A 72,089-nucleotide genomic window follows, 5' to 3' on the forward strand; every position below is an offset into this window, starting at 1 on the left:
GATTAGTTACAAGAAAATTAGCCGCAACCATCTCTCTCTAACTAAAATTAAGAGTTATACATATATAATTAACATACGTTCTCAACCCTGAATTTTTGTCTGTCCTTTGTAGACATTATAATAATTCTGCTCATCCACTTCATGGATGTCAGATTTGGCACGACCAAATTTACCAAAATTGGCCACAAGGAGAATCGTGTTTCTATTATAAATTTATATTTTTCATTTCAAAATTGTTTTCAAATTATTTTTTTTATAATGACAATGGTTTCCCATAGCCTAGTCGATTTTTTAACCACCAAAACCGTCCGAATTCAAGGGGGTTGTAGTGTATGTATATTTTGGTCGTCTGAAGTTCTATTTTGGCCATTTTTGAAGTCGAAATTGGCCACGAGGAACTTTAATCATCTGGCAACCCCGATCTAAATAACAAGCAATAACAAGTTAACGGGGAATGGTAGAAACGTGAGCTGTTATATAGCGCAATATCCCCTGAACTTGCTCAAGGTGCTTTACAAGGGGGTCCTGGCCAACAGCAAAACGTAACATGTAGAACGAGACATGACTCCTGTTAGGCGATATTAGTGTTATCTTTTTAATAATTATTTTTCGGATAGAGATAACGCGTTAACGACCAGGTACTCATTTTACACCTGAGTATGGTGAGAGAATGTGAGTAAAGAGCCTTTTTTTCCAGGACTCAACTATGCGCCGAGGCTCGAAACCCAGGACCTTCCGATCCGAAAGCAAGTGTCTACATCCCACATACCACATAGCCGCACGACACTGGGAGGGGGAGGGGGAGAAGCTCCACCAAATGACCCCTCACCCCCAATCCCGGCCTACAAAGTAGTTAATTGTCCCCTCTCCTTCTGATATCATTGGATCAAAATGACTTTTGAGTCGGTGCCCATTATTTAGAAATTTAAGTTGGTTCTCGTCAGGCCACCAAGAACTTTCCACTACAATTTCGGAATAAAAAGTCAGGAATAAAAATATCATTACATTGGGGAACTGTCTCCTGAAACATCAAGGATGATTTTAATTCAAACCTAGCTAAATTTATCTTAAACAAACTTCAAGCTCGCTATTTTTTTTTATTTTTTTTTGGTGAGGGGGGGGGGGGGGGGGGGGGGGGGTGTTGGGTGATAAACATGAAGATATTAATTTTGATACAAACTCAATGTGGAACGACACTCAAATCGTTCCATGTCTTTCTCTGATTGAAAAATCATCTTCTTTACTTTTTTTCAGGCAGAATTGTATTCTTTTCTTCCAACTCGATGTCGTTTCCTATCTCATTACATTTTGAGTCTTTTACTCTAACAAGTCCATACTTTCGTGTTACGTAAGGTTTCAAAAAGAATATCATGAAAAAGAAGTAGAACATTGATATAGCACACATAAGTAGTGATGTGTAAGGAAAAACCACGAAAGAAATATTTTCCATAGTTGCACCCAAAACAAGTGGACCAATCATCGCACCAATTGCTTTAGAAATTACAGTAGCACTCGTAGCTTTGCCATCAAGGTTCAGAATATTCGTATCCACCCATGAAAAACCACCTCCGATAACTGGAGACTCACTCGCAGCAAAAACTGAAATTGATAGCCATATCATCACGTTAATGTGATAATGACTCGCAAGGACAAAACCTATCATAGAAATAACCATACCCACACTACAAATTAAAATTAGAATACCCATATCAATTCTAGTCACAAGAGGAACAGTTATGAGATTACAGGTTGTTCTAATTCCCCAATATAAAGAACTTATCATTGCCCCAATATCTTTGGTCCATGATAAATGAGATACAACAAACATCGCCAAATACATACTTATTAAATCCTCAATCATTGTTACCGAACAGATAAAGAAACAAGCTATCAGTGTCAGAACAACATACACTTTCAGAGATAGCCTTTTTGGCACATTTTCTGCAGGTTTTTCACTTTCTTTCTTCTTTTGTGTAGATTTAGAGCAGATCCTCCAACACAATATAAAGTAAGGTATTGAAAATAAAATCCCTAAGAGCCCCGTGATTAAGTAAGCGTAGAAAAGTTCCGATGCAGGTTGTATGTCAAAAGTTGATAGGGAATTCGTTTGGTTTCTTTCAAGATCCATATTGTAAACATTCTGATTAGAATGTATGGACAATAAAGAGAAATTCAACGGACTATACGTAAATCCAGTGATATTACTTTTCTGGGTGATATTTCTTTCATCAGACAGGTGATGCGTCTCATTCATTTTGGTCACTAAAAAGGGTTCCGTATACAAGGGTCCAAAAACTCCCCCAAGAGAGTACATTAAACAGATGAATTGAAGTGCTGAATCACTTTTGCCTCCCCACAATTGAAACTGGCTAGCTGTGACGGCTGAAAGTAGATATCAAAGATCATGGTTTTAGTTCAATTTATAATTTTCCTTTCATAGTTAAACATAAACTTTTTAATATGATGTTAATGTTATAATACACTCCAGTCAAACTTAAGTAGCGATGCATTTAAAAATCATTTTTATTTTCATGGTTTACTCCGAGATAACAACAGTTTTTAGGTGGTGGGCCATTTTATGTTGAAAAGTTTAAATGGACGAATAAGGACCAGGAATCAGAATGAAACGTGTATGAAATAGTGCCAGACAAGCAAAAGGAAAATTACAAGACAAAATGGTTACGATAGGGGTTATCAAAATTAGAATGCTGATTTTAGTGGTAGTGATAATTTTGGAGAAAAAGAAATATGTCTCGGTGAAAAAGGAATAAAATCTTTGCTATCACTGGTCGCCAGAAAAATTTGCCAAGCACTTCTCTCTTTACCTCACAAAAATAATTATTTTATTGTCTTTTTTATTATTTACAAGAAACATGTTTGACGCAAGGTGTAGAAAATTCATTGAAGGTCTAATTCCATTTTCGATCAATACAAAAAAAATCGGTTTCAGTTTTAAAAACAGCAGCCAATAAATATTATATATCTTTGATACGAACTTCGATATATAACCTATAACATAGTGTATAACAACCAAGCTTTTAGTCTTCTGAAATCTTGGCACGCAGAACCATGCACATTTACCCACCCATATCCAATTTTTCTGCCTTTAGAAATTTTGATCTTCAGCTAATCCTGGTCGCTAACTCAGAATTGTTCTATACAATACTTGACGTTTTTTTACGTTCCTTGCAAATTTCATTCTATTTCGAATACTTCAATACTTTTTTGGCCCTAATTCCTTTTGCTATGATGTTCTTGAAATTTCAATATCATTATTATTAGTTGAGTTACTCCTTACATAAAAGATTAACAGCTTGCTGGTTTGTGATAATTTTGTTTGTTTTGATATGGAAAGAAGTAAGGAGGAAGGAAAATAAATTAGATTTTTAAAAGTCAGATGATCCAAATAAATTCCACCACCACCAACAAGAACAACATGACAACAACCACAACACTACGACCATCGCCATCGCCACCACCAAAACCAACAACACCCATTACACCACCTTCAGTAGCAGTTGCAGCAGCACCAATAATAATAACCTCAACAGCAGCACCAAAAATAACAGCAGAAGCAATAATAACGACAGCAGCAGCAGTAGCAGCAGATGCAGCAACAATAATAATAACCACAACAGCAGAACCAGTAATAACAGCAACAGCAGAAGCAGCAATAATAATAACGACAACAGCAGCACAAATAATAACAGCAGCATCAGAAGCAACAATAATAATAACGACAACAGCAGCACAAATAATAACAGCAGCATCAGAAGCAACAATAATAATAACGACAACAGCAGCACCAATATTAACAGCAGCAACAGAAGCAACATTAATAATAACGACAACAGCAGCAACAGAAGCAACAATAATAATAACGACAACAGCAGCACGAATGATAACAGCAGCAGCAGAAGCAGCAATAAAAACGACAACAGCAGCAGCAGCAATACACAATAACCAGTTAACTACCCCACTCCAGAACGATGCGTATTTTAAAAATTGACCAGTAAACTCGTCCTTCAAATATCGACCGATTTATATGACCCTCTTCTTGGTAAAACCTCTTAAACCTGGGATGTCGCGAGGTCCAGAGTTGAGAGTTTTTTGTGAAGATGAGGGTCATTTCAATCGATCGCTATTTGAATGACGAGTTTTCTGACCAAATTGTTAATTCCACGTTTTTCCAGAGTACGGCAGTAACTGGTTGATAAGCCAAGCTCAGTAATCGGCAAACACTTATACCAGTTTCCACAATGCCGCACATTATTGCTGACATCAAGTGCGCCATCAACATGGTGACGTATGAAGTGCATAAAGGTGTAAGTACGGTAAAGAGAGATGCTAGAGTCATGGAGATGTATTTCAGTGCCATCTTGTTGCCTAATCTGTGGAATTTTAAGACCAAATATTGTTTAAAAATATTTGTCAAAATATTAAATAGAAAAAGGGAAAGTATTGCTATTTTAGTATAACCATTGATGCTATGGCATTTTTGGGGATGCCTTCCGAAAGCTCCTCGTGCTAAGAGAAACCTAAATATTCCTTCACCTAACCCTAAGAAAAAATAAAACCTAGTACCTTAAACTAACCCTAATAGGAAAAACAAACACATTAACACCTTTACTAAGACTAACCCAATTAGAAAAAAAATCCTCCGACCTCGAACTAATCCGGATAGAAAAAAAAAACCCACAAAAACTAGGACTGCTTTGCATTACTTTTCAATAATTCCAAAATTGGCGGCTGAGAACCAAAACAATGGTAATATAAGGAAATTTTAAACTTTCACTTATCTATCAAGGTGTGAATAGAGTTTTTAAAATGCTATTATATATTGGCAAGTTGAATAAATAAACGCATGACAAAAGAACCACGGTCAAAATACTAATTGAAAGAGATGCTAGACAGAGGAACTCTCGGAAGGACTCCCCATTTCTGTGGGCAAAACATTTGTCTTATGGTTACGATCACTATTATTAGGTCATTTTTATCAATTGCTATATCTTTAAAAATTCATATTCAACGTTGCTAGAGAAGTGTAAAAATTACTTGGCCTTATCTGCACAGTACCATCTTGGTACCACGATGTTACACAACATTATTTCACAAGATGCAATCAGCAATTATTTTAAAATATACATAACAAGTCCTGTTGTTTAACAGAATCTTTGACTCTTAATTTTTGTTTTAAAGTGTCAGCCATAAGATCTCAAAGTATATGTTTGGAAAAATATAACAACAAATGTACGGATGCAAAAAAAAGTCGGCTTAATCGCCAATGAAAATTCTATTCGAGCCAATTATCATTAAAATCCATCAGAAGGTTGTGAAGATATCCACGTATGAGCACGAGGCGGACTATAGTACATCTATTTTCACCCTTTTTCCTTGAGTTGGTATGCTTCTTTAGAATGTTTAAATTAGAAGGGAATTGAAACAAAAAGTCAATCCTTACGTCTCCGATATAATCTTCTTCTTCAAACATTTTTTTACGTACTAAGATAAAATTACATGTTTTGTCAAAGCAAGAAGGGTAGCAAGTTGATGATGCCAAACAAAAACATCAATCTCTAATTTATATTATAGAGGTTTGAAAATGTCTGATTCACATGTTTGTAGATTGAATGACAATAAAAGTTATATTCTAGACATTAAAAACATTTTTTAAAAGTGCATCTTATAGCGATTCAACTTACTTATCGAAAAGAAAGCCAGCCAATAAAGCTCCAAGCATGTAACCAAAGCAATACACAGTAAGGTAAGAGGAGGTCTTTTCGACATCAGTGCCTGAGATGTATTGGAGATCAAGAAAGGAAGGACCTTTTTGCCCAATTTGCATTCCCTTTTAGGGATAAAAGAAAAGAAGCACAAAGTTAGACAAATGATAACTCTCCCACTCCTTAATGACCATGTTTAGTACCTTTCTCGAAATGTTATACCTACCCAATACTGTAAAGACATGCCTTCTATATAACAAAGGGAGATAGTTGTCCTACCCACCAAGGTCTCGGGTAGAATCCAACCCATATAATTAAATGATTTGTGAGTGTAGGATGGGTGTTGGAATAGGGACTCTCTTGTATTCGCCGTGGGTGGTGTCGACTATGAAGGCAATGAAAGAACGGAGGGTTATCATGTTCCATCAGTGTTAAGACACCCTCATCAATCTTATGCAGCAACTGAGATACTTTCAGATACCTTGAGATACCGTTAGATACCTTGTCCTATGTTTCGGCTTGGGTCGATGTTCAACTGGCCGTCTGCGATTTGAGGTCGAAGAAGGAAGACCTGTACAGCCTGTGTGTTGGCTGGAATTCTGTTTGGCTATGTTGAAGCCACAGTGAAAAAGGGCCCAAAGTGGCCAGTATTTTATGTCGCACCCGAATATGGGCTCTCAGGCGATATGTGTTGGGCCTGTGTGTTGGCCAGCAATGTGTTTTAGGCTGTATTGTAGCCGAAGTGGGCCTAATATGGCCAGTATTTTGTGTATCGTACCCGGTTATGGGCTCTAAGCGATATTGTGTTTTTGTATTTGTGCTCGGTGAGATTATATAAATTTATAATATTGTTTTGATGTGCCGAGTAATCATCAAGTGATTAAGTGATTAATATCGTAAAATTATTTCACTTATCTTAAAGTTTAAAATAATATAAAGTTTTAACGTTTTATTGAATAATTAATTCAATGAGTTAAATTGTGTTAAAGTTGAGAAGGTGACCTCAGTTAAATGAATTATTTTAAAGTAAATACTAATTGATCACTTACGCTATCATTGTGTCTATGTTAATTTCATTTTTACTGATATATCTATATCTATCTTCTAATATAGTGAAGAGCTGTCGGGGCTAGGACAAAGCGCCCGGTAAATGTGTTTTGTACCCTTTTGAACAATATAATTTGTGACAGCGCCCGATAACTGTTTTTGAGAAATATGATCAAAATATAATGTAATGTTTGTAAAGACGAGGAAGTAACACTCGATCTATGTGTTTTATTTTGGAACAATTTTGACTTGTAACAGGCTGGAACACCGCGCCTTGTGTGAACAATTTTGTTAATTAATTTCATTCTCCTTTCGGAATATGAACAGTTTATTTTGACCCTATATGTAATTAATAATTTCAGTTCAGTGGGAATGAATGAAACGGTTGCAACCTGGGTGAGGTATAGTTAAATTTGGTGAAAACTTACATGTATAGATTTTATATTGCTTTACTACTTTTTACTTGTATGTATTTTTGATTTTTCCTGTCAATATATTCAATGTTATTCTGTTTTGCTCAATAACTATGAGCTGTTCCCCTTTCTTTTACTTTAAATAATAATAATGGCTCTCTTGTCAGATACGTTGTTCTGGTGGTGATTGTAACGTCCACGTCTACCTCTCCACACTTTAAGGTCATAAGCGGCCTTCGCATCCATTGCGAGTTGCGAACGCACCTTGTGACAAATACAAAACTTGATTTTTATTTTTTTTTTACTCGAGAAAATAGAAATTATATAGATTCTTTAGACGGTCTACATAATTTTGTGCACCAAAATTCTGTAATGTACAAAACAGATCTGAATATTAAAAATGTTCATAGTATCGTAGAAAATGTGACGATTATATTATTGTTGGTAAGAAGGGAGTTGATGTTCAATATAATTTTCAAATGATCTAAGGCCAATCAAATAAATAAAAAGAAGTTAATTATTTATTCATCTAAAATGTAGTTGCTGACTATCATATTATATAATGTAGTTAATTAAATGTTTATGTAAAAGCATTCTTAGATATCTAATCAATAACTTTATTTATTGATTGATTTATCTATATACTCATTTGTGTGCATATCTAATTATCTCTCCTTGCCTTAATTACTACTCTGTTATTATCGAACATAATTTTCATTGCGATAATGTAACACATGTGATGATTTCTGAGAGGATCAATAAAATAAAGTTTTATTATTATATTTTTAATACTGATAATGATAATTATAATGATAATAATAATAATAATAATAATAACAATATAATAATAATAATAATAAATAATAATAATAATAATAATAATGATAATAATAATAAATAATAATAATAATAATAATAATAAATAATAATAATAATAATAATAATAATAATAATAATAATAATAATAATAAATAATAATAATAATAATAATAATAATAATAATAATAATAATAATAATAATAATAATAATAATAATAATAATAATAATAATAATAAATAATAATAATGATAATAATAATGATAATATAATGACAATGAAATGACTGAAGACAAGGATTGATAGTAATGACAAAATGATGAATGTTATCATAAACTCAACGAGATAGAATCATGTACATACATAGATAAAGCACACACAATGGTAGATTGGGTCTGAATGACTTCCCCCCCCCCCTTCTGTACGTCTTTGTTAATAAAACAAAAATTATATAACGAGGACGTCCGACCGTACTTCAAAACTACAAAGTAGAAGTAGCATTTTTTAAAAAAGATTAAAGACAAAACAATATTTTACAAAGACATAATTAAATATCTTAATTAGCTAGGTGGCTCCGTGGTGTGGTGGTTAAACTACCAGACTCGAGCCTTTCAGATTAAATATTTTTTATATCTTATTGTACTAAAAGAATTTAAAACCCTACAAAACCACTTTGTTATTTCCATTACTGTTATCATATTTTATAATACTTTTATCATAATCATCACTATTTGTTTAACACGTTTGGTTTTTGTGGGGTTTTATTTTTTGTTTGTTTGTCTTTTTTGTTTTTTTTTATTTGTTTTTTTTTTTCCCACAATATAGTAAAAGTATAATAGATGACTGTCGTTCGTAATAGCCATTATTTCTCCGCAAATATTGCGGGTTTCTCCACTTGTACAAAAAAAATTGTCTGCAGAGAAAAAGAAAAAAAAATCTGATTTTGGCAATATTAAGCCAAATAAAATTAAAAATTAAAAAAAAAAATTGAGCTTTTATATAGCGCAATATCCACTAAACGTGCTCAAAGCGCTTTACAAAGGGTCCCTGGCCAACAGTAACACATAACATGTAGGACCAGACATGACGCCTGTCAGGCGATATTGCAAATATTTGGGACAGAGACAACGCTGTTAACGGTCAGGTACTCATTTTACACCTGAGTACGGTGAGAGAATGTGAGTAAAGAGCCTTCTCCAAGGACTCAACTATGCGCCGAGCGAGGCTCGAACCCAGGACCTTCCGATCCGAAAGCTAGTGTCATACCACATGACCACATATATAATAAGGATATAAGAATATAATATATAATTAAAGAGATCATCGTTTTCGTGTATTTCTGTTTTACTTTTTCCTTGTTTTTGTTTTTTGTTTTGTTTTGTAAGGGATTTTAAAAAATTACATATTTATATCCAATCACAATATCTCATATCAATATGTTTTTCATTTGTTTCTTCCTGGCAGTATTGAAAAAAGGTGTTCGCACTAATAACTTACTTCGTAATAATAATTAATGTAAATTTACAGAACAAAAATTTAGCAAGGAAGTCACTTCTCACCAGAAACAATGAAGCAAATCCATCAAAAATAGTTCTGATGATCTTTCGTCTGATTGAATTTTTCTTGGCGTTGTTATCCCTGTCAGAAATAGTCCCATCCGATGGTGAATACTCGCACTCTCCAACTGATCTTGTCATGAGATCTGTTTCCATATCCATCACGAATTATGTATATAATATATTTATAAGTTGGTCTTGAACCTCAGAATAATTTTATTATCTTATTTCAGTGCTTGCCACTTTGTAATCCTGCTTTTGGAATGTAGAGCATAGTAAGACTAAAAAATCGAGTTATGCAAACCAACCGAAGATTTTGATCAATTAATTACGCACGGAGTATTTTCATCGTGATATGCCTCGGTATGATTTCAAACTATACTGTTAAAACTGATAACAGCTATGAAATTGCTCAGCAGTAGGGATAAAAACACAAACAATAAATGATATGTAAATTTTGATAGATGGGCAGATAGTATATAGACAGATATAGAGATAGATAGATAGATGGATGGATGGATAGATAGATAGATAGCCAGACCGATAGACAGGCAGACAGACTGACAGACAGAATGACAAACATATGGATCATGTTGTGTTCAAAACATGTAGGGTTGTATTGAGAGGGGTTTCTTCTAAATCATTTGACCTTGATCTGCTCTTATCTTGTTCCAAACATTTCGAATTTTAATCTTTACCAGCTTGTATAAGTGTTGACTTAATGCGTTTTTTGACTGGTGGCATGGAGTTTATATATGTGTGTGTATGTGTGTGTGTACATATATAGATATAAATGCGGGCTTTTTACTAGTATATATATATATATATATATATATATACTAGTAAAAAGCCCGCATTTTCACGGGGAAAGAATTATTTTAATTTGATATTGTACCCACCATCATTTAATGAGGGTAGATTGGTAAACAACGATGTCTGTGTAACTTGGTACATCCTCTGTTGATTTTTCTGTGTGGCCCAACATGAAGTGTAAGCCGCTATAGCCTCTGACCCAAGACACAGCAACATACAGTTGACCGTGTGTGAAAACAGGTTGTGGTAAGAAAATCAACTGCGAAAATAAACCTGAAGTAGCAGACGAGAGCAGAGTTGAAAGGCGATCCTGGGATCGAGAACTTCCCTTACAATACAGTACTCTGGTGATCATGTTTGGTGGCGTTTTTATGCACCTCCGTTGGAGATATATATATATATATATATATATATATATATATATATATATATATATATATATAATTCCCTTTATTCATTTATGTTTAGGGTCTATTCCAAGGAAAATGAGCTAAGGCAGGGTGGCCTGTTCAAGGCCCTGCAGCGCAGCGGCCAGTGGGACTCTCTGCATTTCGGGTATAAGGCAGCAGCCTCTTATGGTTCGCACACTACTATGTTATGACGATCGACCCAATCAGCAAAGTCCGGTCCGCATTCGTGCACCGTCGCGAACCCGCCTGGTAGCATCATCACAACACACCGTTCGACTAGATGCTCTGCCGTTTCGGGTTCTTGCCCACATCGGGTACATGTTGGAAAGTCCCCACTGATGAAGCGCACTTGCTGTTAGGCGGCTCCTCGACCGAAACCGATTCGCAGCCACCCAGTGTCTCCTCTTACTGGTATCAAAGCCTGGCAACTTCTCACCAAGCTTAGAGGAGTGTACGTCGCCGCCCCCACGAGGGATTGAATTCGTCCAAACCGACTTCCATCTCGTATGTGCAGCTCTGTCCGTAGTCAGGGATTCTGCGTACAAGGGTTGCCTGGACTTATTTCGGCTCGAAACGGAGGCACCGTCCATTATGCGCTTCAGAGGGGTATCCCCATTCCCTCTCTCTCGGATCTTACTCAGCCAGTTTACCGTAATCGTCTCCGTCCGGACATCTGGGGGCTGGATCGCTGCCATTATCGGGCCCCATTCTCTAGGAGTCGTTGCCAGCGTTCCTGACACTATGTGCATCGACTTGCGAAGTTTTACATTCACCTTCTCAACGTTTCTGCTTCTACCCCACACTGGAGCGCAATACTCCGCGGTGGAATAGCATAGTGCCAGGGCGGACGTCTCATGAGCTCTTGGCTAGCGCCCCAAGTCGATCCCGCCAGCTTCCTCAGAAGACTGTTGCGTTTCTCTATCTTCCGGGCAACTCCTTCGAGATGCACCCGATAGGTAATGCTGCGATCCAACGTCACCCCTAAATATTTTGGATACGGCTCATATGGGAGTGGCTGTTCCCCAACTAGGACGTTCAGTTTACGGGTGTGCCATGCACTGCATAGGTGGAATGCAGTGGCCACGGTTTTTGAAGTGTTCATCTTCAGGTACCACTTGTTGAAGTAGGATTTGAGTCTGGTGACGTCCTCGCTGAGTACGCTCTCGAAACGGGTCCACACTTTACTCTGAGTAACGAGTGCCCAGTCGTCCGCGTATCCCAGCCTCAGGGAGGAAGTGTTCGGCATATCGCTAATGTAAACGTGAAACAACATTGGCGCAAGTACCGAACCCCGAGGGACCCCATTCTTCAATTTCCTTACTTTACTCGTAGCGTCTCCCAGTGCGACGTGGAATTGTCTTTCCCCTAAGATAGAAGAGAACAACTTCAAGGTCTTTTTGCACCTTATGATCTTTGCAAGTTTGAGCATTAACCCTTCGCACCAGACCGTATCATACGCCACTGATAGGTCTATAAATACAGCACCTGTTTGCTGTTTTCTCTCATACCCTTGCTCAATATGCTCTGTAAGGGCAATGACCTGTTCCGTGGTGCACTCTCGAGACGGGTCCACACTTTACTCTGAGTAACGAGTGCCCAGTCGTCCGCGTATCCCAGCCTCAGGGAGGAAGTGTTCTGCATATCGCTAATGTAAACGTTAAACAACATTGGCGCAAGTACCGAACCCTGAGGGACCCCATTCTTCAATTTCCTTACTTTACTCGTAGCGTCTCCCCGCGCGACGTGGAATTGTCTTTCCCCTAAGATAGAAGAGAACAACTTCAAGGTCTTTTTGAACCTTATGATCTTTGCAAGTTTGAGCATTAACCCTTCGCACCAGACCGTATCATACGCCGCTGATAGGTCTATAAATACAGAACCTGTTTGCTGTTTTCTCTCGTACCCTTGCTCAATATGCTCTGTAAGGGCAATGACCTGTTCCGTGGTGCACCTCCCTTCCCTGGAGCCCGCCTGCTCGGGTGGCAGTGCAGCGTCTAGGACCAGCCCCCATCGGTTTAATAGAACACGCTCCAACAATTTGTAAAGACAGCCCAGTAGATATATGGGTCTGTAACTGTCGACCTCTTTCGCCGGTTTCCCGGGCTTCAGGATGGCAACTTTCTTCGCATGCTTCCACACTTGTGGGAGTTTTCCTTTTGTAAGGACGTCGGACATTGACTCTGCCAGCCAGGCCGTGCCCTGGGGCCCAGATGCATCACCATATCGGGATATACGCCGTCTATCCTTGCTGCTTTACCGTTCTTTACTTCGCTAGTGGCTGCAGCCACTTCTCGGGGACTGAACGGGGACGTCCAGTTCGACTCCTCCGCAGGTAGTGAGTCCAAAATCGTACGGTACCCCTTGCGGACACCGCGCTCAAAAGCATGATTAGGGACCCGTTTGCTAAGGTTCTTAATATTCTTGGCAATTGTGTCTGCCTCACATTCCGGTGCAGCCTTCGCGTAATTCCGGTCCGGATCCAATTTCTTTATCAAGCGCCAAGCTGGAGTGTGTAAAGTCGAGACTTTCCACTGTCTCCTGCCACCGTTGCTTCCTTCCCTCTGCCAGAGACTGAAGTAGTCTATCAGCTACGTCCTGGGACTGGGTCTGCTGGTACTCTTTGTACAGCTTTTCCGACTCTGCTGTCCAGCAAGGGGTATAGAATTTCCGTTTGCCCCGTGAAATAGAACGTTGAGCGCTCTTAACCAGTAGCCTGCTAAATCTGGTTATATTCTCGGACTTGGGAGGAATGGCAAGGCAAACCTGCTCGATATAGGAACTGAATTCCTCCCAGTCAGCCTTCCTAAAGTTCCATCTGCAAAGTGGGAGAGACTGCACCCTCGGTATTGTCGCCCCCGCTGTGACAAGAACCGCCTGTGCTGGCTATGCGGAAAGTCCCCGAGGACTGTTCGCTTCACCTGCAGCGGTTCACCGTTCGCGCCTTTCGTAACGAGGGTGAGGTCTGGAGTATACTCCTTCAGGCGGGTACCCCTGAAGGTACCCTTGGCTGTAGGATCGTACACTAGGTGTAGATCGTTACAGTCTATCCATGAGCGGAGTTGTCTTCCTGCCTCATTGCAGTCTCGGTAGTCCCATTCGTGATGGTGGCTATTAAAGTCTCCCAGACAGATGGAAGGATGGCTGACCACCGGTACTGGTGGTGTAGTCCAAGTCGCTCTAGGTGGTTTGTAAATATTATGCAAACACAGTCCACCTACTTCCACGGAAATTCGATTCACCCCATTGCTGTCCGTTACGCTCTCTATGGCCCTTACCTTCGATGGCTCTTTAGCGTAAACGCTAACCCCTCCTTTGAGCCTCGAAGTGTCTTCTCGTTGGACCACCGTATAGCCTGGGATCTGGAATCGGGAAGATTGCGCGCCTGAATAAAGGTGGGTCTCCTGTAACAGGAGGATATCTACGCTATGGACGGCCAGTAGCTTTGACAAAAGCTCATTTTTTGCCATACTCTGACTCTCGATGTTGAGGGACAATATATGCGTCAGGTCGCTATTCCCGACATCGCTTTTCTCATTCGGCAGGCCGCGAATCGAAGGTGTATTAGGACGCTTGCTTTCTTTTCGAACGTGCCGACGACCCTGGCGACACGAACGCGGTATTATTTGGCTAGGCGGCAGACCGCTTCGCCATTGAAAATGCTGTATTGGAACCATCATAAACAGAGTAGTGTGGCGCCCAGGATAGCGGCTGCTATTCGGGCACCGGGTTGGATCTTCATTAGTCACACACCGGGACGAGCAGCTCATATGGCTCGTTGGCTCGATACCCGGGATGGTCTCGTGACGGTCGACCGGGATTTACACCTTTGCCCTCCGTGTGCCGAAAGCCCCCTCACCAGCGACAAGGTAGAAGATCCACGAAAGGGGGGGGGGGGGGGGGGTATAAGGCAAAATCCATACCGCTTAGCCAGGCTGAGTCCACTCGGTGAGAAAGTCGATATAATTATAAAATTCTTGAACGGTAGTCCTGTGAATTTCAAGCAAGTCTCCAATGACGCTGCGCGACCTTGGGAGAGCTTATTGGAAACGAGTTTGACATTTTCAAACGGAGAAAGAAAGCTCACAAATTGCAGGGCTATAGGGCCACCTGATTCGGCTGGCAGGCATGTATTAATGGTGGGTCAAACCGTGACATAGCCTACTTTGGAAAAGTGATGTCATTGACTTTTGGGTACACTGTTATTTATCCGGATCAAAGGCCTTATCTTATTGATATTGCATGCAAGATCCTTGACCTAAACCGACAATAGCAGTTGCCACTGAATCAACGAGGTCAGCGAACGCCCTAACCGCCCCTCTCTCTCTCTCTCTCTCTCTCTCTCTCTCTCTCTCTCTCTCTCTCTCTCTCTCTCTCTCTCTCTCTCTCTCTCTCTCTCTATCTATCTATCTATCTATCTATCAATCTCGCTATCCATCTAACTATCTATCTATCTATCTATATATCTATCTATCTATCTATCTATCTATATATATATATATATATATATATATATATTTATCTATCTATTTATCTATCTAGCTATTTCTCTCTCACACACACACACACACGCGCGCGCGCGCACACACACAAATAAATATACGCACCGCTTTTCCCCGTCTCTGAGACATTAGTCTTATCATTGGAGAACTCGGGCATATTTAGTGATTTTGTTTTGACTTGTGGTTCGTTTTTTATTTGTTTTTGTTTTTTTCCCTTTTGTAAAACTGCTTTTATTTCTGGAACGAAATTGACATCAAGTATGCGCTTGGCTAAGAAGTTCACAACATTGCCATCCGGAAGTATAACAGACCAACACACAAAACTATGTGTAACCATGAACTTATATAGTCTGGTTCATACAGTTTAGTGAAAAGTACTCACAAACGTTGATGGCAAAATACAATAACAAAGACCTGAATGACGTCAACTTCATACTATTTATATAAATAGAATGCGCTTGGCCAAGGTGTTCACAACATTGCCATCCAGAAGTATAACGGACCAACACACAAACTCTGTGTAACAATGAACTTTTATAGTCTGGTTAATACAGATTAGTGAGAACAACTCACAAACGCGGATGGCAAAAACAATAACAAAGGCCTGAGTGACGTCATCTGCATACTATCTATATCGCCTGTCTCCGGTGTGGCCTTGAATGATTGGATTTAGTGAGAACTACTCATAAAAATGACTGGCTATAAACAATAACAAAGAGATGAGTGATGTCAATTTCGTTCCAGAAATAAAAGCAGTTCTTATGGGTCGCTTTCTGGCGTGCATTTCTTCATGACTGTCTTTATGAATTAGTAGTATAAGGACATTTTCGGCACATATAGAAGGAACGAAATTGACCACACTCAGCTTGCTATCCTTTTGATAGGATGCTAGTCTATCGCAAAGTACTTTTCGTCAAATCTAACAGACTCAGCTACCCGTTCACTGCTGGGTCAGAAAAAATCGCGACTGCACCCGGGATCGATCTTGGTCCCTTTGCGTGCGAAGCGAGTGCTCTACCAACTGAGCTATCGGGTCCCCAATAATAATAATAATAATAATAATAATAATAATAATAATAATAATAATAATAATAATAATAATAATAAGAAGAAGAAGAAGAAGAAGAAGAAGAAGAAGAAGAAGAAGAAGAAGAAGAAGAAGAAGAAGAAGAAGAAGAATATTAATAATAATAATAATAATAATAATAATAATAATAATAATAATAATAATAATAATAATAATAATAATATGATGATGATGATGATGATGATGATGATGATGATGATGATGATGATAATAATAATAATAATAATAATAATAATAATAATAATAATAATAATAATAATACAGCGCCAATGCCGCGTGCCACAGCTCTCGGCGCACATTGACAGGAGGTGATGTCATACATCCTACACAAAACAATTACACTTCCCAGATATTATGGACTATTTAGATACATTGAGTTTCATTCATAACATTTTTAAGGCAAAGAATCCATCAAGTGTGTTTTAAGTTTTAAGGCACTTATTGGATGTCATTTCAGACGAAAATACTCTACTTCTTACATCTAGTAGCAGTGAATTCCATCCATTTGGGGCTGCATGAGAAAATAATAATAATAATAATAATAATAATAATAATAATAATAATAATAATAATAATAATAATAATAATAATAATAATAATAATAATAATAACAATAATAATAATAATGCTGAAAACTTATATAGCGCTATAAAATGCCCTATCGGAACATGGTTTCGAGCCTTGTTTAGGTACACGAAGAAGGAGCTCATATCTAGATCTTAGGGACCAAGGAGGATCATAACGACACAAAAGATCTGATGGATAGGATGGTGTCGTTTGGTTAAAATATTTAAAACACATAACTGCAATTTTATATATAGATCTAATCTCTGCTCGACAGGCAACCAGTGTAGTGTCCAAAACAGCGGTGAAACGTGATCGTTCTTCATTTACTGTGCTTCTTATGGACAGCACGTGCTTGTGTAGGAGGTACATACACTATACGCCTATTTTATAGATATCAAATTATTAGCGAACATGAAATTGTAAAGTATCTAAAAATAGAATGTGATAATCTATGATTAGAACATGTTATGTGCCAATTATATACTTATAGATGATGAAAGCTGTCAATAATTAATTGCAGTAGGCTAATGAAACACATTCCATATAGATGTATCATTTTTGTTACTCTATAAAGCGTTTAGTTTTGAAAAATAGTTATTAGATCAGCTTCTCATTTAGAGGTGTTTGTACCAGATTTAATAACCTGCAATCATCTTGTAACTTCGTTTGTTTATTTTTCAATTTACACCATTAAAAGAAGCATATTTTACGTAAATTCATATTCTTATTTCAAAAAGTACAGTACAATGACTATTTTTATACAAGAAATCAAAATTGCTGATGGCATTTTAGTTGCATTATATTGTTTTCATATTCTTGTAAGACTTGTTTGCAGGCCTGATAACTCGATTCTTTATGGGCTTATTGTCGTAATGGAAATCTCAAAAAAAGGATGCAAAATATTGTCCATTACAACAATGTTAAACTAGACCCATAAGTGGATTCAGATGTCAGACCTGCAAATATGTACACGTCGACTTGATCAGTAAAGATAGGATGCGTTTAGCTAAGAATCTCATAACACAGGAAAGGGGTTTAGCATTCATGGGGTTTAGAAAGAGAGAATTAATGAGAATATAATAACATTGAGAGAGAGAGAGAGAGAGAGAGAGAGAGAGAGAGAGAGAGAAGAGGGAGAACTAGATGCTAAAGAGTGAAAAAGAGAAAGAGATGAAGAAGAAAAGGAGGAGGAAATGAAGAAGTAGAAAAAACGAACAACAACAATAAGATGCTTCTGCTGCTGCTGCTGATGATGATGACGATGATGATGAAGAAGAAGAAGAAGAAGAAGAAGAAGAAGAAGAAGAAGAAGAAGAAGAAGAAGAAGAAGAAGAAGAAGAAGAAGAAGAAGAAGAAGAAGAAGAAGAAGAAGAAGAGAAGAAGAAGAAGAAGAAGAAGAAGAAGAAGAAGAAGAAGAAGAAGAAGAAGAAGAAGAAGAAGAAGAAGAAGAAGAAGAAGAAGAAGAATTCCTCCTCCATGCCAGGGAACATTTTGTTTAGAGAATTCATGAGGCAATCGCCCCAGGTACATTTTTTTGGTCAATATAGTTTTTGCCAAAAATAAATAACAGCTTTATAGAAAATCTGTTTTTTAACCTATTAACGTTACTCTATTTACTTTGCAATGTTGTACCGACTTCCGTTGACTGGGGAGACAGTGGAAGGTCAAGAGGTGACGGATTCCTGACCCCCCTTTTGTGGTTTCCAAGTATTATAACAAGGTTTCTCTATTTTATGTTTCTAGATTCCTTTCTCTTTTCATTTAAGACAATGATAACATTCTTATAAAGAAGGGAGAGGGGCCTGAAAAATACACCCCTCTGGTTGCGGGCCAATATCAAATAAATTTTAACATAAAAATAATCTTTGCATCGTCAGTTATGAGTGACTTTTCATCGCTTGGAAGCAAGGGAAAGTGAGCAAGGGGAAACAATTCTTGAAATACTATCTTAAGGATTAAAAAATCATGGGTTATGTCGCTTTGACCACTTAGAATTCCTAATAGCTCCATTAATATGCAAGAATTATGTTCATATTCAGGAGAAGAATATCAACAACAAAAATACGCCCCCCCCCCCAATAATAATAATAATAAAAGGAACAACAAATGAGACTGATTCACCTCGGCTAAAGGTGGCATAACCCACATTGTTATGGGCTCATTGGTGTAATAGAAATACCCCTCAAACCTATAATTTGTACTTATTTGCAGCTCTGATAACCCAATTATTTACGAGCTCATTGTTTTTATGGAAATACTCTCCACCCACCGGAAAATAGTGTCGATTACAACAATATCAAATCCAGCCCATAATTGCGTTCGGTTATCAGACCTACAAATATCCGCACGTCATCTCAAACCAACACAAAGTATTGTCCAATACAACAATGTTGTAACAATAGCGTCAGGCTGTCAGACTTTGTGGGTGCAGACAGATCTCACCAAAACCAAGTTATCTCACAGCAGGCCAAAGAGAGAATGTGATATGGAAAGGGAAAACATATAGTGGGGGTTGGGGAGGGGGCACGACATTAGGCACTGAGTGATGTACGTTGTATTTAATCAGAGAGAAAAACCACTCCTTCACTTAGATTTCCTCCGAAAATATAAATTTATTTGTACATAGTATCAATATATACATTGTATACATAATATTAATAAAAGATTGTCTTACGGTGAGATTCGTTACAAGAAAATTAGCTATGACCATCTCTCTCTCTCTCTCTCTCTCTCTCTCTCTCTCTCTCTCTCTCTCTCTCTCTCTCTCACTCACTCACACACACACACAGGCACACACACACACACACACACACACACACACAACTGAATAAAAAAAAAAGAATTGCATGTCAATGACATAAATTCATGTTTTACATATTCTTAATTTTACTAGCAATGTTTTTCTAGTCTAGTCAATTTTATTTATTACCAAAACCATTAGTTTTTCAAGGGGACCAAAGCGTGTTTTGTGTTTAGCCACATGCGGTTGCATTTGGCCACTTTTTAAATTGGTGACGAGGAACTTTGATCATCTGGCAGCCCTGATTTAGAAAACAAGCATCAGTCACAGTTTACTAGTGCTGGGTCGAGTTTGAAACGATCAAATCGAGCGGGTTTTCGATCGAGTCCTCTAAAATCGAGTCGGTTTCGGGCGGGTTTCGAGTCAGTGACGTCATCGAGCAGTGATTCGTTTGAAAAAAAAAAAAAACACGAGTAACTCGTTTGCCACAGGAAACTTCACATACCCCTCCCTCTCTTATGTCTGTGGCTGGCTTGACTGCAGCTGGTTATGATGGGGGCTGCCAGATGGCCAAGTTCAAAATTGGTTACTAAGAAACGCTTTTCTATTATTATTCATTTAAAAAAAAATCTTTTATTTAAAAAAAATGAAAAGATAAGTTTATCCAACTGTAGTCGATTGTTTTGTTAATCAAAACAAATGAGTTTTTCAAGGGAGTCAGAATGCTTGTGGTGTTTGGCTATTTGGGGTCTATTTGACTACTTGGGCAAGAAGAAATCTGGCTGTCTGGCAGCCTTGATTATGATCGTTCGTCGCATCACACACACATACACACACACACACACACACGCCATCAAACAGTTGTTGATAGTGAAGGGTTGAGACCCCCCCCCCCCCCCCTCCCACCACCATCATCCCGCTGTCACCTTAACATTTCATATTTATGTCGCGCCAAAAGTTGTCGGCCGCCCCCACCTCCCATAATTTGTCACTGGTCGTCATCGCCTCTTGTGTGTGCGGGAAAGGTCGTGCCTTTCATTTCATTATTTGAAAAATAAATGAACAAGGATGGTGTGTTTTTATTAGGTAGGTAGATAATAATAATATTTAGCAGGTTCCACACCCAGACACCCACGGATTGCCCGGACACGATGATAACGATGCCGACGACAATGGATGACGATGATGATGATGATGATGATTCTCGTGTTTCTGTTTAAAAAATGAAATACTTTAGCAGGTTCCACCCCCACCCCCCACACGGATAGACCGGACCCGAAGATGATGATTGTGGTTTTGCTGGCTGTTACGGCTGTGATGAGGATGATGATAATGATGATGATGATGACGATGGCGCAGATGGTGATTATTTGTTCGGTCGCTCAGTGGTACGGTGTCTCTTGTCACAAAATCAAGCCTTGTCAATGGCCGGATGAGTGACAGTGATTGTTAAAAATTGTGATCCAGACGTTAAGTCCGTGTGTCAGGCACTTGACTCAGGTGTGAATGTATTCTTATCTTATAAGCAATGACGGGTATTGTAAAGAGCTTTAATACAAAAAGACTCCAAACAGCGATCGGTACCTACTGTACGAAATGGATGTATGGTCGATATGGCGTGCCGGAGGAATAAATTAAATTAAATATTGTGAAGTTCATTGAGCATGGTAAATCCTTGGAAATGCGCTTTGAACTAATACACATGCTAGACAACTCCGATTCCAATATAAACGACTGATTAATATTCCCATATATAAACTATAGTTAGCTGAAAATCTTTCTTTGTCGGGACTCCAAAAGTATGGAACGAATTAGACAAAGAAATCAAAGGGTCTTTTAGGAGCACTGATTGATTTTAGATTGATTATTACATTGAAATGTGTTGATATTTATTTTATCCATTATTATTAGGGTGGTGGTGGTGGTGGTGGTGATGATGATGATCCCGCTGATATGATGGTGATGATAAATAAATTAAACATAATTCCCTTTATTCATCCCATAGGGGAGATTCGTCTTTCGGGTCTATTCTAAGGGAAGACTGGAATAACCCAAGCGATAGCCGCAGTGCACGCCGCAAATTTAGTTAGGGCAAGGTGACTTGCTCAAGACCACTCAGCGGCGGGTGATCGAACTCGGTACCTTTCGGGTGCCAACCAAAGACCGTACCTCTGCCCCTGATGATGATGATGATGATGATGATGATGGGAACTAACAAAGAATACACAGGCATCTAAAATTGAAACATTCCATATTCAAAGCTAATGTTTTACTTTAAAAAATTGAGCTTTACAATATCCACTAAATGTGATCAAAGCGCTTTGTAAAGGGGTCCCCGGTCAACAGCAACATTTAATATGAAGGACGGGACATGCCGCCTGTTAGGCGATATTACAATTTTTCAGACAAAGACAACGCTGTTAACGGCCAGGTACTCATTTTACACCTGAGTACGGTGAGAGAATGTGAGTAAAGAGCCTTGTCCAAAGACTCAACTATGCACCGAGCGCGAGGCTTGAACCCAGGACTTTCCGATCCCAAAGCGGGTGTCATACCACTAGACCATTATAATGCACGAGACCCATGGTCGACTAGAGTACTACCTATAGTTACGTCATGACTAGACCACATAGCCGCACTACTGTAGGAGTGTTCATTGATAGAGGGATGCGTGTGTGTCATAGAAATAGCCTTAGTGTGTGTGTGTGTGTGTGTATGTGTGTGTGTGTGTGTGATAGTCAAACTTTAGTAGGTTTAATGAAGTCTTGTCACACACGCGTGATACACCTATACGAATTTCCCTGCCACTGCCACCCAGACACACTAACATCTGACAAGGAGTGAGGGCTGTGGAAGAACCACAGACTACCGTGTGCAAACATTGGCGATTGGTATCGGACGGCAAACTGTGATCGTTTGAATTTGAAATGATTCGAAACACTCGTTACCCTCCGCTCGCTCGAATCCTGATCGTCTCAAGCTCGTCTCACGTGTCAAGATCGTCTCAAGCTCACAACCCGCCTGATCGTTTTACGATCGAGTGATCGTTTTACTAACTCGCTCTTCCGGCATTGAGATCGAGCACTGACTCGTGGCTTGGCGCTCGGTCGTCGATCGAGTAAAAGCGATCAAATAACCCAACACTAGTTTACGAGGAAGGCTAGAAAATCAGGCTGGGTTGACAAGATGACAAGGCCACTTTTTCCGTTTGTAAAATATTGTCCCATACGTATTACTGGGTCTAATGTTAGTTACCCCTTTATTTTCTATTTAAAAAACTGTTGGAGGGCTTTGCCATTGTTGCTATTGTAGAGGTTGCTATGATTAAAAAACTAGTTATCCCAGTGATGACAACCGACTTTAAAATGATGTAATTCACTCTATTAATTTCTCTTAAACGTTGAAGTAGTTTAAAACTAACTCATTTAAGAATGGATTAGAGTTGCCAGTTTATGTTTATTTCTCGTAATAAATGAAGACAACGATGTTTTTAATACGAAAGGGGTAAAAAGTGCTTTATAAAGGTAAAAGACAGATCATCATGAAAAATTGTCATCCCTGCACATACATTTTGATTGAATTTCACTGGAGCGGTTTTTGTAACCAAATGTACAAAGGCATCAATGATACAATCTGACAAGTCGTGGAGCGGTTTTTGTAACCAAATGTACAAAGGCATCAATGAAACAGTCTGACAGTCGTGGAGCGGTTTTTGTAACCAAATCTGACAAGTCTTGCTTCAGACAACTACAATGATTAAAAAAAAACAGCGATACTGATATCTACCCTTTATTTATATCGCATTGTTAACCTCAAACTTTGATTGAAACTAATAAATAGATCTGCGATTCGTGGGTTAATTGTTTTCATTTAAAAAGGAGCTAGTTAGTGCAATGTTGGTTGGGTAGGTATACATGTATTAAAAATTCTCTAGGAAATAATTTGCTACAAATATCGATTAATTTTGAATCGAAACGATAGAAAACATGTAAAGAAAGAGTCACGTTTATTTGCTCTTCAGAAAATGAAAGAGTTACTTCCGGTGTGACACGACAGTTAAACAACTGATCTGCCAGTATTGGGCTTTTGTTGAATATCTAGTGATATCTATAGGTAAAAACGACATTCGGGAAAAGAAGGTCCAGCAAGTGACCCCCTCACACCCACCTCTGGCTTACAAAGTAAACTGTCCCGGTCCCCTACTCCTGCTGATACCATCAAATCAAAATGACTTTGATAAACACAGCACATTGTTACCTTATGTGTACAAATAACTGTTCATGCCAACGTAAGCATATTAGCAGGTCTGAAAACCGAACGCAGTTATGGACTTGGTTTAGCATTATCGCAATGTTTGGTGTGCTGCTCACTGATGACGGAACAAGCACGTCGGAAATAAAAGCTAGAATGGGCATGGCTACTGCAACAATGGCAAGACTAAATAGAATCTGGAAAAGCAACATAAACTTCAAGACAAAGCTCAAACTATTTAGTTCACTCGTACTGTCTGTACTCCTCTATGGTTGCGAGGCCTGGACCATGAATGCTGACACGGAAAGGAGAACTCGCGCATTCCAACTCAAAGGCTACCGAAAACTACTAAAAATATTATATTTGGAACATAGGACCAATGAAAGTCTTCTGTACGAAGTAAAAGAACTGACAGGAAGGCAAGAACCATTACTTGCAATGGTAAAGAGAAGGAAATTGACTTGGTTTGGTCACCTCGTAAGACACGCTTATGCAGGACAATATTGCAGGGCAAAGTAGAAGGCTGCCAAAAAAGAGGAAGACAGAGGAAAGTGTGGCGGGATAACATTAAAGATTGGACAGGATTGACGTGGAACAATCTAATGAGGAAGGCCCATGACCGTGATGAGAGGCGTCGAATCGTGAAGTCTGCATCCCGAGAGTCCCCCCCGACGACCAACCGGTCATGGGATAGAGTGAGAGAGAGTGAGTGAGAATGTTTGAGTGTATGTCCATGCCAACACTGGGATCATAACCATTTGGGTTCCCAGACCTGCAAATAAGTACATGTTGGTCTATACCAATAGCAAATGACCCTAATACTGACAATTTGTTACAGTGAACTCAAATACTGTGATTGTTTTGTGGTATTATCCCTTTGACAGACAGTCGGTTAAAATAATTTAGAAATTTAAGTTGGTTCTGGTCTGGTCACCAAGTAACCTTCCACGACACTTTCGAAATAAAAAGTCAAGGATAAAAATATTAATGAACTGGAACACTATCTCATGAAACGTTAAAATTGATTAATTCAAACCTTGATTAAATTATCTTAAACAAATTGAATATCAATATTGGTATCTGAGTGGGTTGAGGTTGCGGATGAACATAGAATATTTTCATTTTAACCACATTTTCAAGATGGAGCGATACTTAAATCTTTCCATTTCTTTCTCCGATTGAAAAATCATCTTCTTTGCCATTTTCAGGCAGCATTGTTTTCTTTTCTTTCAACTCGGTGTCGCTTCCAATACATTTTGATTCTTTAACTCTAACAGGTCCATACTTTCGGGTCACGTAAGGTTTCAAAAAGAAAATCATGAAAAAGAAATAAAACATTGTTACAACACAAATAAGCAATGATGTGAAAGGAAAAAACATTAATGAAATATTTTCCATGGTAACTCCCAACACAATTGGACCAATCATTGCACCGATTGATGCGGAAATCACAGAAGCACTCGTAGCTTTGCCATCAAGCTTCAGAATATTCGTATCCACCCATGAAAAACCACCTCCGTCAATTGAAGACTCACACGCAGCATAAAATGAAATTGATAGCCATACCATTATATGAATGTGATACTGACTTGCAAGGGCAAAAGCTATCATAGAAAAAACCATACCCGTAGTACTAATTAAAAGAAGAACGCCCATATCAATTTTAGTCACCAGAGGAACAGCTATCAAATTACAAATTGTTTTAATTCCCCAATATAAAGAACTTATCAATGCCCCATTTTCCTTGGTCCATGATAAATGAGAAACAACAAACATTGCCAAATACATATTTATTACATCTTCAATCATTTCTTCCGAACCGATGAAGAAACATGCGATCATTGTTAGGATCACATACACTTTCAAGGAAAGCCTTTTTGGCTCAACCTCTGCAGGATTTTCACTTTTTTTCTCCCTTTGTTTAGATTTAGAGCAGTTCCTCAAACACAATACAAAGTAAGGTAATGAAAATAAAATTCCCAAGAGCCCCGTAATCATGTAAGCGTAAAATAGTTCCGATGCAGGTTGCGTGTCAAAAGTCGACACGGAATTTGTTTGGTTTCTTTCAAGATCCGTATTGTAAACACTCTGGTTAGAAGGTATAGACGATAAAGAGAGATTTGCCAAACTATACGTAAATCCAGTGATATTATTTCTCTGAGTTGTGTTTCTTTCATCAGATAGGTGATGCGTCTCATTTAATTTTGGCACTAAAAAAGGTTCTGTGTATAATGGACCAAAAACTGCTCCAAGAGAGTACATTAAACTGATGAATTGAAGTGCTGAATCACTTTTGCCCACCCACAATTGAAACTGGTCAGCTGTGACGGCTGAAAGTAGATATCAAAGATCATTATTTTAGTTCATATTATAATAAAATTTTCCTTTCATAGTTAAGAACAAATTTATGTAAAATCTTATAAATGTTAAAACGCAATCAGACCAAACTGCCATAAACCACTAGGTCTAATAGTATTCAATAGTCTGATATCACATCCGAGCAGCTTGGTTCTAAACAAAGAAAATCGGTACTTTTTATTCTTCATGCTGGCTAGAACTTTTTCACTTGTCATGTGATCAGAATGTATAAAAGTCAAAACACGATCAGATTTATAATCCATTTATAATGGATACACTTTTATGCTCGTCGGAGAAGTATTTCATAAGAGCGTCGGCCATTGTTCCGAAAGTTTAGAACCAGTTACTAAGATACTATGCGTCATCACGAGGGAAGTGGCGTCGCGACTCTTGAAACATATTCCCGGGATATTTTCAGGATATTTTATTTATCCTTTCACTATCTCGTATACACCCCGAATAACACTGGATCAGTGATTCATTTCATGGTCTGGCAATGTCCCATCCACAAAAACATGAAAAATTCTCAAACAAGGTACCTGATCCGGAATGAATGTTTCCTCTTGGTTTAAAACCCAGGAAACTTCTCTCTCAGTACAAATTAAAGTAGATGTAAGACTAAATACCCCTAGATAATCAAAATAAACATTAAGAAAAATGTATACAATCTTGATATGCAGGTCTGACAGTCAAATTCATTATGGGCTCTTTGGTGTAATGGATTTTTTTTTAATGACGCAAAATATTGTCCATTACAACAATGTTAAACTAGGCCCCTAATTGTCTCCGGATATCAGACCTGCAAACATGTTCACGTCGATTCAATCCAATAATCATACTGATAAATGCCACGATGAGCAGTTTGATGATTCAACGACATAAGGTATAGTAACTAACTTACAAGAAGATAAAATATTATAAAATGTAGTGAAATTAGGGACACTTTAATCTCCTGCTCGTTATCTGTTATGGGAAAATTAAATAAGCCGTAAATTCAAACTCCCAATTTTGCTTTGCATATGTATGTCAGAGACAATTGGTGTTGATGATGATATGATGACGACGACAACGACAATGACCACGACGACGACGATGATGATGATGATGATGATGATGATGATGATGATGATGATGGCGGTGCGGTGTGTTGGTGGTAGTGGTACTGATCTCGTCGTCGAGTTAGTAGAAGTAACATCGGTTTTTCAAAAATGTTGATTATGACAATGGCGATATTACGATATTATCAAATACAAATAGTCTTGATTAGGATACACTGTTGAGATTGCCACCGAATTTCGCACTCTTACTTTTACAAATTTTTCTACATTAGTTACCAGCTAAAATGGTACACTTCTCCAATCTGCAATCTCTCATTGACCTTGAAGTGTTCTCCAAATTAGAAGTTGTTGGGCCAGTCTTCTGCAGACCTTGACACTTCAATTTCATCTTTATCTTTAACACTCTAAAGAGGCCAAATTTGGAGAAAAGGCAGGATGAGATAAGATTTCAAATTCGCAATTATCTGCAGCAGCTGTCCACGCTGCACGTTGTCCTACAAAAGCAGAACTGCATTTCGAAGTTTCTCTAGACACTTGTAACCAAATCTTGTTTCAGTCTATTCAACAGTTGTGAGTAGTAATCGTCCCCTTTCAATGCTTTATTTTTAGGAAGATAGTTAGATAATCAATGATAATTTCCATGTCCTAAATACCGCTGATCATGACTACAGAGCCACTCATCTTTGGCTTTATTTTGGGGAGCCGGGGTCGGTTCTTTTTCGGCGTTTTCTATCCTCTTTTAATTCTTATGACATACGATGGGACACCCAACAGAGACCTTATAATGCTCAAATGAATGAATGAATATGGCTGCGCTGTCTCTATGGACGCTTGCCGTGAATGTGTGTGTTACCTCGAGTGTGCCAGTCTGTTTCTAGTATCTGGTTAGTAATTTGTTTCCAGAGCAAGTGTTCTTAGCTTTTGAATGTCATCATGTGTGTTAAGGTGTTAAGGCAATTGGATGTTTTCTTGTGTTGTTGAAATCAATTCTTCGGTTGTTGTTTCTAAATATATTTGATTTTTAAATTCTTTATTCAATGTTGTTGGAAATGAAGTTGGTAAACGCCCTCTGTATTTGGCTCCTTGATTGAAGTAATCATCCATTGAGGTTTGTGCTGGAATATTTTTATATTGTCGGAGCACATGTCCGAACAGTTTCCATCTTTGTTTCTTTATTCGGGTACTGACTGGTATTCTGCATGTCGTATACATTACTGATTTTGTCTGGCCAATGTGCCCCAAATACTTGTCTCAATTGTTTGTGATGAAGGGAGTCCAGGGTGTTACATACAATACATGATATCATGATAATTAAAGTAGATGAGTGCCTGTATGTTCGCAATAGAAATATTTTAATAGAAAGTAAAAAAGAAGGACAAAAAGTTAGATTTTTAAAAGTCAAATGATCCATATCAATTTCACCACAACAACATCACCAATAACACCACCAACAGCATCATCATCAGCACCAATCATAACAACAACACCAGCAGCAGCTGTACACGTATCCTAATACGAATTAACCGGTTAACTGTCGTACCTGGAAAAACACGTATTTAAAATATTGGACAGAAAACTCGTGCTTTAGATATCGCGAGATCCTAGAGTTGAGAGTTTTTGGCTTTACTTAATCCTCATTGAGCCATGAGGCACATAAGGCATCTAAAGACTTCCATTTCTGTCAGTCGGCTGCATGGACATCAATCTTATTCCAGGGTAGGCCAGTTTCTTCAAGTTTTGTATCCATGGATCTTCTTCGGGTGTCTTTGGTCCTGTCTCTTCGATTATTGCCATCAACCAAGATGAGGGCCATTCAAATCGATCAATATTTGAAGGACGAGTTTTCTGGCCAAATCTTTAAATACGTTTCTTTCCAGAGTACGGCAGTTAACTGGTTGATAAGCCAAGCTCAGTAATTGGCAAACACTCTTACCAGTTTCCACAATGCCGCACATTGTTGCTGACATCAAGTGTGCAATCAGCATGGTGACGTATGAAGTACATACGGGTGTAATTCCGGTAAAGAGAGATGCTAGAGTCAGGGAGATGTATTTTAGTGCCATCTTGTTGCCCAATCTGTGGAATTTTAAGAGCAGATATGTTTTATAACAGTTAAAACATGAAATAAATAAAATTTGAAAATATTTCTAATAGACGTCTATTACTATTGACGATATGGAGTTTCAACGGGCAAATCAAGCTCACAACATTGCCACCCAAAATATAACAGACCAACACAGAAACTATGTGTAACATTGAATGGATATAATCTGGTTAATACAATTTAGTGAGAATTACTCATAAACACGGATGGCAAAAAGCAATAACAAAGACCTGAGTGACGTCAACTTCATTCTATCTATAGCCACTATTACCTCGTGACCTCATTTTTATCACTTGCTTTATTTCTTTATATTCGTATTCATAGTTGTATCTTTGCGATCTATACACATTATTTCACAAGATGCAATCAGCACTTCTTTTAAAATAAACCAAATGGCATTGTCCATCAGGCAGAATCCAAGACAATCTTAAATTTTAAGAAAGTGTCAACGATATGATCTCAAATTAAAATGATTTTTTAAAAAAATTACAGTTATATTGCATAGTATGATCTCATACATTTTTTTCATGTCCCTTAAACATTTCCCTAGCACTATTAATAGAAAATGTACAAGTGGATTTGAATGGTGTAAATATTATCAGATGAAATGTAGAATAAAATGAAGGAATAGATATATCATTTCATTTAGTATATTTTCAATTTTTTCCTCAGCTAAGTATGCTTTATAATGCTTAATTTAGAAAGGCAATCAAAATATATAGGTCCACATTTGCATCAGCATCAACATCATCATCATCATCATCATCAGCATCATCATCATCATCATCATCATCATCATCATCATCATCATCATCATCATCATCGTCGTCGGCAGAGTAGCAAGTTAAGGAAATGAATAAAGAAAACTGTTTGATGATCATGTTTATAGATTAAATGATGGTGAAAGTTATATTCCAGAGAATGAAAAAAAAAAAACGAAAACTTCGAAAAAAAAACTGTATTTGTTAGCGATTCACCTTACTTATCGTAAAGAAAGCCAGCCAATAAAGCTCCAAGCATGTAACCAAAGCAAAACACAGTGAGGTAGGAAGATGTCTTTTCGACATCGGTGCCTGAGATGTGTTGGAGATCAAGAAAGGAAGGACCTTTTTGCCCAATTTGCATTCCCTTTTAGGGGTAAAAGAAAAGAAGCACAAAGTTAAACAAATGATAACTCTCTCTCTCTCTCTCTCTCTCTCTCTCTCTCTCTCTCTCTCTCTCTCTCTCTCTCTCTCTCTCTCTCTCTCTCTCTCTCTCTCTCTCTCTCTCTCTCTCTCTCTCCTTAGCCCTCTCCTTAACAACCATGGGAAAATCGTCACATTTCGTTACGATCCAACCAGCACTTTTATCATCCAGATTTCTTTTGTAAATCACACAATTTAAAGATTAAAAGTTTTATTATAGCTATAAAAACGTGACACTGTGATGTAGAGTTCATTTTGCTGATCAATATTATGCACTGAATGTATTTGTTGCTTTTCTGTTTGAGTAAGAAAAATGTGTTGAGTGAGTTGGAAATTTTGTGGAAAATTCTGAAAGTGGTCGGTAAGGAAAGGGTTAATGACCATGTTAAGTTTCTCGAAATATCATTCTTACCCAATACATAACGTGATCATTTTTATTTTTTTTACTCAAACACAACAGAAAACATTCTGTACTGAATTGTGTGCAGCAAAACGGGCAATAATACAACAAAGTGTCTTCTTCAAATGTAATGTACAAAACAATTCTGAATATGAAAAAAATGTTCATGGTATCGTAGTAAATGATCTAAGTTCAATCAAAATCATAATATTAATAATAATAAAAATAATAATAATGATAATAACAATAATAATAATAATAATAATAATAATAATAATAATAATAATAATAATAATAATAATAATAATAATAATAATAATAATAAAATCTCTATGAAGCGTGACTTTTACAACAAGACATAATGACCTACTGATCGTTGTTTGTTTTAACAGAATAGCGATAAACTTCTGACAAAAAATGGTCAAGGGTTTCTCATATTAACAAACATCGTCCAGTAAGTTAAAATGTCTGACGTGAAGTTAGAGCCACTCAGCACAAATAGTTTTCTGTGGGATAGAATAGTGAGTATTTTGCTAAAATTTATTTGAGCTTTGCTTGACTATAGCGCAATATCCACTAAACGTGCTCTAAGCGCTTTTCAATGGATTCTTGACCAACAGCAACAAGTAACACGAAGAACAAATCAGGAAGCATGTTAGGCCATATTACATTTTTTTTTCTCCAACAGAGTCAACGCTGCTATTGGCCAGGTACTCCTTTTACACCCGAGTACGGCGAGGGAATGTCATTTATTATTATTAATGAGCCTATTTCAAGGACTCAACTATGCGCTGAGCGAGGCTCGAACCAAGGACCTTCCGATCCGAAAGCGAGTGTCAGACCACATAGCCAAATTATTACCAAATGCATACCAATGTGTAATACCTGCGTTTTTCGCTAAGTTTAGTAATCAGTGATGACTTTATTCGAACAATCCAAATCATTGGGGTTAAAGGACAAGGGGCGTGGCTATGCTCTCTCTACTACGAGTATGTTTACTTTCTAAGTTCTAATCATTGCCACCGAGGTGGAACGGGAAGCAGAAGTCGTAACGTCACACCTCTTCCGAATCTAAAATTCGTGGAAATGTGAAACTAGTGTGTAACCTAGCGCCTAGTAGGTACCACAGGCGAGCGCCGTGAATCGGTGGAAAGTTGTTATCGATGGCGTTGATCGTGAAAAACTCTCCACTTTACCTCACAATATCTCAACTTCTAATGCTCGAAACAAAATACAATTTGTTTTATTTTAAAGATCAACTTCTGATCTTTGTAATGCATCTTAAAACATACTTTTGCGATTAAAAAGAGTTTCATAATCAATCGCGAACGAGACCCGGTTTTAGATAATTTTGCCTAGCGGATCGCGAGAAAATTTCGAGGTCGCGATTTTCTCTTTTCATTCACGTTGTGAAAATCAAGGTTTTTATTCTCAATTTTTTATTCTCTATTGTCTTCTGGCACTTTTCTACTCACTTCATATCTTGTTGTTACCAACATAAGTGCCTGCTCCACTCACTTTTCTGAATTAAAAATTCACCCCATACACCGGAGCATACTCAATGTCTCAATCGTTTCTATGTTATATGTTTGTGATGAGAATATTGGCTATTAAGCTTAACTGCTGGTCAAAATTACTTCGCGATGGTGGTGAACGAATCGGCGATCTCAAGAAGTGGGTGAGAGAGGGATCTAGAAATGACTTTGGGTTTGAAACGAATATTTTTGTGTTCGTGGATAGCTCACACGGTAGAGCCACGCTCTCACCTGCCAGGCGGAGTTGTCGTACCAATAAGGTCACAGGTTCAAACCCCACCACCGCCGCGAAAAATTTTTTATTCTCTATTGTCTTCTGGCACTTTTCTACTCACTTCATATCTTGTTGTTACCAACATAAGTGCCTGCTCCACTCACTTTTCTGAATTAAAAATTCACCCCATACACCGGAGCATACTCAATGTCTCAATCGTTTCTATGTTATTGTTATATGTTTGTGATGAGAATATTGGCTATTAAGCTTAACTGCTGGTCAAAATTACTTCGCGATGGTGGTGAACGAATCGGCGATCTCAAGAAGTGGGTGAGAGAGGGATCTAGAAATGACTTTGGGTTTGAAACGAATATTTTTGTGTTCGTGGATAGCTCACACGGTAGAGCCACGCTCTCACCTGCCAGGCGGAGTTGTCGTACCAATAAGGTCACAGGTTCAAACCCCACCACCGCCGCGAAAAATTTTTTTATTCTCTATTGTCTTCTGGCACTTTTCTACTCACTTCATATCTTGTTGAAAATCAAGGTTGTGCCGCGGAGAATAGGCTTCCTAAGTCGTGACGTAATCTTGCGCAGCAACGCATGGCAACAAACCGGCTGGCTCTAAACAGTCGAGAAAAATGGCTGACACGAACTCTATTTCCATCACCGCCCTTATGAAATACTTCTCCAATGAGCATAAAAGTGTCTCGCGAGGTGAAAATCATCATCAGTCAGGTCATGTTTTGACTTTCACTTACTCAGATGGCTTGATGTTCGGCAAAGTTCAAGCCAGCATGAAGAATAAAGAGTATTCTGTGAAGGTAAGTCATTTCGTCTTCTCATTCTCACTCTCAAAATCTCACATCTCTGTAAAACTACTGTTGGACAATAATCAGTTTACTTTGAGTTTAGGCAGATTTAGTATATCCAATGGAAAGATTTAACTGTTTACGTTCGATTTTAGTTAGGGAGAGAGAGGGGGAGTCATTGAATTATTGTGTTTTTATCTTATGGACCACGGACTTTGAGTCTTTGAGGTCTTAGTCTTGCTTCGCTAATTTTCGTTGCCATTGACTATAGTCTACTACATACTATTTAGTATCGTGTTGTAACCTTTATTATAATACTCATATGAGTATCACAATCACCAATCACGCTAGAAATTTTATCATACTTCATGTGGGGCAGCGTGGATCAGCGGTACGTTTTTGCTTCGTACCCGAAAGGTACCGAGTTCGTTCACCCGCCGCTGCGCTGTGTGGCCTTGAGCAAGTCACCTCGCCCTAGCTCAATTTGCGGCGCTGCACCGCGGTTATTCCAGTCTTCCCTGGGAATAGACCCTAGAGATAAATTTCCTCTATGGGATGAATAAAGGATTTATTTAGACCAGTGTTAGTCACGCTAAACTAAACTTCCTATTGGGTTAAGGTGTCATGTAAATGTTGCTGCTTGAAACTCGAAGAAATCAATAACATTGTGAAATTGAATGTGAACTTCAATTTAATATACGAAAACAGATAAAATGGACGTTTCGGGTTTCCCCCTTATCAACAAAGCAAGATGAATGAAAGAATCACTTAATTTGTTTTTTTAATTGAGTTTTTATACAGCGTAATATCCACTAAATTTGCTCAAAGTGCTTTACAAGGGGTCCCTGGCCAACAGCAACATTTAACATGTAAGACGGGACATGATGCCTGTTGGGCGATATTACAATTTTTTCGGACAGAGACAACGCTGTTAACGGCCAGGTACTCATTTGACACCTGAGTACGGTGAGAGATTGTGAGTAAAGAGCCTTCTCCAAGGACTCAACTATGTGCCGAGCGAGGCCCAAACCCAGTACCTTCTGATCTGAAAGCGAGTGTCAGACCACAGACCACAACAGACGTTTTATTAGTTTGTTTGTTTTTTGCCTATTGAGCATGGTCGCAGCTCTAAATTTGAATCTTTTATTCTTTTACTTCCACAGATCTATCTTGATGATGCCTTGGGTTGATTCAGTCCAAAACTAATTTGTGTGGTTTTATTTAACAATGTTAATGACATTGAACATACATTGATACAACAATGCCATAATTTGTCATGTTTATCATGTAAAATCATGTATGGACCTACAAAACCATTATTTTGAATGGTGATTTGATGATGATGAACAAAATATGTGTGTTGTACAAAATAAATGGCAAAGCTAACAAAATGCAGTCTCCTTAATAAGAGGAGACTGGGGATTGACAAGTGCTGCAACAAATTGAAAAATAATATCAGATGTTTCTCTTAACATGGTTGGAATATATGAGAGGATGTTAACATTTTTCAGTCTTTCATTAGCGCTCTCAACATGAATTCTACATGAAGCAATTTCTTTTGTTAATAAAATCTCATTTTCAGTAAATTTATTATGTAAAAAGGGAGGGATATTTACAGTTACTCCTTGAGGTAAAATATCTTGAATCAGGATGGGGTTTTACCTTTATTACCTTTATCTGCTAAAATTAAATCTCCAGGGCTTAAAATTAAAAGTTTTAGTAATCCACAATTTTGTACAATGACCTTATCCGAGACAGACCCTGGATACAGTTTAGAAATAAAATTTATCACACCATTTGGACTCAGACCAACAAGAGCTTTAACAGAATTCATGGACCTATAAAAAGAATAAGTTAACCGTTGTTTATCCATTTCTTTAGGAATAGCAATTTGGTCATCTGTACAATCAATGATCATTCTGCAATTTGGAAATCTTAAAAATGATGATGGAGCTGATAGTTTATTTTTATGTCTAGAAGGGCATGTAACCTTCGTAACATTTTCAAAGAGAAGCTTATGGCTTATGTAAAACATGAATAAAAGTTTGTATAATATTTGTTATAGTACTTTCATTAACGCTAAACAATTGTGAAATATGAAGGTTAGCGTAGTTCTGTCTAAGTTTCATAAGTGTAATAATGAAAATTTGGTCTTTTAATGCAACTGTCTCTTCCTGAACTTCCCATCCACTATAATAAATAATGTTACCTCTAAAGCACTCAACATATTGAACAATAATATTAAATATTTTAAAACAATGTACACCTGTCTCCATTCGAAGAACTTTTTCTGTAAGGCTTGAAACAGTGTAAGTGCGTTGAATCTAACTTAGTTGGGTTTTTTAAAGCTAGCTATTTCCTTATTTTTGTCTGTAATTTCTTGTTCTTGAATTAAATTTGTTATTCTATTTAAAATATCCTCACTTGTTCTACAATCTGTTTTTTTTAAAAGATGGAATCCTGTGATGATGGTGACGAGAGTTGAGATGATGATGAGGGAGAAGATAATGAGGATGATGATGAGGAGGAAAATAATGATGATGAGGAATCTGGTTTTTTTAAAGGTGGGACTTTGTGATGATGATGAAGAGAGTTGAGCTGATGATGATGATGATGATGATGATGATGATGATGATGATGATGATGATGATGATGATGATGGTGATGATGATGATGATGATGATGGTGGTGGTGGTGGTGGTGGTGGTGGTGGACTTTTTGATGTTGGTGCCAATTGAGATGGGGTGGGAATTCCTTGTGTCACTTTTCTTTTCTTTCTTTCTGGCTCTGATGGAAACAATTTATTTTTATTTCTGTCAAACCATTCAGGGAGGTTGGCTTTGTCACCATCTCTGATGTGACAAGAACACACTCTTGATGATGATGTTGGATCTTTTGTCCTTTCACCTGAAATGAAAAGATAAAAAAAAAAAAACAATAATTCTGTTGGGCACATTGGGTATATTATTTAATTTGATAAGTACTTTGTTTTAGACTATCTTGTTTGACACCAGCTCAATGCATGATAAATCAAAGGTGTGCAAGAGACTAGGTTACTGGTGGGTCTCTCGCCTGTCTTTTATGAAATCGCACATTCAGCAAAATGTCGCACTTTTTCATTACTTCTTTTGATGATTTTGACTAGGTATATATAAAAATATGAATTCTTAAATTTACAGTTAAAGTTGATCTTGGGGTTGAGTGTGGCAAGACTGGCGTTTTCTCTTTATTACAGTCAGTACTGTACTGGCCAGTGCGGTGATGGAAACTTTGGAGTGTCAACAGTCGGGCACAGGTAAAGGAGAGAGGTCCCTGCCGCCATCTTGCTTTGTTCACACAGAGTTGCCACCTCGGCTGTCGGGGAGGGGAGGCATGGCAGAGAATCAGAGAAACTTTCCAAAAAAAAAGAGGAAAGTATGTGTGTTTGTGTGTGTGTGTGTGTGTGAGAGAGAGAGAGAGAGAGAGAGAGAGAGAGAGAGAGAGAGAGAGAGAGAGAGATCTGCGTGAGGGGAGGGGGGGAGAGGTTGCGTTATTTTATTTATTTATTTTCATTTTGCCATAAAGGTATCGAGTTTAAAGTAAGATTTTTAACAAATATTTTCTTCTCTTTCTTCTTGTTCTCCTTTTAAAAAAATTATCACTTATCAGTAGAACTTAAGTCTCATTCAGTTTATCAGCCTTAACATCAAAACGATTGAGATATCATTTTTGCTTCAACTTCAATAAAAACCTAGTTTGGAATGTATTTTTATTTATAATTTCGTGCAATTGTACACTTTAATCATAAAATATAGGTCTACGTAAGCTAGAACTTGACCTAGATCTGGACTACGAACTCTAGCAAATGTTCGACGAGGCGTGCGTGCTTACCTGACTAAAGTGATCCACTTTTTCTTCAATTTTTTGTCTGCCTGTCCATTTGGAAATCTGTAAAACATGCAGGAGTGAATATCTGACTGGTGTAGACAATCTGGTACAAAACACTGGACCATATTTAAGATAAAAATTGTTTTTTGAGCGATTTTCCAATTATTCCTTGCCCGGACCAAGCACGGATTTTTTTTGTTTAGAGCCAGCCGATTCGTTGCTAGGCGGACGTGACGTCAGACTGTGGAATCCTATTGGCGTATGATGCTAAGAATAGTATCATTAGAAAGGGCAAAACTTCCTCTTTCTTTTGACACTTCCTGTAGTGCTGGGTCGAGTTTGAAACGATCAAATCGAGCGGGTTTTCGATCGAGTCCTCTAAAATCGAGTCGGTTTCGGGCGGGTTTCGAGTCAGTGACGTCATCGAGCAGTGATTCGTTTGAAAAAAACAAAAACACGAGTAACTCGTTTGCCACAGGAAACTTCACATACCCCTCCCTCTCTTATGTCTGTGGCTGGCTTGACTGCAGCTGGTTATGATGGGGGCTGCCAGATGGCCAAGTTCAAAATTGGTTACTAAGAAACGCTTTTCTATTATTATTCATTTTAAAAAAATCTTTTATTTAAAAAAATGAAAAGATAAGTTTATCCAACTGTAGTCGATTGTTTTGTTAATCAAAACAAATGAGTTTTTCAAGGGAGTCAGAATGCTTGTGGTGTTTGGCTATTTGGGGTCTATTTGACTACTTGGGCAAGAAGAAATCTGGCTGTCTGGCAGCCTTGATTATGATCGTTCGTCGCATCACACACACATACACACACACACACACACACACACACACACGCCATCAAACAGTTGTTGATAGTGAAGGGTTGAGACCCCCCCCCCTCCCACCACCATCATCCCGCTGTCACCTTAACATTTCATATTTATGTCGCGCCAAAAGTTGTCGGCCGCCCCCACCTCCCATAATTTGTCACTGGTCGTCATCGCCTCTTGTGTGTGCGGGAAAGGTCGTGCCTTTCATTTCATTATTTGAAAAATAAATGAACAAGGATGGTGTGTTTTTATTAGGTAGGTAGATAATAATAATATTTAGCAGGTTCCACACCCAGACACCCACGGATTGCCCGGACACGATGATAACGATGCCGACGACAATGGATGACGATGATGATGATGATGATGATGATTCTCGTGTTTCTGTTTAAAAAATGAAATACTTTAGCAGGTTCACCCCCACCCCCCACACGGATAGACCGGACCCGAAGATGATGATTGTGGTTTTGCTGGCTGTTACGGCTGTGATGAGGATGATAATAATGATGATGATGATGACGATGGCGCAGATGGTGATTATTTGTTCGGTCGCTCAGTGGTACGGTGTCTCTTGTCACAAAATCAAGCCTTGTCAATGGCCGGATGAGTGACAGTGATTGTTAAAAATTGTGATCCAGACGTTAAGTCCGTGTGTCAGGCACTTGACTCAGGTGTGAATGTATTCTTATCTTATAAGCAATGACGGGTATTGTAAAGAGCTTTAATACAAAAAGACTCCAAACAGCGATCGGTACCTACTGTACGAAATGGATGTATGGTCGATATGGCGTGCCGGAGGAATAAATTAAATTAAATATTGTGAAGTTCATTGAGCATGGTAAATCCTTGGAAATGCGCTTTGAACTAATACACCTGCTAGACAACTCCGATTCCAATATAAACGACTGATTAATATTCCCATATATAAACTATAGTTAGCTGAAAATCTTTCTTTGTCGGGACTCCAAAAGTATGGAACGAATTAGACAAAGAAATCAAAGGGTCTTTTAGGAGCACTGATTGATTTTAGATTGATTATTACATTGAAATGTGTTGATATTTATTTTATCCATTATTATTAGGGTGGTGGTGGTGGTGGTGGTGATGATGATGATCCCGCTGATATGATGGTGATGATAAATAAATTAAACATAATTCCCTTTATTCATCCCATAGGGGAGATTCGTCTTTCGGGTCTATTCTAAGGGAAGACTGGAATAACCCAAGCGATAGCCGCAGTGCAGCGCCGCAAATTTAGTTAGGGCAAGGTGACTTGCTCAAGACCACTCAGCGGCGGGTGATCGAACTCGGTACCTTTCGGGTGCCAACCAAAGACCGTACCGCTGCCCCTGATGATGATGATGATGATGATGATGATGATGATGATGATGATGATGATGGGAACTAACAAAGAATACACAGGCATCTAAAATTGAAACATTCCATATTCAAAGCTAATGTTTTACTTTAAAAAATTGAGCTTTACAATATCCACTAAATGTGATCAAAGCGCTTTGTAAAGGGGTCCCCGGTCAACAGCAACATTTAATATGAAGGACGGGACATGCCGCCTGTTAGGCGATATTACAATTTTTCAGACAAAGACAACGCTGTTAACGGCCAGGTACTCATTTTACACCTGAGTACGGTGAGAGAATGTGAGTAAAGAGCCTTGTCCAAAGACTCAACTATGCACCGAGCGCGAGGCTTGAACCCAGGACTTTCCGATCCCAAAGCGGGTGTCATACCACTAGACCATTATAATGCACGAGACCCATGGTCGACTAGAGTACTACCTATAGTTACGTCATGACTAGACCACATAGCCGCACTACTGTAGGAGTGTTCATTGATAGAGGGATGCGTGTGTGTCATAGAAATAGCCTTAGTGTGTGTGTGTGTGTGTGTGTGTATGTGTGTGTGTGTGTGTGTGATAGTCAAACTTTAGTAGGTTTAATGAAGTCTTGTCACACACGCGTGATACACCTATACGAATTTCCCTGCCACTGCCACCCAGACACACTAACATCTGACAAGGAGTGAGGGCTGTGGAAGAACCACAGACTACCGTGTGCAAACATTGGCGATTGGTATCGGATGGCAAACTGTGATCGTTTGAATTTGAAATGATTCGAAACACTCGTTACCCCTCCGCTCGCTCGAATCCTGATCGTCTCAAGCTCGTCTCACGTGTCAAGATCGTCTCAAGCTCACAACCCGCCTGATCGTTTTACGATCGAGTGATCGTTTTACTAACTCGCTCTTCCGGCATTGAGATCGAGCACTGACTCGTGGCTTGGCGCTCGGTCGTCGATCGAGTAAAAGCGATCAAATAACCCAACACTAACTTCCTGCCCCGATATCAGATTCAAAATGGCGGAGCGAGTGGCGAGGAAAGCACATTGTCGTGCTATTTTTAACATTTTTTAATACTTTTAGCGATGTCCGCTCACGTCTGTTTAAATAAGCAGAGAGCTTAATGTTCCAGCTTTATTTTGATATCAAATACAACCAAATCGGATGAATTTTCACGGCACAATGAAAAAAATAAACCCGCTGGTGAAAAGAACCTAGTCCAGGGTTGCCAGTTTGGCATTTTAAATGCCAGATTCCAAAAATCTGGCATTTTTGAAAACCGTTTGGCATTAGAAAAATCATTTGGCATTTGGCATTTTCTTTTCTTGTATATTGTACTTCAAATGACACCTTTTCTCAACCGTGGTGTAGTGGTTTAGCACTCCACTTAGTAGTAGGTAAAAAATACCCCAACAGGAAATTTAGTATAATTCAAAAAAAAAGAAAAGAAAAGAAAACATGCAAGCCACCAGGATATGATAGTAAATTGTCTATCAAAAGTGACTAGTTTTCTTAGTGGGGGTGGGAGTCAACAGACTTTGGCATTTTTTTTTTTTTGGAGTGTTTTGGCATTTTTTGAGTCTTCCCCTGGCATTTTGTTGAAAAATAATCTGGCAACCCTGACCTAGTCGGGGGGGGGGGGGGGGGGGGGGGGGGGGGGGTTCGTTTATTAGTTTATCATCAAACAAGTTGATTGGGCTTTATTTGTTTTTATTGCATCATACTATACCTGACCTGGGGCTTGCTTTATTTTTTAAAAACAGATTGAGAGCTGCAGAGGTGGTTTATTTTCTCTTTCTTTCCCTCCTCTCAATTACATTCATTGTTTTGTGGTTTAATCAGTTTCTGGATGCAAGGTATTTACCGGACAGATTCTATGTTAAATTGATTGTATATGGCTTTGTCTGAAAGAGCTTGAGAAGTTAATTCATTTGGTATAAGTTATGTTTGTATGTCTTTTGTTGACGATTTTCTATGAATTTTTAAAGGTATCTAATATTTTTAGTTATGCCTAATATTGAATTTCTATCCAAAATCCTTAAAAAATTTTGGATGCCATTGATAATATGTTGAGATGCTTTTGCTTCTATTGGATAGAGATAAGAATGACGAGTAATTTGATGTAAAGTATGTCATCCTATCTTTATTAGTTATTTTTTTGTTAATATTTTGATTTTGTGTATTTTCAGTATATTGACACCATTTTTTCCATGCCGTAATTTTGAGCTTGGCAGTGACCTTCGGCTCAATATAGAGCAATTACTATTTTCTCCACATTAACAAAAAAAATTAGGCTAAGAATTTATATACTTTTTTGCAAAGATATTGAGTTTGAGTAGTATACATGTTCATTTTTTTTATCTATGAGGCTCCAAATATGGGTCCCTGGGCCTATATTTCCCATTTTTTTATATTTTGATGCTGTTTCTGTCATATTTGAGGATGGTTTCATTTAAGTATCATTGTTTTTTCATCTTAATATCTGCTTTTATTTTGTTTTATGATTGCATGTTTATGCAAAAAATGTTTATTTTAAATGTTATATAACCAACTTTTTTGTTTATGGCGTCATAAAGTCGGCAAAAAATGCGTAACCGGAATATGTGGGAAAAAATTGTAAGTTCAATAAAATTCATTTTATCATATTTCATTTATTTGTTGACGGATTTTCATAATTCTTTTTGTGTTGTTCATTAATTTCAAAGCACTTTACAGTGGTTTAACTCTTTTTATGATAGCTCAATTTTGAAATTTTCGCTTGTGGTACCTACGCCTAGCACTTACGAGGACTAACAGTACAGTGAATACGTTGTGCTGCTATGTGGTCTTGTGGTATGACACTCGCTTTCGGATCGGAAGGTCCTAGGTCCGACGGAGACAACCTTGTTAACGGCCTGGTAAATCATTTTACACCAGAGTATGATGAGAGAATGTGAGTAAAGAGCCTTTCCAAAGACTCAACCATCCGCATATTATAACGGGACGGTTTGGGTCTTATTTTTTTTTTAAATAAAAAAATAAAAATACATTGTCTGTGTTGATAACCGTTTTGCGTCCTAATTCGGGAGTCTGGCATCAAAAATGTATTACAATCTTGTGGCAAGTTTTCCACACACAAAAAAACAATGAAGGAATGACCGCCATACTCTACCCTTTTATTAAAAATGTAGCATTTTGTTTACTCCTAGCAGTATTGAAGTAAGAGGATCGTACTTTATAGTAGTAATGATTAATGAGAACTTACAGGGAAAACAAACAGCAAGGAAATCACTACTCACCAGAAACAATGAAGCAAATCCATCAAATATGGTTCTAATAATCTTTCGTCTGATTGAATTTCTCTTGGCGTTCTTATCCCTGTCAGAAATAGTCCCATCCTCTGGTGAATACTCGCACTCGCCAACTGCTTTTGTCATGAGATCTGCTTCCATATTTATCACGAATTATGTATATGTATTTACAAGTTGGACTTGGACCAGAGAATAATTGTCTTATATTATTTCAATGATTGCCACTCTGTGTTAACTACGGAGTAAGACAAAGAAACTGAGACATGCACTGGATACACTCGTGCCAAATACCCAAAGATTTTAATCAGTTACGCACAGAGCGATCTCATCGTAAATATCTTGACATCATTTTTAAGCCATACCGACTGTTGAATCTATGTAAATAGCTATGAAATAGCTCAGAAGTAAGAATAAAAAGCACACAAACAATAAATGCTATGAAAATTTTGATAGACTGTATAAAAAATGGTGACTTGTGCTCACAAACTGCATTCGGCTGGTAGTGGTAGGCATGTAAAAATGGTGTGTCAGACCATGACATGCTTTTGAAAACTTGATAAAAGGCTTAACTTATTGCACGCAAGATCCTTGACCTTAAAATAGAAATAATATTATATGCAGTCGTGACTGACGAGTGACAGTGACACCACAAAATCAGCCTCTTGAAGGTAATACGAAAGCCCAAAACGCCTCTCTCTCTCTCTCTCTCTCTCTCTCTCTCTCTCTCTCTCTCTCTCTCTCTCTGTGTGTGTGTGTGTGTGTATGTGTGTGTCTGCGTGTGCGGCTCTCTCTATTTCTCTCTCGCTCTGTATGTGTATGTGTGTGTGTGTGTGTGTGTGTGTGTGTGTGTGTTTCCTGGACAACTTTAATTTGGATATCATCCAAATTTGTATGAAGCTGGGTAAACGTAAACTTACAGCCAACAAAGGAATGGACTGCTGATAAATTCGTGTATGAAAACTCCCCTGGGTTAGGACAAAGGATCATTATTGCAGGTGGCAAGGATACTGGATATTTATAAGGATGCCATTCCATTTTTCTTCTCAGCATATGGAAGCTAGAGACTATCATTCTGGGATCAGTGTGGAGGTGTTTGAAGACTGGCCAAAGAACCTCTTTCTGCCTTTCCGAGAAGCACCCAGCTGTACAGATAGAACGAAGATGACGTCACTCAGTAAAACAAAGAAAACATTTTCAACTATGGAGTTGAGGTAAATCCAAAAACGATAAACAGTTACTAGCTTTGTATAAGTCTGTCTCAAATTCTCACCCAGACACATACATACATATTCCGCAAAAAGGGATACGTTCAAATGCCATAAAATACATTATATTATCTCAATTTTTTAAACCATTTAACCGCTTAATCGGCTAAATCAAAATAGTTAAACCAAAAGTTAAATAAATAAAGGAAAAACAATAAAGTGAATTATTAAGGAAATGAATAATAAACTTTAAAAAATAATTAGATAAATAACCATCTGAATGTTGTCATCCTTTTACTTTTCTTATGGTCTGCAATGTCCAGACAATCCGAAAACGCTTATCCCGCATAAATAAATGCTTTTACACCAGTGAATTGTTGTCCAATAGAAAAACAGACACCCATTGAGAATCACCTTTAGATCAAATCCAACTGAATCTCGAGCACTGGGATAGGAATCCAGGCATGTGTTTCAATGAAACTTAAATGTTTCTAGATGGGAAATTCCCCTCAAGAAATCACCATGCATTCAGATCCAACTAGATACATTGACATATTAACATGTTAAATGCCGTACTCTGGAAAACCTCGTACAGTGTATTTACAAATTGGTCAGAAAATTCTTTCTTCAAATATAGATCGATTTAAATGACCCTAATCTTGGCAAAATCTCTTAAACAAAACTTCGCGAAGTTCCAGATTTGAGGGTTTTTTTTTAGAGCAAATCTTTAAATTCGTGGTTTTTCCAGGGTACAGCAGTTAACTGATTAATAAGTGATCGAGTTTTCAGTGCGTTGAGACTTTGGTGTAAGGCATTTTAAAAGTAAGCTGATTATTATTATTATTATTATTATTATTATTATTATTATTATTATTATTATTATTATTATTATTATTATTATTATTATTATTAACAATTAGTAGGAACAAGAAAATGTCGATCTTATTTAGACTCTTACTCGGTTTGAAGGACAAATTCTCCTTGAATTTGGAATGTTTAAATCAGCCATTGATAGAATCATCTGTTCAATTTGTTGTTTATTCATCCCGGTGAGTATTAAAACGACCAACTTATCCAAGATTATAATGTACACAACATGGGAACGAGTCTCCCCTTGGTACAAACTTTAAATCATCTTTTAACGTTAAGCTTCTCATAGCCCCGATAAACGTCATTACATTTTTTATTCTTTTTCTTTTCTTTGTTTGTTTGTTTTAGTTTTTTTTGCTTTGTGTTTTGTTTATATGTTTGTTTTAAGTTTTATTTCGTTTTAAAAAGATATGAACACGAAGTTAAATAAGTGCAGGTGTTTTTAGTAATTAGTTTTTGTTGTTGTTTGTTTGCAAGTTTGTTTTAAGTTATATCTCGTTGGAAAGAGATATGAACACGAAGATAGATTAGTTTCAGAGATAAAGAAATGATTTATAAAAAATCGCAGATAAAAACGGCAATTATGTATAGAAATAGACGATAAATATGAAAGTCATTAGATTTGTACTATATCTAGTAGTGACATTTTATCTTGAAGAGCAGCAGCAGCAACACCCTCTTACTAGTTAAAAAAATGTGATATTGTTATGTAAATGAACTATTACTATAGAGTATTGGTATCAAGTGCATAAATGAAGGCCACGAGATGTTTTGTACTGTGGACATCAATGGTCTATATAATACAATACAATCGTTATCTTTTATTTTTTTAAAAATGGTTTTACCCGATTGCATCACATTGAGGTCATTTCAGCGCCAGTCAAAAGTATGACAATGGGATTGTAAAATAATTATAGAAGTACAATTAAAGCACCTAAGAAAAAAAATTAAAACAAATGGGAATTTATTCAAATAGGGAATATATGTAGATTCCAAGAGAATACAATCAGTGTACTTTGTTTAAGATCAATTAAAAGTCTCATTCATTCATCAGCACAGGATCCCACTAAGAGGAATACACTCAGACGTTTACAAGATGAGTTCAAATCAAATAAAAAATATAACTATCAGTGCATAACAGGGAGATTAACAAGGAAAATAATATAGCTTCCCAAAACTAACACTATACATTTAACTGTTTCCCTCTCAGTCAAGGACTCCGGCAAGGCCCAGCACAAGACCAAGTAATCCCATTTCAAGACAAAGACAGACAGTGTTTTCTTCCCTATCACGGACTCTGGGAAGGGCCAGGACAAAAACAAGTCTCATTCCAAGATAAAAACAGAAAGAAACTCAGAAAACAGATATAGGGAGATAGAAGACACAGCAAGTAATCTTCCTTCCCAGGTCAAAGACCCCAACCATAATATTATCTGATCTTATGTTTTGTTTGCTTTATCTGATCTTGAGTTTTGTTTGCTTGTGAACGTTTCGAATTACTGCCGAGTGTGTCTGTGAGCCCGTACAAAAAGTGGGCAGATATTAGGTATCAGCAAAAATAAATAAATAAATATATAAACATAATTAATGTTATATTCAAGATTTAAGATTTTTCAAGATTCAAAGTTTATTTTAGGTAGCTTGCCAACACTGACGACAGATCAAGATATAATTATTAATCAACAAAACCAACATGGTCATACTATTGTAAATAAACGTGTTTGTTTTATTTTTAAGGGGTTTAAGGCGCTTGCAACGCATTACGGTCATATCAGCGCCAGTAAAAAGGAAGATAATGGGATAGTAAAAAGTTATAGAATTATAATTAAAGCATCCAAGAATAAGGCAGACAAAGGGGAATTGGTTCAAATAGGGAACAGATGTAGATTCCAAGAGCACACTGTCAGTGTACATAGTTTGAGATCACTAAAAGTCTCATCAAGACACAAGCACAGGTCCCCACTAAAAGCAATACACTCAAATGTTTACAAATCATTTATAATACATAAACAAAACATAATACAGTGCATAACAGAGAGACGGTTTACAAGGGGAAAATATCATCTCCCAAAACTAACCATACATTTGACTGTTTCCCTCCTACCCAGGATATCCGCCAGGGCCAGGACAAAAACCAAGTAATATCATTCCAAGACGAAGACAGAAAGCATGTTGGAAAACAAATATAAGAGGATAGAAGACACAGTAAGTACCTCACTGCCCACTATGGGAGGTCAGGAACCCGACCCAGTTTGTAAATAAACAAGAATATAATAAATTACTTAATTATTACTGTTGATGACGGTGATGATGATGATGATGATGATGATGATGATGATGATGACGAGGATCAGGAGGAGGAGGAGGAAGAGATTGATGATGATGATGGTGATGATGCCGACGACGACGACGAAGATGACGGCGATTTTTTTAACATTATACTACAAGCTGTGCGCAGTTATGTTTTATTTAATCATGAACGGTTAGCAACAACTTCAGTGGTCTATTACTGTTAGTTTTGACTCTACATTGCCAAATGGATATATTTTCCTAGCATTCAAAGATGCAAAGAAAATTGTTTGTAAACGTTACAAAACAAATTATTTGAGATTATACAATTATGCACCATTGTATGAAGGCAGTAAATGGAGGAGTTCTATAATTAAATAAAAAAATTAAGGGAATACACTATGTCATACTGAGAAATAGACCGTCAGAAAAAAAAAACGAATCTGAAATCAATTGATGGATGACTCATAATAACTATTTACAATACATTTTTTGTTGTGCTATTTCATTTTATCTCAATCACGGATCTCTAACTCTCTCGAGCTCACCCTCATTGAAAATCAAACAAATGTGTTCTATTTTCCATGCATATGAACTCGAGACAGTTAAATAATATTAAAAAAGGACAGTCTTGTTAATTATGACATACTCCTGCATGCTAGAGGCTGAAACAATATACAGCGTACTATGCAGTGACCGGGTATTAGACATTACGAACTCGATGATATAAACCAGACTAGAATACAGGGCAATCAGTTAGATGCAGCCAAAAGCTATGAACAAATATGAGCAATATACTTAAACTATCCATCCAAAGCATAGGAACATAAAAACAAAACAAAAGACACATCAAAGAAATCATAGACTTGTCAGAAATCAGAAGTACAGACGAAGATTATGTCAAACAAGCTTTCACGAAATTTTACACAAATACACATGCGAAAAATAAAACAAACACAACAGTTGAAGATATTTACATAAAACACGCCAAAAAAGATTATCAGAAAACCAACAAGAAGAATTAGAAAATCCAATAACCCCAACAGGCAACACAATCAATAATATGAATCTAAATAAGTCACCGGCCCCGACGGTCTAACGGTGGAATTTTATAAATGTTTTACCTCCCAATTATGAACTAGTTTTCGAACAACTATACAAAACACGACAATTAACTAAATCACAAAATATTTCATATATAACACTTATTACAGAGACAAACAAAAACAGGACAAATATGAAATACTACAGTCCAATCTCACTATTGAATACGGACTAAACGATCACGACAAAAATATTAGCAACAAAAATATAACCTTTTCTTACGACTTTTTTTTATCCACCTTGAACAAACATGTGCCATTCCAGATAGAAATAGAACAAACACGAATTTCATAGAGACATAATATAGTTCACCCTACACGCAACGCACCAACAAATATAATAGCATTTTAAATTGAAAAAGCATTCCACCGATTAGTTCATGTGTGGCGGGTATTGCTTTAAAAAAGTCTCGCAACAGCAATTCTTTTCTGGGAATATCTTTTGATCAGAATCGAGCCGCTCGATTTGCATGAGAATCAAAAATGTTTCAGAGCCATTTTTAGGTACACAAAGGAGTTAACTCTCTCAACCCTAACACCGATTATATCCGTAGTTTACTCGGGTTACTTTTACCCCATGCCTATTTATTACATTTTTATGAGACAAATTATAGGCGTTATATCAAAGCTAGTGTTATTAGTTTTTGCATGTTAAAAGTAGTTGAATGAAAATATTTATGTACATGCTCATTTTTAATACAATTTTTCCAATTTTGAAAAGTAGCAAAAATCATTAGGATTGAGTGAGTTAAGTTACGGATCTTAGGGATCAAGGAGATGGCATTTAAAAAATTAAAAATAAAACTTTTTTTTTTTTAATTGAGCTTTTATATAGCGCAATTTCCATTAAATGTGCTCTAAGCACTTTGCAAATGGGCCTTGACCAACAGCAACACGTAACAAGTAAAACGACACATGACGCATGCTAGGCGATATTAGAATTTTTTCTAACAGAGACAAAGCCGCTAACGGCCAAGTACTCATTTTACACCTGAGTACGGTGAGAGAATGTGAGTAAAGAGCCTTTTCCAAAGACTCAACTTTTGCGCCAAGCGAGGTTCGAACATAGGACCTTCCGATCCGAAAGTAATAAAAGATCTGATAGATAGGATGGTGTCTTTGGTATTTAACACACATAACTCCGATATAAAACTTTACTCTCTGCTCGACATGCAACCAGTGTAGTGTCCAAAACAGCGGTGTAACGTTATCGTTCTTCCTCTTTTTCGGAAATATTTTGGCATCGTGATTCTGCATGCGTTGAAGCCTGTTTAGCAGATACTTAGGAATTTGATACACATTGCATTGCAATAATCAATCCTAGAAAATTATATAAAGGATGAAACAAGCTTTTGAATAGAGTTTTGATCTAAGTACAAAGTTTTACAGAAGCCGTCAATGCGATACCTCATGATGAGCATGGAAAATAATATACACCTAAACTAAATTCTTAACTTTGTCGGTAAAATATTTTTTTTTTCATTTTCAATTATCTACCGACAAAGAATGATTCGTGTTGTTTTAAGATATTTTTTCGGGTCGTGATATAGAATTTCTGTCTATTCTTCGTTAATCTTTAATTTGATTATAACCATACAGTTCTTAACATTATCCACACAGTTCTCCATTGCTTGAACCAATAGGCTCATATCAGGCGGCTTACACAATTTATAAAGCTTGAGTATCATCAGCATATATATGGAAATTAATGCCATACTAATAATATCGCCTAATGATTGCGTGCAAAGTGTCTATAGTAAACCACCTAGCACTGAACCCTGGGGTATACCATACAGTAATTTAAAAGAAGAGGACTGATTCCCATTTAAAATTATTGACTGTGGACGATCATATAAATACAACTCAAACTACTTTAACACATTTCCAGACAGTCCAAAAGACAGTGTATTGTCGTCGACATCATTATAAGTAGTCCTTCGGAGCCTTAAGACTCATGAAGCCGGAGTTAATCCCGAATTCTGTAGCGTGAAACGCCCTGAACAAACACTTAGATAACAACCAAACAAGCGCAAAAAAACACACACAAAAAACAACAAAAAACGAGGCTTGATACACGCTTCAGGACTGGCACTAAATAACACGAGGGTAGCATCGGAAAACTTACACAAATACAACATCGCTAAATACAACAAACACAGAATATAAAGACTTAACACATTACTATTAGGCAACACTAAAGTGTTCATTTTGTCAAATGCCTTGCCAAGCACAAAATGTACATAAATTTACTCATGGTCATGGTCTGGTGAGCGCTTGAAAGCTGACTTGACTACAGTTGTAAAATTAAATATTATGAGATACAAGGCCTCTTAGAATTTACCAGGTTCTTTTTTAAAAAGATAAAAAATGTTTATTTGTTTGTTGCTTTAGGTCTCTTCCAACACAATTGAGGTTATATGAGAGACCGCTGAAACAAAAAAAACAAGTAATCTAACAAAAATAGTACAAATGTAAATCAAAATCATAACCTAAAGATATCATAAGCTAAATTATAAATAACCAAGAACAAACAAGCAGAAGATTTACAGAAAAAAAAAAAATCCCCTGTCAAAAATACAATCACAAACCAAAGAAGCAGGATAGGCTAGTAAAGAGAAGAAGAAACGACATCACTATCGGATCGTACACCCATGCGAACATCATAGGTATATGATTCAAGGGTGATGCTCCCATCCAACCACCCTTATAATGACATGAATAGAATATATACATTTAAGTGAAATGAATCTACATCGTACCGACAGTAACACAAAAATTAGGTATTCAAATAATGTGGTTTAGTTTTATATTCTGGTCGTCAAGGCGTATGTTTGTGAGAGAAGTTAGGATGAAAATTAAATCAATCAGCTTATACAGTGTGATTTTTGACACATTTCAGATTCGAATAACTCCAAAACTATGTAAGATTTCATCAAACGTTTTTGCCATAGGTTCATAATTTAATTACGTTTTGATTGATATAATTTTTTACACTGTATGCCCTTTGGTAGCTGAGTTATGATGCCACGAGTACAAAAGGGTAATTTTTTAAATAAATCGTAATTTACAGTGTGTTCGATTTTAATCAATGACACATTTCAGGTTTGAATACCTCACGAATAGCTGCAACGACATCAACTTGGTTTTCGAAATATTAATTCAAATTAATTAAAGTTTGTTTCTAATATCTTACTTGTGATCGTGTGTTTCGCAATTGTCCGAACTAAAGCTCCATGTTACCACCACCCATTTGAATGACAAGCCGCAAGCGTCTCTCAGTTCGTCCCACGTCATTAGCAGCATGAGTATAATGAGACAGAGCGAACGTCTTCTCTGATTTCTGTCTTCAGGTGACGGCATACACAAAATAAGTTTACAGTGTGAAGGCAATGTTACAAGTTGATGTCCTTAGATTGACATGTTATATTAAATAAACTTTCAATATATATCACGATTTATGTCAAAATTACCATTTTCTACCGATGGCGTCATAACTCATCTACCAAAGAACATATAATGTTAAAACTGATATCACTCAAAACTTGAATACATTCTACACATGTGGCAAAAACCTGGTGAAATCTTACATAGCTTTGGAGTTACTTAACCTGAAATGTGTCGATAATAAAAATAAAAAACACTGTATAATAAGTGGTGACAAGTAAGTTTGAAAGAAAAGTATTCCCTAACGTGAAATGAATTCAAAGAGAAGGCTATTTAAAAAATGATAAAATCATCCGAAACATACAATGGAGAGATGAACTCCGTTTTTATGTTAGTATTACCAAAATTATAATTTAGAAAAATAAAGAATCGATTTTTGTGACACACATTGCATGAAGACAATCGCCCAGATATAAATACCATTGAATATAATGGTGGGTCCAAACCTGAACAATATTCAGCGAACATAACAAACGCGCCAAACATTGTTAGCCTTTCCGTCCACATCTGAGCAACGTATTCGTTTGTGGTCGTGACTGTTGACATCACTTGAGGGTGGCAAGGAGATATATGATATACATAACTATTATGATCTCACTCTATTTGGTGCGTCATGCTTCTTGATGTCGTATACTGGATATGCTTACACACAATTTCAAAATCTTTTGAAGTGGCAATTTCAGCAGGTTTATTCTCCATCACTTCATTCGTCTAAAGTGGTCATCTTGGAGGAAAAAGAGATTCTGGCTTATTGATTTATTGTATATGAATATTATTGTGCAGCATCTACCAGTCGATATATTGGGCATGGGACTGAAATGTTTTAAATGTGACCCCTAAAAACGGCTTTTAAACTGAAACTGTATAACGGCAGCTTTCTTCTCTGGTTCAGCAATCATGAGACACATCTAGACCAGAGAATTCAACTCAAGGCGCTGTACTTACAAAACAATCAGATGAAACTTTAGTTTTAGATCTGATTTGTTTACAAGAACTCTTTACCTGGATGAAGCCAATTGGATTCAATATTCTGATGTCACGTCGCCCAGCAACGGCGGTCATCGTGTTCTAAACAAAGAAAATCGGTACTTTTATTCTTCATGCTGGCTAGAACTTTTCAAATGTCTTGTGATCAGAATGTGTAAAAGTCAAAACATGATCAGATTTATAATGTTTTTTCTTCCCTCTGGATACTATACGCTTTTATGCTCGTCGGAGAAATATTTCATAAGGGCGTCCGCCATTGTTCCGATAGTTTAGAGCCAGTAACTAAGTTACCATGCGTCATTACGAGGGAAGTGACGTTACGACTGTTGAAGCGTATTCCCGTGCAACTGAGTGCTACCATACACTTTGAGAAATCCGTTCGCGATAAGTAAAATAATATAGGAAATAGTACAGAAAAAGTCTCCACCGAAGTGGGCGTTCTCCATATGGGTAGATGACATATTATATGCGCGGTTAAAAAATGCCATGCAGCTCAATGCATCACGCGAATAGTCCGGGTACGTTTAAAAACACTTGACAAATTTCAGTCAACAATCCATTCTGAACATCGTAGTATTAAGAGCTCCCAAAAAGGAGGGAATGTCGTTTTTTATACCCATAGTGACGTCACAAACTCACAGGAAGAATAACACACAACAGTGAATGGAACTGACAAGGACCGTAGCCATACAGTTTAGTGAGAATCACTCACAAACACGGATGGCAAAATACAATAACAAAGGCTTGAGTGACGTCATCTTCGTTCTATCTATAGCCTGACGATGAAACCCAAAAAGACTGGCATTTTGACTTCATTATTTGGTTTTTGCACCGCCTCGTGAGTTGTCGTAAGTAGTGCTCATCGAACCAGTGATCCAATTGGTTGAACTATTGAATTTAACTCAGGATTTGTTTTCTTTTGTGGCCAAAGACTGGCATTTTTACGTCATTTTTTTGGTCAGTATCAGGCTGCGAAAGCTGGACAATTACAGAAGACATTAGAAAGAAACTGGAGGCAGCAGAAATGTGGTTTCGTAGAAGGATGTTAAGAATCGCATGGACAGAGAAGAAAACTAATGAAGAAGTATTAGAGCAAGCTGAAACTAAAGGGCTATTAATTCGTACAATAAGAAAAAGACAAATGCAATTTTTAGGACACCTAAATCGACATAAATGTATTGAACATCTTGCTCTCACAGGAAAGATAGAAGGTAAAAAGAGTAAAGGTAGACCAAGAAAAACATATTTGAATAGTTTGAACAGCTGGGTGACAAAGAAAGAGAAGAGTAATATTAGTTTTCTGAGGTTATCTGATCAAAGAGATGAATGGCGTATCATGATCACCGATGTCTGGCACAGACATCAGGGGTGAGAATGACTGGTCACAAAAAAGGAGGAAATTTTTCATCGTGAAGATCATGACCCATTCATGCGACCATAACCTATATATTTGAATTTCACTAAAATTTACTGAGATGCGATCCAAAATTTGTCTTGCAGCAATTTCTGACACAACTCGGTGGAATTTCAAAAGTTGAAAGTGTAATTACAACATTTGGTGGTTGTAGTAGGGATGATGATAAGGTGGTGGTTGTAGTAATAACAGTGGGAGGGATGATGAGGTAGTGATTGTAGTAGTAGTATGGATGATTGTGTGGTGGTGGTTTTAGTAGCTGTGGTAGGAATGATGATGTGGTGGTAGTTGTAGTAGTAGTGGTGGTAGGGATGATGTTGTGGTGGTTGTAGTAGTAGTGGTGGTAGGGATGATGGTTTGGTGGTGGTTGTAGTAGTGGTGGTGGTAGGGATGATGTGGTGGTTGTAGTAGTGGTGGTGGTAGGGAAGACGGTTGTAGTTGTAGTAGTGGTAGGGATGATGATGAGGTGGTGGTTGTAGTAGTGGTAGTAGGGTTGATGGTGTGGTGGTGGTTGTAGTAGTAGTGGTGGTAGGGATGATGGTGTGGTGGTGGTTGTAGTAGTAGTGGTGGTAGGGATGATGTTAAATTTAAAATTTAAATTGAGCTTTTATATAGTGCAATCTCCACTTAACGTGCTCAAAGCGCTTTACAAGGGGTCCCTGGTCAACAGCAACATTTAACATGTAGGACGAGACATGACGCCTGTTAGGCGATATTACCATTTTTCGGACAAAGACAACGCTGTTAACGGCCAGGTACTCATTTTACACCTGAGTACGGTGAGAGAATGTGAGTAAAGAGTCTTTTCCAAGGACTCAACTATGCGCCGAGCGAGGCTCGAACCCAGGACCTTCCGATCCGAAAGCGAGTGTCATACCACAAGACCACATAGCCGCTGTGGTGGTTGTAATAGTAGTGGTGGTAGGGATCATGGTTTGGTGGTGGTAGGGATGATGTGGTGGTTGTAGTAGTGGTGGTGGTAGGGAAGACGGTTGTAGTTGTAGTAGTGGTAGGGATGATGATGAGGTGGTGGTTGTAGTAGTGGTAGTAGGGTTGATGGTGTGGTGGTGGTTGTAGTAGTAGTGGTGGTAGGGATGTTGGTGTAGGGATGATGTGGTGCTATTTGTAGTAGTAGTGGTGGTAGGGATAATGATTGTAATAGTAGCGGTGGTAGGATGTTGATGCAGTGGTTTTGGTGAGTGTTTTTTTTATTCAGTGGTGATAATAGCAATTTGTTTGTTTGTTGCTTTAGGTCTCTTCCAACACAATTGAGGTTATATGAGAGACCGCTGAAACAAAAAAACAAGCAATCCAACAAAAATAGTACAAATGTCAATTAAAATCATAACCTAAAGATATCATAAGCTAAATTATAAATAACCAAGAACAAACAGGCAGAGGATTTACAGGAAAAAAAATATCCCCTGTCAAAAATACAATCACAAACCAAAGAAGCAGGATAGGCTAGTAAAGAGAAGAAGAAACGACATCACTATCGGATCGTACACCCATGCGAACATCATAGGTATATGATTCAAGGGTGATGCTCCCATCCAACCACCCGCAATAGCAATTTGTCAAAAAGGAGGAAAATTTCTCGGTCTATCGATCAAACACAAGCAAAGAAACCTAGTAGTTATTCAGCTTATAAATACAACCCAAGAATCTCTCAAATTTAAAGCCATAGCCCAAAGGTAAAAAGAAAAAAGATTAAACTAAGCCAATCACCATTGCTTTGTTCTAATATATCATCTCTATATACCAGATGATTTAATGGATAGTTGCGAAAGAAAGAGAGAGAGATAGGGGTGGAGAGGAGAGACTTCTTTACCAGAATAACTTATGTATTGAGATTTTGAATTCTATATCAAAAAAAAAATAAAGAAGAAAAGAGAAATAGAAAGAAAGGCAAAGGGAAAAAAAAAAAAGAGAGAGAGAGAGAGAGAGAGAGAGAGAGAGAGAGAGAGAGAGAGAGAGAGAGAGAGAGAGAGAGATAGAGATAGATTAAAAAGGCAATAGGTACCTACAACAGGGGAAAAAGTCCAACCCCTTCCACCATCAACTAATCAAAGAACAATACTGGTCTTCTGTGTCAATTGTGACATCTGGTGCCATACTGTCTGGCCCAACGTCATAAAAACGGGACCGTCACCAAATTTCACGAGACTGAGCACAGGTGTCAAAATATGACATAAGACATAATGGTGATTTTGTGGTTTTGAGGAAAATGTTTGACACGGCAAATTTGAAAAAGGAGGAAATGTGATTTGATGGGCGGAGATAAACTACCATTTAGGCGGAAATCCGCCTTTAGGCGGAAGATTCTCAGCCCTGAGACATGGTACTTGAAGAGAGAGAGATCAGGTCATAACTTTACGATGGCTATGCAAGGACCCCCAAACATGAAAACAATTCACAACGGAAACTTAATAGACAAACAACAACAACACATTGAAACAACAACAAATACATTCCCACACCTATAATATATTTTTATTTGGTATTTGTAAAGGAAAACTGGGATATTATAAAGTCTAAAACCCTGTATACTTTATATCAAATGAAAATTAATTATAATAATATGTTTTGTTTTGTTTTGTTTTTAAGGGTTTTACGGCGCTTGCAACACATTTAGCTTATATCAGCGCCAGTAAAAAGGAAGAAAATGGGATAGTAAAAAGTTCTAGAATTACAAGGGTAAAGCAGCCAAGAGAAAGTAAGACAAAGGGGAACTGGGAACAAATAGGGATCAGATGAAGATTCCAAGAGCATACCACCGATGTATTTAGTTTGAGATCACCTATATGTCTCATCCGGACACAAGCACATAATCCAACGAAGAGGAATACACTCAAATGCTTACACTATACATTAAAAATAACAAATATAATAATACATAACAGAGAGATGATTTACAAGGAAAAAATATCATCTCCCAAAACAATAACTATGCATTTGACTGTTTCCCTCCCAGCCAGGACCCCAACCAGGGCCAGGACAAAACCAAGTAACCTCATTCCAAGACAAAGACAAAGCATGTTGGAAAACAGGTATAGAGGGATAGAAGACACAGTATGTACCTCCCTGCCCGCTATGGGAGGTCAGGATCCCCACCCAGAATTATAATAATAATAATGCTGAAAACTTATATAGAATTTATGGCAACAATATGACGGTCTTAAAACAACAAATAACAAAGCATTGCGTCATATAAGATGACTTAACAACAATAAAAGTTTGGATGATAATGATATTCGCACACTCTCAGAACTAACGTCATATCACACAATATCAATTTACTACAGATTTTAAACTTCTATAAAAATCAATAAATTTTAATTTTAAATAGCCTTCAACGGTCGTGACGTCACTTCCATCGTAATGAAGCATAGTAACTTAGCAACTGGTTCTAAAATATCGGAACAATGGCGGATGCCTTTATGGAATCTTTGTTTTTTTTGTTTTTTTTAAAAGGATTTTACGGCGCTTGCAACACATTAAGGTCATATGAGCGCCAGTAAAAAGGAAGAAAATGGGATAGTAAAAATTTCTAGAATTACAATTAAACAGCCAAGAGAAAGTAAGACAATGGGGAACTGGGAACAAATAGAGATCAGATGTAGAATAACAAGAGCATACCACCAATGTAATTAGTTTGAAATCACCTTAAGTCTCATCCGGACACATGCACAAAATCCAACAAAGAGGAATACACTCAAATGCTTACATTATAAATTCAAAATAACAAATATAATAATACATAACAGAGAGATGATTTACATGGAAAAAACTATCATCTCCCAAAACAATAACTATGCATTTGACAGTTTCCCTCCCAGCCAGGACTCGTTTTTTTTGTTTTGTTTTTTTTTAAGGGTTTTACGGCGCTTGCAACACATTTAGCTTATATCAGCGCCAGTAAAAAGGAAGAAAATGGGATAGTAAAAAGTTATAGAATTACAATTAAAGCACCCAAGAAAAAGTAAGAGAAAGGGGAACTGAGAACAAATAGGGATCAGATTCAGATGTAGATTCCAAGAGCATACCACCAATGTACTTAGTTTGAAATCACCTACAAGTCTCATCCAGACACAAGCACAAAATCCAACAAAGAGGAACACACTCAAATGCTTACATTATACATTCAAAATAAAAATAATAATACATAACAGAGAGATGATTTACAAGGAAAAAAATATCATCTCCCAAAACAATAACTATGCATTTGCCTGTTTCCCTCCCAGCTAGGACTCCTGCCGAGCCAGGACAAAACCAAGTAATCTCATTCCGAGACAAAGACAGAAAGCATGTTGGAAAACAGATATAAGGGGATAGAAGACATAGTATGTACCTCCCTGCCAGCCAGGACTCTGACTAGGGCCAGGACAAAACCAAGTAATCTCATTCCAAGACAAAGACAGAAAGCATGTTGGAAAACAGATATAAGGGGATAGAAGACACAGTATGTACCCCCCTGCCCACTATGAGAGGTCAGGAACCCCACCCAGACATAAAAGTGTGTCCAGAGGAGAAAAACTTTATAAATCTGATGTTTTGACTTTTATACATTCTGATCACATGACACATACGAGGGCTCTTTCATAATTAACCGAAAAATGCCTGTAAAATCCGCGTTTTTTATGCTATCAACAAAATTCTTGCACGTGTTCATACCTTGACTCGTCCTTCATTTCTCTACGTAACAGCCAAGTCTGTCGACACACTTCTGCCAACCCGCACCATGGAATAGATACCCTCTCGGAAGAAATTTCCGTCAAGGTTTTGTAGCCATTTCCGCACATGGTCAACAAGCTCTTCATCGACATCAAAGCGCTTTCCTGCCAGCTCACGTTTCAGTGGCCCAAAGAGGTGATAATTAGATGGTGCGAGGTCTGGACTGTGCGGTGGGTGTGGCAAAATCTCCCATCCATATTTCTCTAGCCAACCTTGCGTCACTCGTGTTGCGTTGTCGTGTTGCAAAATGACCCCGTTGGTCAACTGCCCGGGGCGCTTTCTGCGCATGGCCTCCCTAAGCTTGTCAAGAGTTTGGCAGTACCTTGCAGCATTGATTGTTTCTCCAGGTTGTAAGGTTTCGAACAGAATAACACCACGACTGTCCCAGAAAACAGTTCCCATTATTTTCTTTGCTGACCGCATGACTTTGAATTTCTTCGCGACAGGTGAGGATGGATGTTTCCATGTCATCGAATCTTGCTTTGTTTCTGGGGTGCAATGGTGCAACCAAGTCTCATCACCGGTGACTATGCTGTCAAGAAAGGTCACATCGTACCCTAGAAAGTCTCCGCCGGCGTTGGCAGTATGCCCGTGAACCCTGCGTGAGCTCTTGCTTCTTCTCAAAAGTTCGCTGCAGATGTCCAATCTTTGTTCTTTATGATTGTCTGTCAATTGCTTAGGAACCCATCTTGCGCTGACTTTTCTGTAGCCAAGTTCATCAAATACAATTCTATGGGCAGAGGTTTCCGAAATTTTAAGACTGCTTGCGATTTCATGAAGTTTCAACCTCCTGTCTTGACGAATAAGCTCATCAACTCGCTTCACATTGTCTTCTGACGTCGCAGTTATCGAACGCACTCTCCCTTCCCTGTCTGTCAAGTCGGAATGGCCGGCTTCAAACAAATTACACCAGTGATAGACTTGTGTACGGCTTATAACATGCTCACCATATACACTCTGAAGTTCTTTATGAATTTCGGTAGGATTCAGACTTTTGGCGTTCAAAAAACGTATGACAGCTCTGATTTCCTCCTTTGACTAAGTTTCAAGGTGGGCCGCCATCTTTAAAATCGTCTAGAAATTCATTGTGCAAAATGATGCACTTCATAATTTCTGGGAATATCCGTAAGGAAATAAGGAATATCATGTCGTTTACAGAATTAAAAAATCTCCACTGGTTGCTAAGCAATGGGCATTTTTCGGTTATTTCTGAAAGAGCCCTCGTAATAACGGTCTAGCCAGCATGGAGAATAAAAAGTACCGATTTTCTTTGTTTAGAACCAGTTGCTCGTTGCTGGGCGACGTGACATCAGACTATTGAAGCCTATTATCAAATGATCTAAATATTTCCTATCCAGGCTGTTAAAATTATCATGTTGATTAGATAGTGTTGTTTTTTTTAACTATCCAAGTCAAGAATTGATAAAAGAAATAAAATAGGTGATAAGAACTCGTCGATTTTTATTGTAAGGTGTCATAATAATAATAACATAAAAATTGTGTCAAAACAATCACCGGGATATTACAAAGCACCATGCGAGTGGACATCTCTTCCCAACTCATTGTTAGCATTGTTTAAAAAGAGATTTAACATATTTATGAAATGTTAGATTTAGTCAGGACTTCTGTTTGTTCGTTTTTAAGGGTTTTACGGCGCTTGCAACACATTTAATTTTAATTAAAGCACCCAAGATAAGGCAATACAAAAGGGGAACTGGGAACAATAGGGATCAGATGAAGATTCCAATAACATACCATTAATGTTTGAGATAACCTAAAAAGTCTCACTCAGACACTAGCACAAGATCCCATTAAGAGGAATACACTCAAATGTTTACAAATTATATGTTAAAATTTTCTTTTTTAAATAACAGTACCTAACAGAGAGATGATTTACAAGGAAAAAAAAATTGTTTGTTTTTTATGTTTTTAAGGGTTTTACGACGCTTACAACACATTTAGGTTATATCAGCGCCAGTAAAAAGGAAGAAAATGGGATGGTAAAAAGTTCTAGAATTACAACTAAAGCACCCAAGAAAAAGTAAAACATAGGGGAACTGGGAACAAATAGGGATCATATGTAGATTCCAAGAGCACACCACCAATGAACTTAGTTTGAGATCACCTAAAAAAGTCTCATCCGGACACAAGCATAAAATCCAACAAAGAAGAATACACTCAAATGCTTACATTATACATTAAAAATAACAAATATAATAATACATACCAGAGAGATGATTTACTTGGAAAAAATTATCATCTCCCAAAACAATAACTATGCATTTGACTGTTTACCTCCCAGCCAAGAACTCCGACCAGGGTCATTCCAAGACAAAGACAGAAATCAATTGGAAAACAGATGCAGGGGGAAAGAAGATGCAGCAAGTTGAGCAAGTACCTCCCTGCCCACTATGGGAGATCGGGAAACCCACCCAGGTTTTCCTGCTTCAAGGGGATCCCTGTTTAATATATTTTTATTTGGTATGTGTTACGGAAAACTGGGATGTTTGAAATCCTGAAATCCTGTATAACTTTTATAAAAATGAAAATTAATTATGGCAACAATGTGGCGATCTTACAACAACAAAGCATTGAGACATATAAGATAACAACTATGAAAATTAATTATGGCAACAACATGGCGATCTTAAAACAATAAAGCATTGTGTCATATAAGATAATAACTATGAAAATTAATTATGGCAACAATATGGCGACCTTAAAACAGCAAAGCATTGCGTCATATAAGATAACTATGAAAATAAATTATGGCAACAATATGGCGATCTTAAAACAACAAAGAATTGCGTCATATAAGATAATAACTATGAAAATAAATTATGGCAATCTTAAAACAACAAAGCATTGCGTCATATAAGATAATAACTTAACAACAATAAAAGTTTGGATGATAATGATATTCGCACACTATCAGAACTAACGTCATATCACACAATATCAATTTACTACAGATTTTAAACTTCTATAAAAATTAATAAATTTTAATTTTAAATTATCAAATGATCTAAATATTTTCTATTCAGGTTGTTAGAAGTCTCATGTTGATTAGATGGTGTTGTTGTTTATTTTTATTATCCAAGTCAAGAATGATAAAAGAAATAAAATAGGTGACAAGGACTATCGATTTTTATTGTATGGTGTCATAATAACATAAAAATTGTGTCAAAACAATCACCGGGATATTACAAAGCACCATGTCAATAGTGTGATGCGAGTGGACATCTCTTCCAACTCATTGTTAGCATTTTTTAAAAAGAGATTAAACAGATTTATGAAATTTTAGCTTTAGTCAGGATTTATGTTTGTTTGTTTTTAAGGGTTTTACGGCGCTTGCAACACATTTAGGTTATATCAGCGCCAGTAAAAAGGAAGAAAATGGGATAGTAAAATTCTAGAATTACAATTAAAGCACCGAAGAAAAGGTAATACAAAGGGGAACTGGGAACAAATAGGGATCAGATGTAGATTCCAAGAGCATACCATCAATGTTTGATATAACCTATAAGTTTCATCCAGACACGAACACAAAATCTAACAAAGAGGAATATACTCAAATGCTTACATTATACATCAAAATAACAAATATAATAATACATAACAAATAGATGATTTACTAGGAAAAAAATATCATCTACCAAAATAATAACTGTGCATTTGACCGTTTCACTCCCAGCCAGGTAATCCCATTCCAAGACAAAGACAGAAATGAAATTGGAAAACAGCTATAAGGGGAAAGAAGACACAGTAAGTGCCTCGCTGCCCACAATGGGAGGCCAGGAACCCCACCCAGAGTCAGGACTCGGGATAAGTTTAAAATTCACATGTGTAAGTGAGATATTAAAAGATTGTGGATTTATCAGCAACAATGTGGGATTACGACTAAATCATTAAACAAATGTATCCAAGAAAAAAACAAATGCAATCAATAGCAGCAATTCCCAATTTAATTATGATGTTTGTTTTGTTTTTATTTTTAAGGGTTTTACGGCGCTTGCAACACATTTCCACCCCATATCAGCGCCAGTAAAAAGGAAGAAAATGGGATAATAAAAAGTTATAGAATTACAATAGAAGCACCCAAGAAAAAGTAAGACATAGGGGAACTGGGAACAAATAGGGATCAGATGTAGATTCCAAGAGCAGACCACCAATGCACTTAGTTTGAGATCACCTAAAAGTCTCATCCAGACACAAGCACAGGTCCCATCTAAGAGGAATACACTCAAATGTTTACCAATCATTTAATATAATATGTAAACTCAACATAATACAATGCATAACAGAGAGATGATTTACAAGGAAAAAAATATCATCTCCCAAAACTATAACTATACATTCGACTGTTTCCCTCCCAGCCAAGCAGCTCCGGCAAGGATCAGGACAAAACTAAGTAATCTCATTCCAAGACAATGACAGGAAACAATTGGGAAACGGGTATGGGGGGATAGAAGACACAGCATGTACCTCCCTGCCCACTATGGGAGGTCAGGATCCCCACCCAGAATTTAATTATGATTAAAACTTAAATACAAAAGGTATTCAAAGAACAGTTGGCCTAAACAACTCTTTATATATTATAATCTACCCTAACCTAAGACTATCCACTACCCATGACTCTCAAAAGATAACATTTACAAGGGCAATGTTGATTTTGCTGATAACAGTCATATATTGTGCAAGTGATAGCATTAATTATTTCACATTCACTTTTAGTTCTATAATAACTTCAGATATGGAGCTTCCATATCAATCTGAGTTCCACACCAAAAACTGTTTTGCATTTAATTCTTATCAAGCGGTATTTCAATTCTATATGTGTTAAAACTGATATCGAAATACCGACTATTGTTTGCAAAGTAAGAGGCGTATCTCGACAATATATTTGAGATATCTCAGTTATGATACTTATGTGAATACAAAAGTCCATGAGAAAATTGTAGATATGTATAACCCGATCAATAAATCACCAAGATAAAAAGAAAAATGTAAATATATTTGCTAGAAGCTGGAAGAAATAATTAACAATGTGAAATTGAATGAAAGTTTCAATTTAATACACAAAAACATATATCTGTTTTCGTTTATTAAATTGAAGCTTACATTCAATTTCACATTATTATCTATTTCAAGATAAAGAGTAAGTCAAGAGTTAAGTTTAACTTTATTTTCACAAACAAGTTGAATCTATGAATTTAAATGTGCTTGTAACCATATCAAGCACAGGGTGCAAGTAAAACAAATTCAATCAATAACCTTAAAAGGGCGGGATTATAGAATTAGATAAAAGGTTAAAAGACATATATATGTACATTTTAATCCAGATCAACCCTTGTGCCACACACAAAAAAAAAACAAAAAACAAAAAGAAAGCCCAACCAAAATAAACACTGAACCAAAGATAGTCCATTTCAAGGCTCATGGGTCATGTTAATTTTATTGACATTCAAGGGAGGTAATCATGTATATTTTTGGGACATTTTCCCCTGCTTTCCTATAGCGGGAACTTGCCTACAGCGGGATTTTTCTGCTGGGACCAAAAGTCCCGCTATAGGCATGCTCTACTGTAATCATACATTTGTAACATTAAAATAAATATAGTATATTTCATATCAAAATTTGTAATGACATAGAACAAAACAAAAACAAAATTTAAAAAATACATCTCTTATTAAAAAAAAAAGCTTAATACTCAACTTCTTGTTCAAAGATATCAACCAGCCCAGTTAGCCTGAGTATTAGCGTCACTGCTCAAAGCGAATACTAACCTACTAGAAGCTTTGGACTGTAAAAAAAAAAATATAGCGAAAAATGAGGATTAACTGTGCATCAATTCCCACACAGCACATGGGAATCCAAAGAGACTGACATTCAAATTGTGCTATTAATTTCTCTGTTTGCAATATCATCTCTTTGAGCATTTTCAGACACCATTCTTTCCTGTTCATCAAGCTCTGTTTCATTTTTGCCTTGGATAGATTCTGAGCTTTTAGGTCTGACTGGACCGTACTTTAGTGTCACGTATGGCTTCAAAAAGAAAAACAAGAAAATGAAATAGAACAATGCTATAACAGTGTTTATCAATTCTATGTATGGAAATACCATATAAGAAATATTTTTCATTGTTGTTCCTAATATAAAGGGACCAAGCATAGCACCGCTTGATGCGGATATCATCGTAGCACTAGTAGCTTTTCCATCAAGCCTAAGAATATTATTATCAATCCAGGAAAAACTACCCCCAAATAATGTTGATTGACTCATGGAAAATATAGAGCTAGATACCCAAATCAGTGAATGTATATGATAATGACTAGAGATAACAAAAGCTGTCGATGAAATAACCAAACCAAAACAACTGATTATAAGCAAAATACCAACATCCACTCGTCTCACAACAAAAACTGATATCAGTTTAGAGGCCGTTCCAATCCCCCAATACATTGAACTTATCAATGCCCCATTTTCTTTAGTCCATGAGAGATGAGATACTACAAACATGGACAAAAACATATTAAATGAATCTTCAATCATTGCGTACATGAAAAGAAAGAAACAACCTAAAGCTGTTAAAATCACATAAGCTTTTATAGAGTCTTTCTGGCTCAATTTCTGCAGGTTTTTCACTTTCTTTTTTCTCATGTGTAGTTTTGGAGCAATCTCTGTAACAATATATATAGAACGGGATTGAAAATATAATGCCGAACAACCCCGTAATCAAGAAGGCATAAAAAAGTTGTGATTTTGGTGCTTCATCAGAATTTGAACTAATATGTGTTTGATTTCTTTCTAAACCAACATTGTAAACAGTCTGGTTATTAGGTATGGATGATAAAGAAGAATTTATCGTACTATATATAAATTCACTGATATTATTTCTTTGGAGATCTTGTTCATGGCCTTCAGACTGATCCGTCTCATTCCATTTTGGAGCTAAAAAAGGTTTTGTGTATAAAGGACCAAAAACTCCCCCAAGAGAATAAGTAAAACTGAGGAATTGAAATGCTGAATCACTTTTGCCTCCCCAAATGTGAAACTGTTCGGCTGTAATTGCTGAAATAAAAAATCAAAGATAATTAATTCAAATAATGTTCATTTCAATTGTTAAATACAAGTTCATATATTATAATATCTTAAACATAATGATATAGAGAGAAGGAAGTTGACGTCACTTAGTTCTTTCTTATTCTTTTTTGCCATCCATGTTTATAAGTAATTCTCACTAAACTGTATTAACCAGACCATAAAAGTTCATGACCATTAAAGTTCATGGTTACACATAGTTTTGTGTGTTGGTCCATTATACTTTGGGATGGCAATGTTGTGTTTCTAAGCCAAACACAAACAATCTATATGAAGCCCAATTGCCTTACACATGGCCCATAACATTTCATTTTGAATCATTGAAGTTTTGACATTTTCCCCTCACTTTCGAGAATAAGAACACATGCGACTGTTTTGCAATCAGACTAAAAAATGTATAAGAAATGTGGAAAATTATTAAAGGAGACAACCAAAATTTAGATGTGTTCCTGAGACGGATATAGAATATAAGATGATGGCACCTCCATAGCAACAAAAATGTTTGGAAAGAGCAGAAATGAGGACAATAAATTAGGAAGTCCGAAGCAAGATATGGAAATTCATTGGCCACATACCAAGAATGAGTACTTGATGGCAATGACATGGGGGGGGGGGGGGGGGGGGGAGAGAGAAGAAAATGCGTACTATGAGAGAAAGAAATGTTTTAGGTTGGAGGACTTGGGGCTAGGCAATTAGCAGGGCATGATGGAAACAGCAGTTCAAGGCCTTAATGTGACTAGGTAAGGTAAGGTAAGCTAAAAATGCTGGATTAAAAAGTCTACTCCATAAGAGTGTGAGCTATTTTCGTACATCATAATAAAAGTATAAAAGTCAGGATATTTTCAGAATCCAATGGACTCATGGCTCATATGAACAAAGGTAATTGTTTTTTCTTTGACAAAATAAAATGATAGTGTAATCAGTGGAATCTATTCAGATTCAACGAAAATGGAACAGGACCATTGACAGTGACAAATCAATAGTCAAATTATCACATGACCAGCTAATCAAATTGAAACTTCCATATGATGTACCCAACATATTCAAAAACAACAGTTTTTCTACTTGCCACAAGAACTTTTAACATTTAATCATCTGATCAAGTGATATTTATGGCACATAAATCACTTGTAGCTTTTGTACTAAACTATATTTATATTTTACCATCACATGCTTGATACCTCACAGGCAACTTTCACTGAATGACATTGAAATTTCGCTTCTGATGATATCCTAAGGTGGAAGAATATTATGGTATAAAGCGAGGTAACAGCTGTAGAACTGTGATATCAAAAAAGCCACCACTATGAAATCATATTTTTTACTGGACCCAAAATTGATGGTTCCTCCCTGACCTCTTGTTGCTATGCATGGCAAGCTATTAACATGGATGCATTTTTATTATTATCTTATAATAGGAGTCCTGGATTATTTAATCAACATACAGTGCTTACACCTTTGAAAATTACGTCAGGTATCTTATGCTTTATCAATACTAGTCAAATGAACATACTCATAATAAATAATTTTGGAACAGTATTTTGTGTCTCTGTCATCGACCCGTAACAGTGAACTGACAAGTCATAGACAAATTAAACACTTGCCTTTCATCTGAAGCAATCAGCCCCACAGATCCTGACCATCACTCACAATTTTAACACAGGTAATTGAAAAAAATGCATAAGTGTAAGGCGCTGTACAATACCTTCATTAATGTGTAAAATTATTGTGATAACTACTAATTAACTATGGGCCTGACCAATTTTTCTATTTGGCATGTACTAAAGGTAGCTATGGAATAAAGGAATATTTACAAAGCCTTTTCATTTACAGGAAATAAATAGTCAAGGGGAGGGGTAGGCTGAATGGAAATATTCTGATTGGTTAACGCTTAGTAACGCTCAAACCATTAATTAAATCACATCACCATTATCCTACTCACCAACAGTAGCATACTAAGAATGACTGCGTGATGACAATGACATGGGCTTCAGAGAGAAAAAGAAAAAATGGCAGATCCAAAACTACCTGCTGGTGTACTTTTTTTTAAAGAGAAAGAAAGAACTTCCATCCTCATAAATCTAATTCATCAATAATAACAATGACACCATTTAATCATAATCAGATCTACCACTACCTCAACAATCAACAAAAAATCTTACTAGTTTCTGGGATGGAGCACAGTACTGCTGAAGCTATGTGTACCAACAACATGGTAATGTATGAGGTACACCAGGTGGTTAAGCCAATAAAGATGGATGCTAGAGTCAGGGGGATGCATATCAGTACCACCTTGTGATCTAATCTGTAGAGAATCCAGGGGTGAATGAATTACATGCCAGATAAAAAGTTGTCTTCTTTAGTTCGTTTAAACCTTTTTCTATCTTTTTTTTTTTAAGTTAATGCATTTCTAAGCTAAAATATTAGTCTTTATAGCGAGTGCACTATGATTAATATTGCCCAAAAAATAAATAATAACAATAATAAATCACCTGATTTGTATCTCACAAACACTAATTTATGTGATGATGGGGACAAACATGACGATTTCTTGGAAACATTAATCAAATTCGTAATTTCCAGAGCTTCAAAAATTTACAGAAAAAAACACCCCCCTGTATATTTAAAATACAGGAATTGAACTGTTTGATAATCATGTCTGTGGGTTCGACATTGGTGATTGTAGTGATGATGGAGTAATAATAATATAGATTTTGGAAACATTTTAAGGCTAAAATCTCTTATAAAAACTTTGTTTTGTCATTATTCAGCTTACTTATCGTAGAGAAAGCCAGCCAAAAAAGCTCCAACCATGAAACCAAAGCAATAGAAAGTGAGATAACTGGAGGCCTGCTCTACATCAGTGCCTGAGATAGACTGGATATCAAGAAAGGTGGGACCTTTTTGGGATGCTTGCATACCCTTTTGGGAATAAATAGAGAGAAACATGAAATTAATCATACAATTTCAAATGATGAATCGAACAAAAAACAAAACAAAAAAAAAAATCAACAAAAAAACATACTCCAGAACTCTTTTCACAGCAAGTCTTAAGAAACTAATTACAAAATAGTTCGGTAAATAAAATAACAGTACAAAATACCAATAAAAAAAGATGGGTCCAGTCTTATAGCATTCTAGTTACTCCCATTTATTGGGTGTTAAACTAATATGGTATTCTTATTGTTGTTAAGGCACTTGTCTTTAGTTCTGGAGGTCACACGTTCAAATCCCCCAAAACATGCACTTGGATCTTTTTCTTGTAAGCTTTATACTTAAGGATTAGCTCCATAGAATCCATTAAGATATAATCTAATCTTTATAAAGCTTAAAACACAATACTAAAATTTATTTGTAACTTTCATTGATATCTACACTTCTACTACAACCCCCAATCATGCTGTTTTATTATCATTTTCATCAGCAATACCCATTGGCTTTTAATTAGGCGATAAGTAATGTGTAATAGATGAAATTCAATATGAAAATCACGGAGACCTGTAATAATAATAATAATAATAATAATAAATAATAATAATAATAATAATAATAATAATAATAATAATAATAATAATAATAATAATAATAATAATAATAATAATAATAATAATAATAATAATAATAATAATGTGTTGCATCCCAAAAAGGAAATTTTTTGTACGGACGTATTATAATATACATAGTAAGATAAATAGATAATGGAAATATGATAGTAGTAGTAGTAGCATATGGCTACACCTCCTAATTCATTTCATCAATCAGGCTTCGAAAGTCTTCCTCCACCCTAAGGACGGTCCCATAGCCACCTTCAAGTTTAGTAACTGGACAGTGGAGGACGATGTGATCGTTGGTCTCTGGGGCTGCCTGACATTTCCAGCAGGTGTCACTGTTTCCAAGTTTCTATCTGCACATATTTGATGCAGTTCTGCCATGACCAGTTAAGAGGCGATTTGAGGAAACTCAGGATTTCCTGGCGTTATGAAATTCAGGCACTCTTTTAGTTGGATCTTTTATGATGTTTCTTCCTCTTGGGGGTTCCCTGTTCTACATTTCTCTCCAGTTTTCCTCCACACTGAAGTCTGCCATTTTTGTTAGGTGGAAAGGTCTTCTCGATTTGAGTCTTGTTGTTGAAGATGCCCTGTTTATGATTGCTTTTATGGGAGTGTTGTCTGTGGCTTCGTCAATTCTTGCAAGCATCCTTTGATTGACGTCTTGTCGTCGAAGACTTGGTGGTGCAATGCCGCTCAGTGTTGGGAGCCACTGAGTTGGAGTTGACTTGTTAATTATCAAGCCTATCAATCGAAAAACTGGAAAGAGATTGAACAATCTCTAAGCAAAGACACCACCTGCCTGAAACAATATTTTGATAGGTGGTATCTAAAAATGAATACCATGAAATCAGTATCCACAAACTTCCACTTGAATAATCGAGAGGCAAGAAAAGAACTGAAGATCACAGCTGGTAACTCAATACTACCCCCAGACCCCAATCCTAAATACCTTGGCATTACATTGGACAGACAACTAAATTAGCGCAAACACATTGAGGGAACCGCAAATAAAATCGCAAAAAGAAACAGCCTGGTGAGAAAACTCGCAAGTACTACCTGGGGAGCCTCACCACAGGTACTGAAAACATCAGCTTTGGCACCGTGCTACAGTGTGGGAGAATACTGTGCCCCTGTTTGGATGAGGAGCCCACATGTAAACCGCATTGACATCCGATTAAGAGAATCAATGGAAAAATGATGTATATATAAATAAGGAGCAGTTTCATAGCCAGAGCTGCACTTTGTATAATTTCAACACTGGAAAATAGTTAAAATTGTCACTATAAATTGAAAATTGAAAATTGCAAAACAAATAAATTAATATTTATATTATTTGAAAGTAAAACAGCGAAAATAATTATATAACATGATTAGTGCTTGTTATTATAAAGCCTAATACCTGATGACAGAAAAGATTTTTGGTGTGTTTTTGTTGAAATAAAGAAAGGGCACCACTCCTTCCTGACATAATAACTGATGGTCTTAGTGGATGATGCTGGTCAATATTTTAGTTATTTTACTAATACAAAATGTCTCATATAACTACCTTGTCCACATCATTTATATAGCATTTAATGGATTTTTAAATATTTGAATTTACTTTGTTCTTTTCCACTGCAAAGCATTTGCCTCCCCAAGTTGTTAAACAAAATGACAAGACACCGATTATTGCTTTATAAAATAATGTGCAGAGGGTTTCATCTATTCTAAACCGAGAAAGTTTTGATAAAACATAAGTATGTCTGCACATCTTATGTTTAATTATTTTCAAGTGTTCATCCCATTTGAGCCTGTCATCAACCGTTACACCAAGGTATTTGTAGTGAGGAACTCGCTGGACGAATTGGTCCTTTAATTTTAACAGTTCTATCAGCTCCTTCACTCTCCTAAAATCAATCACTAGCACCTTTGTCTTGCTTATGTTAAGCTCTAGGTGATGGGCATCACAACAAGACACAAATCTATCAATTTCTTGTCTACAAGCCATTTCGTTGCCATTTGTTATTAGGCCTTGAAGAGCGGTGTCATCTGCAAACTTATTAAAGGTACACTTAGGTTTTGACTTCTACAGTCATTCATGTATATTGTGAATAATACATGGGACAAGACACAACCTTGAGGTGCACCAGTATTTGTAGTTATACAGGAAGACACGTTTTGTCCTAATTGAACATACTGTTCCCTCTCCATAAGAAATTCGAGCACCCAAGCAATTATATATTTGTTTAAATTTAGACTAGTCAATTTTTGAACAACCAACTGAGGTTGCATTGTAACGTTAAAGAAAAATCTGCAATAGCTCTTAGAGTGACCTAGATGCCTGTAGATGTTGTTTGCAAACAGCAAAATGACATCCTCTATGCCACGTTTTAGTTTGTAAGCAAATTGATGACTATCACTCAGTGGCATAAACCGGTTCCTAATTTTAATAAGAACAAGTTTTTCTAAAGATTTCATGACTATTGAAGTCA

The 72,089-nt window shown here is 37.0% G+C and overlaps 4 protein-coding genes and 1 long non-coding RNA gene across 9 annotated transcripts in view; 2 read left to right on the plus strand and 3 right to left on the minus strand.

Annotated features, from left to right (window-relative positions):
* Positions 1–1,006: 1,006 nt before the first annotated feature.
* On the minus strand, positions 1,007–10,133 carry LOC144964851 (sodium-dependent glucose transporter 1A-like). The gene is made up of 4 exons (XM_078899561.1): positions 9,560–10,133; positions 5,703–5,848; positions 4,249–4,391; positions 1,007–2,382 (listed from the first exon to the last, which is right to left on the minus strand). The coding sequence occupies exons 1-4, from the start codon at positions 9,716–9,718 to the stop codon at positions 1,241–1,243; spliced, it is 1,590 nt and encodes a 529-aa protein (XP_078755687.1). The 5' UTR covers positions 9,719–10,133; the 3' UTR covers positions 1,007–1,240.
* A 9,386-nt stretch (positions 10,134–19,519) lies between these two features.
* LOC144964852 (sodium-dependent glucose transporter 1A-like) lies at positions 19,520–43,972 on the minus strand. 4 transcript variants are annotated; one of them, XM_078899564.1, is made up of 5 exons: positions 43,838–43,970; positions 42,909–43,155; positions 30,426–30,571; positions 29,273–29,415; positions 19,520–26,253 (listed from the first exon to the last, which is right to left on the minus strand). In XM_078899564.1, exons 2-5 carry the CDS (start codon positions 43,059–43,061, stop codon positions 25,076–25,078), a joined length of 1,620 nt encoding a protein of 539 aa, XP_078755690.1. In that variant the 5' UTR covers positions 43,062–43,155; positions 43,838–43,970; the 3' UTR covers positions 19,520–25,075. The 4 variants fall into 4 exon arrangements, with proteins under 4 accessions (XP_078755690.1, XP_078755688.1, XP_078755691.1 ...); XM_078899562.1 differs by having other exon boundaries at positions 42,909–43,306; positions 43,838–43,952; XM_078899565.1 differs by lacking the exon at positions 42,909–43,155 and having other exon boundaries at positions 43,838–43,972.
* On the plus strand, positions 33,383–36,245 carry LOC144964854 (uncharacterized). Its single transcript, XR_013643935.1, has 2 exons — positions 33,383–33,599; positions 34,751–36,245. It is a non-coding gene; the product is annotated as an uncharacterized LOC144964854 (long non-coding RNA).
* On the plus strand, positions 43,944–46,365 carry LOC144964853 (uncharacterized). The gene is made up of 2 exons (XM_078899567.1): positions 43,944–44,131; positions 46,206–46,365. Exons 1-2 carry the CDS (start codon positions 43,944–43,946, stop codon positions 46,363–46,365), a joined length of 348 nt encoding a protein of 115 aa, XP_078755693.1.
* Positions 46,366–60,403: 14,038 nt separating this feature from the next.
* The window catches only part of LOC144964855 (sodium-dependent glucose transporter 1-like), a 24,980-nt gene continuing 13,294 nt past the window's right edge, over positions 60,404–72,089 (minus strand). For both annotated transcript variants that reach the window (XM_078899568.1, XM_078899569.1), the window contains 3 exons: positions 68,844–68,989; positions 68,230–68,372; positions 60,404–66,037 (listed from right to left, as the gene is read on the minus strand). In XM_078899568.1, the coding sequence (XP_078755694.1) occupies positions 65,511–66,037; positions 68,230–68,372; positions 68,844–68,989 (816 nt within the window). In that variant the 3' untranslated portion in view covers positions 60,404–65,510. The remainder of the gene's footprint in view (positions 66,038–68,229; positions 68,373–68,843; positions 68,990–72,089) is intronic.

This window comes from Berghia stephanieae, chromosome 2 (genome assembly GCF_034508935.2).
Source record: "Berghia stephanieae isolate SIO BIC M18660-M18661 chromosome 2, UCSD_Bste_1.3, whole genome shotgun sequence".
NCBI classification, from domain to species: domain Eukaryota; kingdom Metazoa; phylum Mollusca; class Gastropoda; order Nudibranchia; family Aeolidiidae; genus Berghia; species Berghia stephanieae.

Coding starts and splice junctions, on each gene's coding strand:
- LOC144964851 (XM_078899561.1), bottom strand. CDS start 9,718: ATGGATATGGAAACAGATCTCATGACAAGATCAGTTGGAGAGTGCGAG. Junction 5,849..9,559: donor GATTTGCTTCATTGTTTCTG/GTGAGAAGTGAC, acceptor TATCCCTAAAAG/GGAATGCAAATTGGGCAAAA. Junction 4,392..5,702: donor GCTGGCTTTCTTTTCGATAA/GTAAGTTGAATC, acceptor AAAATTCCACAG/ATTAGGCAACAAGATGGCAC.
- LOC144964852 (XM_078899564.1), bottom strand. CDS start 43,061: ATGGAAGCAGATCTCATGACAAAAGCAGTTGGCGAGTGCGAGTATTCA. Junction 30,572..42,908: donor GATTTGCTTCATTGTTTCTG/GTGAGTAGTGAT, acceptor TACCCCTAAAAG/GGAATGCAAATTGGGCAAAA. Junction 29,416..30,425: donor GCTGGCTTTCTTTACGATAA/GTAAGGTGAATC, acceptor AAAATTCCACAG/ATTGGGCAACAAGATGGCAC.
- LOC144964853 (XM_078899567.1), top strand. CDS start 43,944: ATGCCATTCCATTTTTCTTCTCAGCATATGGAAGCTAGAGACTATCAT. Junction 44,132..46,205: donor TTTTCAACTATGGAGTTGAG/GTAAATCCAAAA, acceptor TTTCCCTCTCAG/TCAAGGACTCCGGCAAGGCC.